General features: G+C 37.3%; 2 protein-coding genes across 2 annotated transcripts; one reads left to right on the forward strand and one right to left on the reverse strand.

Moving 5' to 3' along the window:
* Positions 1-23,483: 23,483 nt before the first annotated feature.
* LOC128471680 (serine/threonine-protein kinase ULK1-like) lies at positions 23,484-25,480 on the reverse strand. Its single transcript, XM_053453676.1, has 4 exons — positions 25,467-25,480; positions 24,505-24,683; positions 24,189-24,307; positions 23,484-23,797 (listed from the first exon to the last, which is right to left on the reverse strand). Exons 1-4 carry the CDS (start codon positions 25,470-25,472, stop codon positions 23,484-23,486), a joined length of 618 nt encoding a protein of 205 aa, XP_053309651.1. The 5' UTR covers positions 25,473-25,480.
* Positions 25,481-26,109: 629 nt separating this feature from the next.
* Positions 26,110-28,542, forward strand: LOC128471774 (pseudouridylate synthase 1 homolog). The gene is made up of 3 exons (XM_053453784.1): positions 26,110-26,119; positions 27,206-27,897; positions 28,444-28,542. Exons 1-3 carry the CDS (start codon positions 26,110-26,112, stop codon positions 28,492-28,494), a joined length of 753 nt encoding a protein of 250 aa, XP_053309759.1. The 3' UTR covers positions 28,495-28,542.
* The last annotated feature ends 40,521 nt before the right edge of the window (positions 28,543-69,063 follow it).

A 69,063-nucleotide genomic window follows, 5' to 3' on the forward strand; every position in this document is an offset into this window, starting at 1 on the left:
CTATATCCATGTTTAATGCTATATCCATGTTCAATGTTATGTCTGTGTTTAATGCTATCTCCATGTTTAATAGTATGTCCATGAGTAGTGCTATGTCCATGTTTAATGCTATGCACATGTTTAATGCAATCTCCATGTTTAATGCAAACTCCATGAGTAGTGATATATCCATATTTAATGCTATCTCCATGTGTAATGCTATGTCCATGTTTAATGCCATATCTATGTGTAATGCTATATCCATGTTTAATGTTATCTCTATGTGTAATGATATGTCCATATTTAATGCTATATACATGTGTAGTGCTATGTCCATGTTAAATGCTATATCTATGTTTAATGATATTTCCACTTGTAATGCTATCTCCATGTTTAATGCTCTCTCCGTGTTTAATGTTATGTCCAAGAGTAGTGCTATGACCATGTTTAATGCTATTTCCATGTTTAAAGCTATGTCCATGTTTAATGCCATATCTATGTGTAATGCTATGTCCATGTTTAATGCTCTGTCCATGCGTAACGGTATCTCCATGTGTAGTGCTTTGTCCATGTTTAATGTTATATCTATGTTTAATGCTATGTCCATATTTAATGCTTTCTCTATGTTTAATGCAATATTCATGTGTAATGCTATGTCCATTTTTTATGTTATCTCTATGTGTAATTCTATGTCCATTTTTTATGTTATCTCTATGTGTAATTCTATATCCATGTTTAATGCTGTATCCACGTGTAATGCTATGTCCATGTTTAATGATATGTCCATATTTAATGCCATCTCCATGAGTGGTGCTATGACCATGTTTAATGCTATGCCCATGATTAATGTTATGTTCATGTTTAATGTAATCTCTATGTGTAATGCTATGTCCATGTGTAATGCTATATCCATTTTTCATGCTATGTCCTGGCTTAATGCTATCTCAATGTGTAATGGTATCAGGGCCAGCCCAAGACATAATGCCGCCTGGGGCGAAGTTTAAAATGCTGCCCCCCCACTATCTACCCTCTCCCTCCCTATTATCTACCCTCTCCCTCCCTCCCTATTATCTACCCTCTCCCTCCCTCCCTATTATCTACCCTCTCCCTCCCTCCCTATTATCTACCCTCTCCCTCCCTACCTATTATCTACCCTTCCTCTCCCTCCCTATTATCTACCCTTCGTCTCCCTCCCTGTTCATGTTTAATGCTATATCCATGTTTAATGTTATGTCAATGTTTAATGCTATGCCCATAGTTAATGTTATCTCCGTGTGTAATGCTATGTCCATATTTAATGCTATATTCATGTTTAATGTTATCTCCATGTTTAATGTTATCTCTATGTGTAATGCTATCTCCATGTTTAATGCTATCTCTATGTGTAATACTATGTCCATGTTTAATGTTATCTCTATGTGTAATGCTATGTCCATGTTAATTGCTATGTCCATGTTTAGTGGTACCCTATGTGTAATGTTATCTCCATGTTTAATGCTATGTCCATGTTTAATACTATCTCTGTGTAATGCTATATCCATGTTTAATGTTATCTCCATGTGTAATGCTATCTCCATGTTGAATTCGATGTCCATGTTTAATACTATCTTCATGTTTAATGCTATCTCCATGAGTAGTGCTATGTCCATGTTTAATGCCATGTCCATGTTTTAATGCCATATCCATGTGTAATGATATATCAATATTTAATGATGTGTCCATGTTAAATGCTATGTCCATGTGTAATGCAATCTCTATGTTTAATGTTAACACTATGTTTATTGCTATGTCTATGTTTAATGATATTTCCACTTGTAATGCTATGTCCATGTTTAATGCTATCTTCATGTTTAATGCTATATCCATGTTAAATGCCATATCTTTTTGTACTGCTATATCCATGTTTAATGTTATCTTTATGTGTAATGCTATGTCCATATTTAATGCTATATCTATGTTTAATGTTATTTCCACTTTTAATGCTATGTTCATGTTTAATGTTATCTCCACGAGTAATGGTATGTCCATGTTTAATGTTATGTCCAAGAGTAGTGCTATGACCATATTTAATGCTATATCCATGTTTAATGCTATGTCCATGTTTAATGCCATATCTATGTGTAATGCTATGTCCATGTTTAATGCTTTCTCTATGTGTAATGCTATGTCCACGTGTAATGCTATGTCCATGTTTAATCCTGTGTCTATGCGTATTGGTATCTCAATGTGTAGTGCTATGTCCATGTTTAATGCTTTCTCTATGTTTAATGATGTATCCACGTGTAATGCTATGTCCATGTTTAATGCTATCTTCATGTTTAATGCGATGTCCATATTTAATGCCATCTCCATGAGTAGTGCTATGACCATATTTAATGCTTTGCCCATGATTAATGTTATGTTCATGTTTAATGTTATCTCTATGTGTAATGCTTTGCCCATGATTAATGTTATGTTCATGTTTAATGTTATCTCTATGTGTAATGTTATGTCCATGTTTAATGCTATGTCCGTGTTTAATGCTATCTCAATGTGTAATGCTATCACAGAGTGCTGACTCTCTATAACAGTCTCAGCTTTAATCTTCAACACATGTATGTGCAGGGAATCCAACATACATGTAGCTCTCTCTATCACATGTATTACTGATCTTTCGGGCAAAACACATTAGAACACATTTTAGGATTCATCTTACATACCGCCCAAAACATACAAACACTGCTTAACATTATACTCCATGACAGGGGTTAAGGACAGCGATGGAGACTGATAAGGTACAGGTCTCAGCAGTTTAAGGCGGTTGAAAGTTACTTTAGCCAGTGTGAGCCGAATTTGGAGGGGTAGATGGAGTGATGGTGTGAGGATAATAATGAAAATGTAAAAAAAACAACCTTATACGGATATCTTTCGACAAACAAAGTGAGGTCTCCTAAATATATAGAATACATGTATTAAATTAAAAACATGGAAATGCCATATGATGTTATGGTAACGTGACAGGAATCCTATATCCATGTGAAATGTTATGTCCATTTTTAATGCTACCTCTATGTGTAATGCTATGTCCATTTGTAATGCTGTATCTTCCTGGTAAGAAATAAATATTGGGGATTTCTTCATACTATATGGCTATATCTAAGGCTGGTTAGACAGCACTCGCCCACCTCGGTGTACTACAAGGCCGCACGGTGAGCATCGTCCTCTCTCTGCTAATACATTGTAACACAAACCCGATAATAAACACACAACGGCCGGGAATTCATAAAACTATTTATTACACACAAACACACATTACAATCTTGAATAATGTTTTAACTATTTATGTGCCTTGTGGAAAATTACTTCATGGGTATCCAGCAGGCTGATCTCCAGCAACTCTCATGATCCTCATCCAGGATGACCTGATGATGTCTCCATAAATAGGACGGATGAAGGACGGAGAACTACCTGCTGCCCCCCAGTGATGTATTTACATTCAGTGCTGACTTAGGCCTAAGTGGGATAGTGTTTCCTGCGGCCCCTTCCCCTTCTGGGCACCAGGGTATGACATCATATCCTGGTGCCCCACTTTTAACAGAATCCAGGAAACTATGGAGGCCTGTGCCTCGGCCATAACCCGTCGGTGTGCCCCCCTCTGCTTTGTATTATATATAGGGACCGGCTTGCTGGTATATGTAAAGGAATAGCTGGCAGTCTATAGTATTAACTATTCCTCATCTCCAAATTGTCCTTAAAGCTTGGGTTCTGACGCGTATGTATAACACAAATACAATGTAAAGTTAAAAAAAGAAACCGGTTATAAGCGGCAGCAGCATTATCTTCAGCAATGTCTTTCTTATGATGATGAAACAGCAATGTCTTATTATGTCATAGTACTGACTTTCTGTTAGAGTGTCTCTGAAACAATTTCCTGCACACAGACACGACGGGAGCCCAACATATACACAGCTCTCTGTAACACACATACACTATTCATCTTCCAGAGAAAACACAGAGCGCTGACTCTTTGTAACAGTCTCAGTTATACTCTACACATGTATGTGCAGGGAGTCCAACATATATGTAGATCTCTCTAACACATGTATTACTGATCTTTCGAGTAAAACACATTAGAACACATTTTAACATTCATCTTACACACTGCTTAAAACATTATACTCCATGACAGTGGTTAAGGACAGCGATGGAGACTGATAAGGTACAGGTCTCAGCAGTTTAAGGCGGTTGAAAGTTACTTTAGCCAGTGTGAGCAGAATTTGGAGGGGTAGATGGAGTGGTGGTGTGAGGATAATAATGAAAATATTTTAAAAAAAACCTCATACGTACCAAACAAAGTGAGGTCTCCTAAATATATAGAATACATGTATTAGAATAATATATATATATATCCAATGCTAATACTATGTCCATGTTTAATGCTATCTCTGTGTAATGCTATATCCATGTTTAATGTTATCTCCATGTGTAATGCTATGTCCGTGTTTAATGCTATATCCATGTGTAACGCGATCTCCATGTTTAATTCGATGTCCATGCTTAATGCTATATCCATGTGTAATGCGATCTCCATGTTTAATTCGATGTCCATGTTTAATGCTATCTTCATGTTTCATGATATATCCATGTTTGATGCTATCTCCATGAGTAGTGCTATGTCCATGTTTAATGCCATGTCCATGTTTAATACCATATCCATGTGTAATGATATCTCCATGTTTAATGCAATATCCACATTAAACGCTATGTCCATGTTTAATGCTATCTCCATGTGTAATGCTATGTCTATGTTTAATGTTATCTCTATGTGTAATGCTATGTCCATGTTTAATGCTATGTCCATGTTTAATGTTAACACTATGTTTAATGCTATGTCTATGTTTAATGCTATATACATGTGTAATGCTTTGTCCATGTTTAATGCCATGTCCATGTTTAATGCCATGTCCATGTTTAACGCTATGTCCATATTTAATGTTATGCCCATGTTTAATGCTATCTTCATGTGTAATGCTATATCCATGTTTAATGTTATGTCTATGTGTAATGTTATGTCCATGTTTAATGGTATGTCCATGTTTAATCATATCGTCATGTTTAATGTTAAGTTTAGGTTTAATGCTATCTGCATGTTTAATGCTATGTTTATGTTACATGCTATCTCTATGTGTAATGCTGTGTCCATGATTAATGCTATGTCCATGTTTAATGTTATCTCTTGGTGTAATGTTATGTCCATTTTAATGCTATGTCCATGTTTACTGCATATCTATGTGTAGTACTATCTCCATGTGTAATGCTATGTTCATGTTTAATGCTATATCCATGTTTAATGCTATATCCATGTTTAATGCTGTGTCAATGTTTAATGCTATGTCCATATTTAATGCTATATTCAAGTTTAATGCTATCTCCACGTTAAATGCTATCTCCATGTTTAATGATATCTCCATGTATAATGCTATATCCATGTCTAATGCTATATGCATGTTTAATGTTATCTCCATATTTAGTGCTATATCCATGTTTAATGTTATGTTCATGAATAGTGCTATGTCCTTGTTTAATGTTATATCAATGTTTAATCCTATGTCTATCTTTAATGCCATATCCATGTGTGATGCTATCTCCATGTCTAATGCTATCTCCTTGTTTAATGTTATGTTTATGTTTAATGCTATCTCTCTGTGTAATGCTATGTCCATGTTTAATGATATCTCTATGTGTAATACTATGTCCATGTTTAATGTTATATCCAATGCTAATGCTATTTCCATGTTTAATGCTATCTCCATGAGGAGTGTTATGACTGTGTTTAAAGCTATATCCATTTTAAATGTCATATCCATGTGTAATGGTATGTCCATGTTTAATGACATGTCCATGTTTAATGCTATGTCCATGTTTAATGCTATCTCCATGTTTAATGTTATGTTTATGTTTAATGCTATCTCTATGTGTAATGCTATATCCATGTGTAATGCTATGTCCATGTGAAATGCAATCCCCATGTTAAATGCAATCCCCATGTGTACTGCTATCTCCATGAGTAGTGCTATGACCATGTCTAATGCTATATCCATTTTTACTGCCATATCTATGTGTAATGCTATGTTCATGTTTTATGCTATATCCATGTTTAATGCTATGTCAATGTTTAATACTAGGTCCATATTTAATGTTATCTCCATGTGTAATGCTATGTCCATATTTAATGTTATATCCTTCTTTAATGCTATCTCCATGTTTAATGTTATCTTCACGAGTAATGATATGTCCTTGTTTAATGCTCTCTCCATGTTTAATATTATGTCCATGTTTAATGCTATGTCCATGTTTAATGCTGTGTCCATGTTTAATGTTATCTCTATGTGTTATGCTATGTCGGTTTAATTCTATTTCTATATGTAATGCTATGTCTATGATTAATGTTATCTCTATGTGTATTGCTATCTCCATGTTTAATGCTATATCTATGTTTAATGCCATGTCCATGTTTAATGTTATCTCAATGTGTAATGATATGTCCATGTTTCATACTATATCCATGTTTAATGCTATCTCCATGTTTAATGCAATATCCATGTTTAATGCGTCCTACCTATATCCATGTTTAATGCTATCTACATGTTTAATCTTATCTCCATGAGTAGTGCTATGTCCATGTGTAATGTTCTCTCCATGTTAAATGTTATGTCCATCAGGAGTGCTATGTTCATGTTTAATGCTATATCCTTGTTTAATACTATGTCCATCTTTAATGCCATATCTATGTTTAATGCTATATCCATATTTAATGGTATATCCATGTTTAATGTTGTCTGTATGTGAAATGCCATGTCCATGTTTAATGCTATCCCCATGTTTATTGCTATATCAATGTTTAATTCACTATATATGTTTAATGCTATCTCCATATGTACATGTTTCATGCTATATCCATGTTAAATCTCCATGAGTAGTGCCATGACCATGTCTAATGCTATATCCATTTTTACTGCCATACCTATGAGTAATGGTATGTTCATGTTTAATGCTATGTCAATGTTTAATACTAGGTCCATATTTAATGTTATCTCCATGTGTAATGATATGTCCATATTTAATGTTATATTCATGTTTAATGCTATCTCCATGTTTAATGCTATATCCATTTTTAATGCTATCTTCATGAGTAGTGATATGTCCTTGTTTAATGCTCTCTCCATGTTTAATATTATGTCTATGTTTAATGTTATATCCGTGTTTAATAATATGTCATTGTTTTATGCCATATATATTTGTAATGCTATGTCCATGTTTAATGTTATCTCTATGTGTAATGCTATGTCCATGTTTAATGCTATCTCCATGGTTAATGCAATATCCATGTTTAATGTTATCTCCATGTTTAATGCTATATCCATGTTTAATGCTATCTACATGTTTAATCTTATCTCCATGAGTAGTGCTGTGTCCATGTGTAATGTTCTCTCCATGTTAAAAGTTATGTCCATGAGGAGTGCTATGTTCATGTTTAATGCTATATCCTTGTTTAATGCTATGTCCATCTGTAATGCCATATCTATGTTTAATGCTATATCCATATTTAATGCTACATCCATGTTTAATGTTGTCTCCATGTTTAATGCTATATCCATGTTTAATGCTATCTACATGTTTAATCTTATCTCCATGAGTAGTGCTGTGTCCATGTGTAATGTTCTCTCCATGTTAAAAGTTATGTCCATGAGGAGTGCTATGTTCATGTTTAATGCTATATCCTTGTTTAATGCTATGTCCATCTGTAATGCCATATCTATGTTTAATGCTATATCCATATTTAATGCTACATCCATGTTTAATGTTGTCTCTATGTGAAATGCCATGTCCATGTTTAATGCTATCCCCATGTTTATTGCTATATCAATGTTTAATTCAATATATATGTTTAATGCTATCTTCATATGTCCATGTTTCATGCTATATCCATGTTCAATGCTATATCTGTGTTTAATAATATGTCCATGTTTTATGTCATATATATTTGTAATGCTATGTCCATGTTTAATGCAATATCGACGTTTAATGTTATCTCCATGTTTAATGCTATATCCATGTTTAATGCTATCTACATGTTTAATCTTATCTCCATGAGTAGTGCTGTGTCCATGTGTAATGTTCTCTCCATGTTAAATGTTATGTCCTTGAGGAGTGCTATGTTCATGTTTAATGCTATATCCTTATTTAATGCTATATCCATGTTTAATGTTGTCTCTATGTGAAATGCCATGTCCATGTTTAATGCTATCCCCATGTTTATTGCTATATCAATGTTTAATTCAATATATATATTTAATGCTATCTCCATATGTCCATGTTTCATGCTATATCCATGTTCAATGCTATCTCCATGTTTAATGCTATCTCCATGTTTAATGTTATGTTTATGTTTAATGCTATCTCTATGTGTAATGCTATATCCATGTGTAATGCTATGTCCACGTTAAATGCAATCCCCATGTTAAATGCAATCCCCATGTTAAATGCAATCCCCATGTGTACTGCTATCTCCATGAGTAGTGCTATGACCATGTCTAATGCTATATCCATTTTTACTGCCATATCTATGTGTAATGCTATGCTCATGTTTAATGCTATATCCATGTTTAATGCTATGTCAATGTTTAATACTAGGTCCATATTTAATGTTATCTTCATGTGTAATGATATGTCCATATTTAATGTTATATTCATGTTTAATGCTATCTCCATGTTTAAGGCTATATCCATTTTTAACGCTATCTCCATGTTTAATGTTATCTTCATGAGTAGTGATATGTCCTTGTTTAATGCTCTCTCCATGTTTAATATTATGTCTATGTTTAATGCTATATCCGTGTTTAATAATATGTCCATGTTTTATGCCATATATATTTGTAATGCTATGTCCATGTTTAATGTTATCTCTATGTGTAATGCTATGTCCATGTTTAATGCTATGTCCATGTTTAATGCTATCTCCATGTTTAATGCAATATCCATGTTTAATGCTATATCCATGTTTAATGCTATCTACATGTTTAATCTTATCTCCATGAGTAGTGCTATGTCCATGTGTAATGTTCTCTCCATGTTAAATGTTATGTCCATGAGGAGTGCTATGTTCATGTTTAATACTATATCCTTGTTTAATGCTATGTGCATCTTTAATGCCATATCTATGTTTAATGCTATATCCACATTTAATGCTATATCCATGTTTAATGTTGTCTCTATGTGAAATGCCATGTCCGTGTTTAATGCTATCTCCATGTTTATTGCTATATCAATGTTTTATTCAATATATATGTTTAATGCTGTCTCCATATGTCCATGTTTCATGCTAAATCCATGTTCAATGCTATATCCATGTTTAATGACATGTCCATGTTTAATGGTATCTCACTGTGTAATGCTATGTCTATGTTTAATGCTATCTCCATGTTTAATGTTATGTTTATGTTTAATGCTATCTCTATGTGTAATGCTATATCCATGTGTAATGCTATGTCCACGTTAAATGCAATCCCCATGTTAAATGCAATCCCCATGTGTACTGCTATCTCCATGAGTAGTGCTATGACCATGTCTAATGCTATATCCATTTTTACTGCCATATCTATGTGTAATGCTATGTTCATGTTTAATGCTATATCCATGTTTAATGTTATGTTTATGTTTAATGCTATCTCTATGTTAAATGCAATCCCCATGTTAAATGCAATCCCCATGTTAAATGCAATCCCCATGTTAAATGCAATCCCCATGTGTACTGCTATCTCCATGAGTAGTGCTATGACCATGTCTAATGCTATATCCATTTTACTGCCATATCTATGTGTAATGCTATGTTCATGTTTAATGCTATATCCATGTTTAATGCTATGTCAATGTTTAATACTAGGTCCATATTTAATGTTATCTCCATGTGTAATGATATGTCCATATTTAATGTTATATTCATGTTTAATGCTATCTCCATGTTTAATTGTATATCCATTTTTAATGCTATCTCCATGTTTAATGTGATCTTCATGAGTAGCGATATGTCCTTGTTTAATGCTCTCTCCATGTTTAATATTATGTCTATGTTTAATGCTATATCCGTGTTTAATAATATGTCCATGTTTTATGCCATATATATTTGTAATGCTATGTCCATGTTTAATGTTATATCTATTTGTAATGCTATGTCCATGTTTAATGCTTTGCCCATGTTTAATGCAATCTCCATGTTTAATGCAATATCCATGTTTAATGTTATCTCCATGTTTAATGCTATATCCATGTTTAATGTTGTCTCTATGTGAAATGCCATGTCCATGTTTAATGCTATCCCCATGTTTATTGCTATATTAATGTTTAATTCAATATATATGTTAAATGCTATCTCCATATGTCCATGTTTCATGCTATATCCATGTTCAATGCTATATCCATGTTTAATGACATGTCCATGTTTAATGGTATCTCAATGTGTAATGCTATGTCCATGTTCAATGCTATCTCCATGTTTAATGTTATGTTTATGTTTAATGCTATCTCTATGTGTAATGATATATCCATGTTTAATCTTATCTCCATGAGTAGTGCTGTGTCAATGTAGTGCTGTGTCCATGTGTAATGTTCTCTCCATGTTAAGTGTTATGTCCATGAGGAGTGCTATGTTCATGTTTAATGCCATATCCTTGTTTAATGCTATGTCCATCTTTAATGCCATATCTATGTTTAATGCTATATCCATATTTAATGCTATATCCATGTTTAATGTTGTCTCTATGTGAAATGCCATGTCCATGTTTAATGCTATCCCCATGTTTATTGCTATATCAATGTTTAATTCAATATATATGTTTAATGCTATCTCCATATGTCCATGTTAATGGTATCTCAATGTGTAATGATATGTCCATGTTTAATGCTATCTCCATGTTTAATGTTATGTTTATGTTTAATGCTATCTCTATGTGTAATGATATATCCATGTTAAATGCAATCCCCATATTAAATGCAATCCCCATATTAAATGCAATCCCTATGTTAAATGCAATCCCCATGTTTGATGCTATCTCCATGAGTAGTGCTATGACCATGTCTAATGCTATATCCATTTTTACTGCCATATCTATGTGTAATGCTATGTTCATGTTTAATGCTATATCCATGTTTAATGCTATGTCAATGTTTAATACTAGGTCCATATTTAATGTTATTTCCATGTGTAATGATATGTCCATATTTAATGTTATATCCATGTTTAATGCTATCTCCATGTTTAATGTTATCTTCATGAGTAGTGATATGTCCTTGTTTAATGCTCTCTCCATGTTTAATATTATGTCTATGTTTAATGCTATATCCGTGTTTAATGATATGTCCATGTTTTATGCCATATATATTTGTAATGCTATGTCCATGTTTAATGTTATCTCTATGTGTATTGCTATCTCCATGTTTAATGCTATATCTATGTTTAATGCCATGTCCATGTTTAATGTTATCTCAATGTGTAATGCTATGTCCATGTTTCATACTATATCCATGTTTAATGCTATCTCCATGTTTAATGCAATATCCATGTTTAATGGTATCTACATGTTTAATCTTATCTCCATGAGTAGTGCTATGTCCATGTGTAATGTTATCTCCATGTTAAATGTTATGTCCATGAGGAGTGCTATGTTCATGTTTAATGCTATATCCTTGTTTAATACTATGTCCATCTTTAATGCCATATCTATGTGTAATGCTATATCCATATTTAATGCTATATCCATGTTTAATATTGTCTCTATGTGAAATGCCATGTCCATGTTTAATGCTATCGCCATGTTTTTTGCTATAACAATTTTAATTCACTATATATGTTTAATGCTATCTCCATATGTACATGTTTCATGCTATCTCCATATGTACATGTTTCATGCTATATCCATGTTAAATCTCCATGAGTAGTGCTATGACCATGTCTAATGCTATATCCATTTTTACTGCCATATCTATGTGTAATGCTATGTTCATGTTTAATGCTATATCCATGTTTAATGCTATGTCAATGTTTAATACTAGGTCCATATTTAATGCTATATTCATGTTTAATGCTATCTCCATGTTTAATGTTATCTTCATGAGTAGTGATATGTCCTTGTTTAATGCTCTCTCCATGTTTAATATTATGTCTATGTTTAATGCTATATCCGTGTTTAATAATATGTCCATGTTTTATGCCATATATATTTGTAATGCTATGTCCATGTTTAATGTTATCTCTATGTGAAATGCCATGTCCATGTTTAATGCTATCCCCATGTTTATTGCTATATCAATGTTGAATTCATTATATATGTTAAATGCTATCTCCATATGTCCATGTTTTATGCTATATCCATGTTCAATGCTATATCCATGTTTAATGACATGTCCATGTTTAATGGCATCTCAATGTGTAATGCTATGTCCATGTTTAATGCTATGTCCATGTTTAATGTTATGTTTATGTTTAATGCTATCTCTATGTGTAATGCTATATCCATGTGTAATGCTATGTCCATGTTAAATGCTATGTCCATGTTAAATGCTATCCCCATGTTAAATGCAATCCCCATGTTAAATGCAATCCCTATGTTAAATGCAATCCCCATGTGTACTGATATCTCCATGAGTAGTGCTATGACCATGTCTAATGCTATATCCATTTTACTGCCATATCTATGTGTAATGCTATGTTCATGTTTAATGCTATATCCATGTTTAATGCTATGTCAATGTATACTAGGTCCATATTTAATATTATCTCCATGTGTAATGCTATGTCCGTATTTAATGTTATATCCATGTTTAATGCTATCTCCATGTTTAATGTTATCTTCATGAGTAGTGATATGTCCTTGTTTAATGCTCTCTCCATGTTTAATATTATGTCCATGTTTAATGCTATACCCGTGTTTAATGATATGTCCATGTTTTATGCCATATATATTTGTAATGCTATGTCCATGTTTAATGTTATCTCTATGTGTAATGCTATGTCCATGTTTAATGCTATGTCCATGTTTAATGTTATCTCTATGTGTGATGCTATCTCGGTTTACTTCTATTTCTATATGTAATGCTATGTCCATGTTTAATGTTATCTCTATGTGTATTGCTATCTCCATGTTTAATGCCATGTCCATGTTTCATACTATATCCATGTTTAATGCTATCTCCATGTTTAATGCTATATCCATGTTTAATGCTATCTACATGTTTAATCTTATCTCCATGAGTAGTACTATGTCCATGTGTAATGTTCTCTCCATGTTAAATGTTATGTCCATGAGGAGTGCTATGTTCATGTTTAATGCTATATACTTGTTTAATGCTATGTCCATCTTTAATGCCATATCTATGTGTAATGCTATATCCATATTTAATGCTATATCCATGTTTAATGTTGTCTCTATGTGAAATGCCATGTCCATGTTTATTGCTATATCAATTTTTAATTTACTATATATGTTTAATGCTATCTCCATATGTACATGTTTCATGCTATTTCCATGTTAAATCTCCATGAGTAGTGCTATGACCATGTCTAATGATATATCCATTTTTACTGCCATATCTATGTGTAATGCTATGTTCATGTTTAATGCTATATCTATGTTTAATGCTATGTCAATGTTTAATACTAGGTCAATATTCAATGTTATCTCCATGTGTAATGCTATGTCCATATTTAATGTTATATCCATGTTTAATGCTATCTCCATGTTTAATGTTATCTTCATGAGTAGTGATATGTCCTTGTTTAATGCTCTCTCCATGTTTAATGTTATGTCCATGTTTAATGCTATATCCGTGTTTAATGATATGTCCATGTTTTATGCCATATATATTTGTAATGCTATGTCCATGTTTAATGTTATCTCTATGTGTAATGCTATGACCATGTTTAATGCTATGTCCATGTTTAATGTTATCTCTATGTGTGATGCTATCTCGGTTTAATTCTATTTCTATATGTAATGCTATGTCCATATTTAATGTTATCTCTATGTGTATTGCTATCTCCATGTTTAATGCTATATCTATGTTTAATGCCATGTCCATGTTTAATGTTATCTCAATGTGTAATGCTATGTCCATGTTTCATACTATATCCATGTTTAATGCTATCTCCATGTTTAATGCAATATCCATGTTTAATGCTATATCCATGTTTAATGCTATCTGCATGTTTAATCTTATCTCCATGAGTAGTGCTATGTCCATGTTTTTTGCTATATCAATGTTTAATTCCATATATATGTTTAATGCTATCTCCATATGTCCACGTTTAATTCTATCTCCATGTTTAATTCTATATTCATGTTAAATGCTATGTCCATGCTTTATGCTATCTCCATGTGTAATGCTATGTCTTTGTTTAATGCTATGTCCATGTTTAATGTTATCTATTTGTGTAATGCTATGTCCATTTTTAATGTTATATCCTTGTGTAGTGCTATGTCCATGTTTAATACGATGTCCATGTTTAATGCTATATACATGTGTAGTGCTATGTCCATGTTTCATGACATTCCCATGTGTAATGCTGTCTCCATATGTAATTCTATGTCCATGTTTAATGTTATGTACATGTTTAATGCTATATCCATGTTTAATGCTATGTCCATGTTTAATACTATCTTGATGTGTAATGCTATCTCCATGTTTAATGCTATATCCATGTTTAATGCCATCTCCATGAGTACTGCTATGTACATGTTAAATGCTATATCCATGTTTAATGCTATGTCCATGTTTAATGCTATTTCCACATGTAATGCTATATCCATGTGCAATCATATGTCCATGTTTAATGCTATATCAATTTTTAATGCCATATCTATCTGTAATTCTATAGCCATGTTTAATTCTACTTTCTTGTTTAATGCTATGTCCGTGTTTAATGTTATGTCCATGCGTAATGCTATATCTATGTTTAATGTTATCTACATGTTTAATGCCATATCTATGTGTAATGCTATGTCCACGTTTAACTCTGTCAATATTTAACGTTATCTCTATGTGGAACGCTATGTCAATGTTTAATTCTATCTCTATGTGGAATGCTATGTCAATGTTTAATTCTATCTCTATGTGTAATGCTATGTCCATGTTTAATGCTATCTCTATGTGTAATGCTATGTCCATGTTTAATGTTATCTCTATTTGCAATGCTATATCCGTGTTTATTGCTATACGTAGGTTTAATGCTATATCTACGTGTAATGCTATGTCCGTGTTTAATGCTATATCCATGTCGAATGCTGTGTCCATGTTTAATGCAATATCCATGTGTAATTCTATGTCCATGTGTAATGCTATGTCCATTTGTATGGAACTGAGGATGTTAAGGCAGCCTATGCGAGGGAATGAGCTTGCGGTGGAGGCATTATTATCCACTGAGTCTTTGTGCTTCTGTGTTGAGGAATTTGTCAATTACGTTTTGCCATTTCTTCGCTACAGGTATAAATACACAGTTAACCTCTTAGTGTCCAGAGGGAAGGACAATCTTTCGAGCCATGGTTCCCCAGAGGTTTCCCCCTAAGGGGGTTTTTCCTCTCCTGTGTGCTGAAAGGTGACTCTTCGTGAGTCTAGAGGTCGCTGTCATCATGATCAGTTCTTTGTGGCCTAATTAATTGGACTATTAATTAATGTTGTAACAAATAATGAATAAATAAAATTAAATGACCATTTTGTCTGTTGTGGTTTTTGATACTATTGACTAAATGTAGCTGTAACCATATGCAATAACAAAAAAAGAAGGGCGTTTATCCAGACCAATAGATGGGGCCCAACTAGTGTGTACGCTAAAGAGCTGCAGGGCTGGCTTCATTAGGGCCCTTTGCCAGGAATTTCATGCTTCTCACTGAAAAACACCAATGCACAATTGTACAAAAAGGACAATGTATGAATTTAAAAGGTTACAAAGTTGTATCAGTGCGTCTCACTAAATCCGTTAAATTGACAGAACATATGCCCAACAACAATTCAGGTGTCCAGATTTTATATGCATTTTAATAGCGCCTATACCAGGGGAGTCCAACATGCGGCCTGCGGGACCTTGAGGTTTGGCCCACGTGAGATCGGCAGCCAGGGCAACCGGGATCACAAGGGCCCTGCTTACCTGTGGGAGGGTCTTTTGTACTGCACAGAGGAAGCGGAACCTAGCAGAGTCACGTGAATGTACGTGACATCACATGACTCTGCTCCATACCTGTGCAGTACAAGAGAACGCAGAGGGAGGCCGCGGCCCCTGCTGAAGTCTGTGAACGGCGTCGAGAGAGCTGCAGTGCAGGTAAGGGGATGGGGGAGGTTGTTTGAATGTGTATGCGTGATTGAGGGAATTAATCTGTGAATGGATGAGTATATGAATGAATGAGTATGTGTGCGATAGCATGGATATGTAAGTGGGGGGGCATGGTACAGGGTGGCTGTAAGTGATGTGCATACCCAATATTGCTGGCAGCATCAATACACAAGGGGGCAGCTAGCCAGCTAGCCAGGATGCAGCATGTACTTGCTGACTCGGCATGATAGCGTGTGATTGCTAACAGCAATCACAGTCCCATCATGCCTAGGTTCCAGCATTTACTCGTTGCCTGGGTATGATAGGAGTGTGATTGCTGTTAGCAATCACACTACTATCATGCCAAGTCATATTGTTGAATTTTTTGTCCAATTGTGGTGTGTTACTTACTTTTAATAAAAGTGTGGTTAACACGCCAAAATTGGACAAAAAAATTACAATAAAACAATATTAATTTATATATGATTGTTGACACCAACCACACTCCTATCATGCCCAGCCAACCAGTGCATGCTGGAATCTGGGTAAAGGTGTGGTTAAAGGTGTGGGGGCATTTTCGGTTTCGGCTAAGTGAACCCTGAATTTTCGGTTCTGCGCCAGAACTTTTATTTCGGTGCATCCCTAGAATAAATAGAACTATTTCATTTTTACTTATCCAGAATCCTGGTCACAAAACTTTCTAGGCCCAGAAATCAGTGAGAGGAAAAGTAAAGGTTTTGTGTCATTTACTTTATTTTAATCTGCATATCTTATTAAAGGCTATATTTTCTCACAGTGAAAAATGAGTGCGGCCCTCACACGTATACAATTCTGATGAAGTGGCCCACTGCAGAAAAAACTTGGACACCCCTGGCTTATACGGTGTATATTGCTCTTTTGGAACAGTTGTTTTTTACATTTAGTATGTTGGGTTTGTAACTGGAAATTTTAAACAAAGAAGCCAAAAATACCACCCAATCTAGGATATGTCACTAGTGGCTTCAGGACACACATGCCAGGCAGCCATTTGGCCACCAATCACTGCCAAAGTTATCTATAGAAATAATTTTCACCAACGCTTTTGTGTTGTTTAGGTCTTACGGCAGAGAAACATGTTTTTTTTTTTTTTTGGAATTTCCCTGCCACAAAGTTTTTGATAGCTGCTTAGAGTTTTTATGCAGCTTATGTGCCATCACAATACCCTAACTTTTCCTCTTGTTTTACTAAGTTGCAGCAATCCTCCTGTTAAAGCAAAAACAGAACAATATATATTATTGAAAACATTTCCAATTCCCTACTTTTGTATGATACTCCGTGAAAAACAATTCTCAATACAGAGTTGTGGTAGAGTGGTGCAGGAAGGGCAGTGGTACCTAAGGAGTCTGTCCTGATACCTTTTTTATAGCAGATTTTTTGTGCGTTTGGTGGGAGGATTGTACAAGGAAAATGACCACCAGTAAGATATGACATTTTTCAAAAATATGGTTTGATGAGGGTAAATTGAACTGACCAGCTTAAAATAGCACATGGTTGCAGAATGACCAGTTTTGAAATACCAATATACTACTTGTTTTTATTGCCCTATATCTTGCAAAAAATAGCAAAAAACCCAAAACATAAACAACATTTGATATTTCGAAACTATTACCAGGTTTTCTGATTAGATTTTGTAGATGAGTAAAAGTTAAAAAAGTCCTTTTTGTCTCTATTTTTGCACCTCATTTTATACTTAAAAAATAATAAATTATATGATACAATCAAAATAATGGTATCTAAAGAAAGCCCTTCTTGACCTTAAAATACGTTCAGTAAATGTGAAAGAAGATAATTACAGCTTAACACGAGCACCGCAGAAATGTTACGAAATTGTCACAAAGGGGTTAAAAAAACCGCAGAGGATTTCCCACGAAGAAAAGCTCTATATTTTTAGGGTGATCTGCTGTTAATACTTTGACGTATGTTTACAAAGATTTCAATAAATACATGCAAAATAAACAATGGGCTATAACCCAATATATATTTTTATATTTTTTTATTTTTATTTAAGGTATACAAATAAAGAAAATATCAACACACAGAACAATGATAAAAACAATGAACTGGAAGGAAAAACACAAACAAAATATAAGCATTCCTATTATCTCTCAAACACACTCCTCTGTGATCCTTTGGGTTTATTAATTGTATTAATAATAATAATAAAAGCATACATCCTAACTAAATAATTTCAAATTTTCAACAGTTTTATGGAAAAAAGCCATAGATAGGCATTAGCAACTTGTAATTGCCTGCAGATTTTCTATGTTTGCATCATGGTTAGCCCTCGCACTAAAGAGGAACCCTCAACATAAGGCTGAAAGGGTCACATAGAAACTCAGGCCAGCAGAGTTTTTTGTGTCTAGTCTATATAATAAAAGCAGAAAGCATTTGCATTGCATGTAGCAGGCTGAGGTTTTTTTTAACCACTGAATTAGCAGACAACATAACGTCCCGCATTATACTGCAAACTTGTATTCAATTGGCTTAACACCTGTGCAGTCCTAGCCACAAGCTTTTTGAGTAATAATTTTCAATAGGAGAAACTCACACAATACACACATTCACACCAAACAGACTGGCTAACCTTTGCAGAAACCTCTTGTCCATGAGGTTTGTATAACATTGCTTTTATGCATCTGCAATACTAAGCTAAAAAGGGCACTTTTTTACTTTAAGGTGTTTAGTAATTATTTTTGTGTGTGTGTGTGTTTTTGGCTATCAAGCAATAAATAGGCATTTGCAGAAGTATTCTTTTCAAAATTAAAATGTGATAAAATACGGTACACTCCGGCAGATGGTTGACAAAACATAACTAAAAAGACCTTTAGATGCTCCGTAGAGCCACAAAACTCCTTGATTCCTGGAAAATTGATCGCAAGGTCCAAATAGCATCAAAATATTTAAAGAGAAAGTATCACCTAATTAAATATATATGCATCAAGATATATTTGGGGTATACATTGGAGCGGCATTTCTGAAAGTATGTGACTGTAAAATTTGCAAATTTGCCTGCATCACTGACATCACAGCAACTGTGCTAATGCTACTATGTGCCAAAAAGACAGCATGGTCCTTGAATCAAACTTTACTAATCAAAGTAATATAGTAGATTTATCCCAATAGTATAAAGTAAAGCATTCCTGCTGAGCGGGAAAAGTCACAAGAACAACATTTTAAATGTTCACATTTTTTTCCAATCAAGGAAACCCATTGTGACAAAACACTCACAGGATGCACTAAGAGGGATATTGAGACATCTTTAACATGTTCGTTTTTAGGTATACTTTCCAAGAAAACAACATTTCAAGTATTGATAAGCAAAACAAAATTGTTAAAACAGCCATACATGTTCAGAGGGCTCAAATAAATAGCAATGGAAGGCAGTGGCGTGCTGAGCTCCACCTGACGGAAACATTAACAAACACAAATTATGAGGAGGTGCCACTAATATATTATATAATATATATAGAAATCTTACGATTCATTTTATCCCATAAAGATAAGGAAGATGACCTCCTCAAGGAATATTTTCTCTCTTTCTCGCCTTCTGAACGTGACTAGCTGCTTTAAAAATAAAATTGTAAACCATGATTGATGGATTAATACTTCAGAAACTTCAGCCAAGAGTTAGTTGTGGCAGCTGATTCTACATCAATCCCAGTATTTAATTTTATTGCACGCATGCTTTTTTAATGGGCTATAATAAAGTGGCCGTGAGCTGCGTCTTCTTGCACATGAGGTTCTCCATACTTGGAGTGTCCAAGCCTTGAAATGTAGGGGGGGGGGCATGAATAAAGAAGGGTGGCGACACAAACACTGATGGTAAATGTCCTCTGTGCCACAAGGAACTCTGTACGGTGTATTGTACCTGTGAAGACAGGCCCATGGTTATAGATCATTCACTTACTCAGTCAGTAGTGGACTGGAAGAACATCTCGATACTTCTAATATAAGTTCCAATACTTCTGACAGCTGAAGAGTTACCAGCTAGCAATGCCACCACGCTTGTTACATCCAAATTATGTATTTTTATGTCGACATACAAACAAAAGTGGGGAATGATTCAAACGACCGAATGACCCAAAAGTCACAATGAAACTGCTTGATGCGGGGAAGACAAGGCAGTAAAGTATATAGGACAGCCACAGTCAAGGCTGCTTTCTTTTGTTGTTTGCTATGTAGCAATAGACAGTTCTGGGTAATGTACAATATATACATACCTATTTATATATACACAGACGTATATACATGTAGTGCAGTATAAAAACAAAGAAGGTGGAACATAACCTTGACTGTTCATTTATCAAACTGGCACAGTTCAGAGACTCCACCTCCAGGAGTGGAATTATATTCATGTATTTCCATCTTAAATGCTTTGCTGCACCAGTCTTCATGCGGATGTTCTCCTAACCATCACAGTCAGTAAAGTGCAGTTTGAAACTAAAATCAGTTTGGTTTCCTCAAGATAAACATGCAGCAGTGCAGAACTTTTCCAATCACTGTTGCACTGTGTAACCCATTAGTGCCCATAGAGTCAAGATAAAAAAAAAACTTCCACAGGAAAGTGATTTTCTTCAATTGATGCACCAGGGAGGCAAACACATTCTTCAGCTACCTTTATGGTAAAAATATAAACAAAAAGAGTAATTCCACAGACTTCAAGATCAGAACTGTGGTTTCACCTGTCTTTATAAAGCGACCCAAGTCAAATGAAGCTTTAGGGGAGAAGTTGGTATTCAGTATCACACTATATAATAGGCAATAGCTGGGATGCAATGACATCATTTGAATAAAGTGAACTTGTGAACAGAAGATGTTTCCTACTTATAGGTACAATTTCTATTTTTTTTTCTGAGGTTTGGGTTTCCCTTCTTTCAAGCGCTACAAGCTTTTCAGGGGAATCCAGAACATGGGACATCTTCACCCTCAGTGAATAGTGTTTAGGGAGCACTTGTATGCTACCTTGAGTTGAATTTTACTTGTCCATGTTTGTGCAAAAAGAAAGCTTGACTTTAAAAGTCCACAGACAGCCTGGGGAAAGTGGGAGGACAGTTTTACCAATATTCTGATAAATCTGCCATCTTCCATAAGGACAGCACTATTTCAGTAAGAGGACACATGCATGAAGCAAAGATAAAACAAAACCACACTGCAAACCAGCTGCTTCTTTGTGTCGTGTTTTTCTGCTTCAGTTATCGTTCCTATCACAGCTGTGTGTTTCCTGACCGCACATCCAGAGTATTAATTCTTCCATTGCGCCCGACTGGGTTTTACTGGGATGTTGCAACAGGTTTCACTAAGTTCACGTCATATGGTTATGTGACACCCTACCCACACAGGATTATATTACAAGACTAAATGTGCCGAATCCAAAGCTCTTCTTATTGAATGCTTATCAGGTGTATCTTATGAATAAACACGATCTCCCACTTTTATATCCTTATGAAATGTGACCTTCTTGGTAATACCAACTGCCACACAAGTTGGTGTGCAGCCACCAAAGGTGGCCACAATATATGGTAGGCAAAGGCTGTCACCCTTTCATGTTGTCAGATAATTAAAAGAAGCATGTCCCAACACGATGAACTGGAAGCACGGGTCTTTCCACAGCCGGCTGACTCACAAAACTGTCACTGCATGGCTCTTCTGGCAACTCAGTGTCATGTACAGAAATCTTCCTGTAGCACTCTGAAAGCCAGAACAAGGGCTGGAGTCTGAAGAGCAGCTGGACTTACGCACAAATGCTATTCTGTAGTGCGTACAGTCTGCGCTCAATGCAAAGTTTGCCTGCAAGGAAAGTAAAAGAAAACATACAGTTAGCAGGTAATATGACGGACACAATAAACTATATGGTTTTGTCATAAAAAATGAACTTGTTTCATAGCTACCACCCATATGTAAAGGGAATAATGTAAACATGTACACTGTGAACATTCAATGATTAAATGGGAAAATACTGGGTTGCAGTCTGATATCTATCTAGTAACTCGTACTCAAATATTTGCTGCTGTCAGGTACGGATGCAGTCTGAGCAGATGCCTTCTTTAGCCTGCTGTCTCTGTACCTGAGTTTCAGAATAATGAGTGTGAGCTACGGCAATCATTTTTGTCTGTCAAAGAAATAGAATGCTTGACTTAAGGAGGGAGAATCCTGTGCGTGCATCATATAATTGACACAAAGCAACCAAGCTGATCAACTGAAGCTGCAGGGCAACATGTATAAACTGAATATGTTCTAAAACGTTTCAGTCATATAAACCAAAATACTTAACATACAATAGCAGCATTGTTACTATACTCAGAGAAGATACACTTGAAATAGAGCAAGCCTCTTGTGAGACGTACACAAATACTATGTTGCTAAGTAGTGAATTCCTATTGGCTCCCATCATTGTTTGTTTTGGGATAGTGAGCTCATCATAACACAAGCCAGCCAGTTCATCCTAGACCCCTCAGTTGATCAATCTTACTGGACAACACACGTTCTGACAGAATGTTCTCTGCTTGAGAACTGGATGGGAGTAAATATATTTATTGGCATAACTTAAAATATCCAAAATAGTTTGCTGTAACTATTTTTATCCATAGTAAGTGTAATAATAGTTCTTACACTTGGTGATGTTGTCTACGTCAGCTTGCTCAGTCATGTAATTTAGCAATCCATCCATAAGAAGCAGAGCTTTGTGGTATCGGTGAATACAGTCCTCTCGGTGGTGAAACATCTCATCCAAGGCCGCTGACTGCACCTATGGATACACAAGTAAAAAATATATTTCTTGTTTGTAACAGTAATAAACAATTAATACTGGTACTGTGCGTAAGGAAATGGACATGGCTGTCTTGGTCCAAATGAAAACCAAGTCTTTAGTTGGAGGTGATAACGTTTGTTACAAATACATTGAAAATAGAGTCATGTTAGCTTTCATGATCTCATATGTCTCCTCTCTACATACTTTACTAAGTTGGCCCAATAAAGGTACCACCTTCAACTTTTTTTATTTATAGAAACTGCAAAAGAATATATTTGTATTTGCCCAGAGAAATATACTTTGAGATGTGTTCATGATAGGCTGAGCTGCTCTAAAATACGAGCGTAAGTTCTGTCCCTCAAGGACACCTTATATTAGTTCCTATTTGACACTCATACAAAACAGTAGCAAGGTTAGCTTTGCACATTGGTGGGAGTTTTCTCTGCACTCTGAGGTGAAGATTGACCACTGAAGATCAGGTAAATTATAATACAAAGATATAGATTTTAAAGATCCTGTGGTATCTTTGGGTCTCACCATCTGGACAGCATAGCTAAAGATCAGTCTCTCTGCAGTGATGCTGTTGATTCGATCCATCAGCTTTTGCTTGTCAGCAAAGAACTTCTGGAGCTGTAAGTTCAGGCAGTGGCATGAAGACACGCTGGATTTGTACAGCTCATTTAGCTTCTTCACAACTAAGGAAAGAACATATGTTCATGCAACACAGTTAATAACTGTTACATGCCTTATTAAATTAATGTGGTGAAGAAAATATTTACTTTAGAATACTAGTTGATAATGTTTTAATTGTAGGAGTAAACAGATAACAGCAGTGAATACAAATATTGTTGAGATTTTCCATATTTTCTAAAAAAAAATTCTACCTCTTTGTAGTTCTGTTCTTTAGACAACACAATGATATATAGAATATTCAACTCTTGCAAAATATGCAAAACTTTAAACAAATCCCCCCAAAAGTATTTGAAACTCCAAGCCATGTTCATTCAAACTAGAACATGAAATCATTAGGTAAGGGGCTTCTGTCCTGATTTTGTGCTTAAACATTACTTCCAGTCAATCTCTCACCCTGTTTTACTGTGGAGGAGAGGCACAATTTGCCTGACTTGACTTGCTCCATGGCAGTCTGTAAACCAGAGGAAAGAAGTTCTGCCGCCTTGAGGTAGAGTACCAGCTGTTCTGCGTAACTGGAGAGGCAAAACATACATGGTTTAAGATTTATATAACATATATAGAGAGAAATGCATGAAAGGGAGTGGCTCATAGAGAAAGACTGAGACAGATGCCCTGCTCACGACGAGACTGTCCCTCGGTTGGGCTCAGCTGGTCTGGCATAGGTTTTAGTGGGTGCACAACCAGGAGTGGTTCAATTGTGCAAGCTCACCTCCATTCTCGGCTCAGCAGACTGATTTGATCAGCAACAACACTCTCTTGCATCTGGTATTCTGAAGTCACTGAAGCATTTACATCCACTGAGCTCCCTTTGAGAATTGCAATCTCGATGACAGACTGGGCGAAGGCCAGCGTGAACCTCAGGCTGCGCAGCGTGTCGGTGTGCTCCTGCTGCAGATATAGAACAAAATATAAATGTTACAGACAACATCCATCAGGACAAAAAAAATGCGGTATGGATTACCCAGTTTGGATAAATGTCAAAGGGTAGACAGGACATAACTATTAGTGAATAACATAAAAAAAAACAACAGGTGAGAAGGGCCCTACTAAAATTAGCTTACAATCTCTCAATGACACTCAATCATGAAATTAAACGATTAAACTGTTAAACACAAAAACAAGGATCAGTTTAATTGATCAAGCTGGTTTTCCCCATCATCGTATAGCTTCACTGCTACCTGAGCTTTAAATTGGCTAATTCAATCTCACGGAATATCAGTAAACCAAAAGGAAGTTTCCGCAGCCCAGCAAAAAAACAATAAAAACAGAGAAAAGCCTTACGACTATGTAAAGCACATTTAGGTAGGTTAAGAGGCTAAGAGCAGAACTGGAACAGGAATTGTTTAATAAAGCAAAACAAATAAAGATGTAAAAGTGTCCGACTGTAAATAAATAGTATGCAGATTTCTTAACCAATAGCCATAAAATGTATTGCCTATCAAATTCTAACACTTTGTGTATAGCAATACAAAGATGCCATAGATCCAAGTTCTGCCAGAAGTCTAAGTTTTGTGGAACATGTCCATTGTGTTAGTATAGTCACATTCTTATACATATCTGATCTGCTTTTTACACCATATCAAGACATGATATGACTTATAAATATGACATATAAATATGACTGATAACCAGTATCATTAAAACCTCAAATTGAAAGTTTTTAAGCCTCACCTCCATCAGAGTCTCTTCGGGGTAACTCTGGAACTTCAAACATCACCACTCCTTCAACATTGGTAGCTTGGTCAGGGAAGGCACACCTGAGACTTGATGGAGCTTCAAAAGCTTCCCCACCAGCTCCAACCATAAGATGTCTACCAGTGAATGAACATACAGGACTCTGGGAGCTGGACGATCCCACTGCAGGAGGAGAAAAAAAGCATTGGGAAGGGAGAAAGGTTTGTAAGACACGGCAAGAAAGGTCTATGCATCAGGAAGTCACACAATATAATTTATTTTCACATATACAATATTATAAATACAAAGAACAGAAATTACAAAATGAAGGGCAAACGTACTGTTAATAAAAGGCTTAATAAAAAAAGTCACCTGAAAACAGCCGTGTCCGTGTGGTTTGGGGAGGTGTTGAGCCATCAGGAGGAGAACCAACCGTGAAGACCACTGGAGATGGGCTGATAGAGCCCCCAGCTTGTGTCCCACAATGCAGAGTACCGCCAAAACCAATTAAGGGAGCTACAAGGATTAATGACATACGTAATTCATCAGGGTCATCTGATCCAAACAGCTTCACATTGTGACCAGACTGTGTGATATTTTGTAAGTAATCGGCACTAATATCCAGAATCAAAGAGTAGTTATGTCATATGGTGAGGCTTGGCTAACTGAATGAACACTCTCTCCATTAACATGAAGAACCCCTCCAATTAATCTTCAATGGATTTTAAACAGTTGAGCATTCAGCTGTATGTATGATGACAAAACTAAGTCATCCACACATTTAGTCAACAGAGGTCAGTTTTCTAAATATCTAGCAATCAGTGTACTAATGAGACTATTTCAAGATAATGACTTCAACAAAATCTGTCAAAAGCATCTACGTCACAACTCATATAATCAGTTTAATAACCATAGGTGTTGTATTCCCGTAACAAGTCAAGGGCCACTGAGATTTCCCAAGAGTGATCTGGTAACACCCTGCTGTCTCTACAAATACTTCCTGTCCAAAACCATAGCATTGTTCAAGTCTTATGTTAAAGGAGAACTCCCACAAAATTGTTTTATTACGCGCAATGCAATTTTCTTTATTAAAACAGTTTTAGCACAGATGCATATTAGCCATTGGTATGTGATCTAGCTGTGCTAAGACAAATATCCCGACTCCTTATCATACCGCCCGTGGTAAACAATATAATGACTCAATCATCCAGCTAGATACTCTAATTTAAGTCTATAGAGGAAAAGACTTAATTAGCATTGCCATAAAGCGTTAGCTCAGTGTGGTGTTTGATCACCTGCCACTTTACACACAACCTATGTAAAGGGAGAAGAAATGTTACTGTAACATCCGTAATATGAAAGCCAGTAGTAGGCATTTATTGTGTCCTAATTAATCCTTAATAAGGAACATACCCATACACTACATCACAACTCAATAATTTATATAGTTCTGTTTTCAACATATTTCTGTAATTACTGGTTAAGCAAAGGAGATTTATTTTTTGTTGATCAATACGTTACGATTAAAACAAGACTAAGTTACAGAGCATAGCTACCATTCTATGGGTTATTTAACGGAATTGTGCTCATTTTCCCAAATACATTGCTTTCACACGATACTCAGAAGTGTGCTTTAATCATTTTAGACCCCCATTGGTGTAGAAATTGTGCGCTGTGCTCAGAATCTGTGCTTTCTGTATCATCCTAATATATATATTGTATTTATTATTTTAAAGGCTTGAAAAGGGTAACAGGACGATTTAACTCCAAGAACACATGTGATGCTCGTACATATTCCTATACTCTGCCCACCTTTGCTTTCTCACACAAGGACCATGAGACGCAAGATGAGAGTTTTCGGCTGAGCAAGGAAACTCTGGATAAGGTGAATGAGCTCCTTGCTCTTTATAAGGGCACCCACAACTTCCACAACTTTACATCTCAAAAAGGTCCACGGGACCCTAGTGCAAAACGTTACATTATGGAAATGCACTGTGAACCTCCTTTTCAACAAGGAGGCTTGGAGCTAGCTGTGATCAAAGTAAAAGGGCAGAGCTTTATGATGCACCAAATCCGTAAGATGATTGGGTTAGTTATTGCAGTGGTAAAGGGCTATGCGCCTGTGTCCATCATTGAGAGAAGCTGGGGCGAAGAAAAAGTGGATATCCCTAAAGTTCCTGGTCTTGGTCTGGTACTTGAGAAGGTTCATTTTGAGAAGTACAACCGGCGTTTTGGCAACGATGGTCTCCATGAATCTTTGGACTGGGTGGAAGAAGAAGATAAAATAGAGTCGTTTAAGAAAGAGCACATTTACCCCACCATTATACAGACAGAAATACAGGAAAAATCCATGTCCACTTGGATGGCTACCCTTCCTATCCATGACTATGAAGCCTCTTCCTCGCAACAAAACACAGACATCCACAAGGTAACCTTAAATGACAGACATTTTTGAAGAAAGCAACCCCATTGAAATTAGTGTGAGTCCGTTCTGCACGTGGGCTTGTGGGGCGTTTTTAACATAGAAACAAATAATTTGACTGCAGCCCATCTAGTCTGCCCATTTTTCCTGATGTAGAGACTCAGACCTTGTGGTCTTTGATTCAGGATAGCTTTATCCCATGCATGTTTAAATTATCTCACTTCTGATGGGAAGCTGTTGCGTTTGTGTACGACCCTCTCTGTAAGTAAACTTGTTAGACCTCCTGCTCTTGTGCGAGTGCTGGATCTGGCTGGTGTTGAGTAAGCGTGCATGCACACTGCGGAGCAGGAGATACATTAAGCCTATTACATTGTTAGTGTCTAGTTTACTTGATTCTGTATCGTCGCTTTAATTGCTATGTTTCTGCCGTTTGCTAGTTTGGAATCACAGAGTATAATTGGTATTGGTCACGCTTTATTAGAAAAGACAGTGTTTTTTGTTTTTTAACATGGCGAGAAGCTTCTGTTTTATTTACTGGTTGTTTTCTTCCAGGTTGAAGGTGTATCACATGTTGCCAGTGATGAAGATGAAGGCTCTGACTGATCCTGTAAGCATTATAAACTCTCAAACACAAAGATATGCTTTTTTTTTTTATTATTTTTTTTTTAACCCGGACAACCTGTGGTCTGCATGAAAATACTTTACTCAATGCAGAGTAGTACTGTCCTGATATACCTTTGTGATATATTTTTGTGAACAGTTACCATACTGCTAAAAGCCGTAAACATCTTTTCCATTTAGTATAGCCACTTGGTACAAGGTGTTTTTTTATTTTAGGTAATATCATAATGTACATATGAAAGAAAAGCTTTCCAAAGGGTTTGTGTGGGAAGGCATCTGTGATATAAATTCAAGGCAGACTATAAAAATAGTAGCACACAGGATTCAATGTTAATAACTGAATGAAAAAATTACAATCCGTATGAAGACAACATACACTGTTGCCTATGGGGTTCATTTTATTTTGGTGACCCTAAATGGCAAACCTCACAAGGACCACTGTGCATGAGAGAATAGGCTTTTTTCTGTGTCTGTATGCTAATATTGCGTACTTTAATCCTTCTCCGTAGCATAACTTAAATGCTAAACATAATTTGAGATGCTAATGCTTTCTCCGTCCCCAGCTGAAATCTGTGCCTCTTTCAACAGTGAAGAGAATGTACATCAGTGAGTGGCTATAGAAACCAGAATGAACATATTTTCTGTACAGAAGTTGTTTTAATAAAGATCAAAACTTTTAACACTTGCATTTCTTTTTTTCACCAATAAAATTATGCCCCTACCATTTCCATGATGTTTTTTAGCAGACGTGAGCAGTTTTAAGTTCTTTAGTACTTTATTATTATTATTATTATGTTGTATCTTCATCTTATATAAATATTAGGGTGCAGGTATCCCTTAAGTATGAGACTTTACTTTCAATTAACTAAGCAGCACTAGCTTTTCTAGTTCTACCCATGATTTTCAATGCATCTGAACACTTGTTTTCACCAGGGGGGGGGTCTTCAAACCAAGATGCATGCAAGTTCTTCAATCTCCCTGTAAATGCTTGTAGCAGAGATTTAGAGGTCAGGAAAATGTCTCGAGAGGATTCTGTCCTAATTGAAAACCTTTTTGTGTGGGTAGAATCTATAGGCTTTATAGAGTGTAAATATCAAGACTTTACGCAGTTTTGTTTTTGGGGTGGATGTATGTTATGTACAGTTGTGGCCAACGGTTTTGAGAAGGCTGCCTGAGTTTAGATGATGGCAATTTGCATATACTCCAGAATTTGCATATACTCGTGATATGAAAAGTGATCAATTGCAAAGTATCTCCTCTTTGCCATGAAAATGGGTAATCCCCCAAAAAAACCATTTCCACTGCATTTCACCCCTGCCCCAAAAGGACCAGCTGACATCACATCAGTGATTCTCTCGTGAACACAGGTGAGAGTGTTCACGTGGACAAGGCTGGAGATCACTCTGTTATGCTGATTGAGTTTGAATAAGAGAATGGAGGCTTTAACCCCTTCAGTCCCAGGGGTTTTTGGTACCTCAAGTCCTGGAGCAATTTTGCCATTTTTGTCGGTTCAGCGATTATTCTCTTTTCCTGTGAATAGTCTACCCATGTAAACTATATATTGTTTTTTCAAGGACAGATAGAGCTTTCTTTTGATGCCATAGTTAGATGATTAGCTGAAATTTTAGAATGAGAAAACTAGTGAAAATTAGAAAAAAAAAGTTTATCAATTCAGGTGTCCTGATTTCAGAAATACCTAAGTTATATAGAATTTCCATACTTTCTCAGTACTTAAAGGGAACATACTAGAAGGTGTACATTTTTTTGGTAGAATTTTTATGCTTATCTATTTTATATTTAATTTTTGATATATATATATATATTTTTTTTTAAATGGTTAGAGGTCCTCTTAGGGACCTCTTGAATATGTTGTTAATGCCAGTGATGTCGCAATGACATCACTTAGCTCACGTTATTGTTTTTTTTTATTATTATTATTTTTGTATATTTTTAATCGCTAACCATTTTTTTCTCCGTTTTGTTTTTCAGCATGGGAGGAAGGTGAGAGACATGGTTTCTCACTATCCTCCCTGCACCAATCACACTGATCTCTATGCAAGTCCCCATAGAGTGCAATGTTGGCGCTATATAAAAAAAATAAAAAATAATAATAATAAATAAGTCATGTTTTTTTTTCATTAGAGGTGTAGTGGAAATTTATGTGGGTCCATAAAACCCTAGTGGGTTTTGCCCTGGTTGCACTTTAGCTTGTTTTTTTTCAAAATGTACATAATAGGAGGTTAAGTTCTAACAAGACATGGATGTTCTGTAATCATACCGTTTAGGACCCTACTGATCATCATCTGAAGACCAGATACTTATGGCACACAACATTTATCTTTTTTTTTTTTCTTTTTTAGTTAAATCACTATAATATTTAATATACCATATTGGTCCGATTATAGGCTGCACTCCCCCCCCCTATACTCGGGGTTTGGCACAGGGATTCGCAATTCCTATCGCACAAAGACCGGGCAGCAGGGTTAGGATCCAGGTCCCCCAGCGCTGCTAGGGAACGGGATCATCCTCTCTGGCACCCAGTGGATGTCTGCGCGATGCACACAATCCCCTGCTGCCGCTGCATTGGTATGTATAGGAGGCAGAGTGGCATATCAGGGGGGGGGGCAAATGGCATATCTATAAGTAAGGTGCATTATGATTTAAGGGGGGACCCTAACCCCCTTAGTCCCCTATAGATGTACCGGTACTTCAATTAACCGCATCTCAAGAAACACATATGGACGTACTGGTACATCCTGACCTTCTTGCAGCAGCAGGGACACAGCCTTGACTCCCCCCTGTCAGCAGAAGCCAGCATCGCTGGCTTTCTGCTGTCTGATCTCCTGTAACAGACTCTGGCGTGAATGCCGGAAAACTGTTACAGTTTTAAATGCCCGATCAGGTATTCCCTTCTGGGTCACATCACTGCTGACGTCATCCAGAAGGTCTGAATGCTGCATAAAACTATTATATATTGCCCCTCTTGATCTGTATTTACTTTAAATATCGAAAGGTCAAGATGACAGTGGAACAGGATAATCACCCCCTACCCCTACTTTAGTTGTTCTTACAGGATTAGAAATACCCTTCACATTCCTCAAATCATTCCATTTTCATCTCTTGGGAGAGTAACCTGGGACCCAAGGAGGAGGACATAAAGTCAGTGGTTGGTGGTGTAAGAGTTTGTATGCCTGTGCTGATGCAGAATATAATATTCAAAGAAAGAATATAACAAAGCCACCAACTCTCCCAGCAAGGAGGCAATAGCCTGGTTCCTGTGTACTAGTGCCACTGATGAGAAGAGATGACTAATTTCCAGTGCAGCTTTTATCAAACTAATTTTGAAGGAGAAATCAATAAGGACTATTCATTGTTTACCCTGCAGAGCATTAGGATCCTGTAAATGGAGGGAAAGGCACACTATTGTAAAATACAAAAAACAAACTTTTATTGAATATATTCGTATTGGGTAACACAAATTGAAAGTATTAATTAAACTTCACACAGAGCATGCTTGATTACTCTATGTTAAATATATTCAATACAAGTTATATTTTAAAGGTAGATTCAATAAAAGATGTTTAAATTCTGCATTAGTGAGACCTTTCCTGCCACTTATAGGATGTGATCCTCAATGTCCTGCAGAGTAAATCAACTGAAGATATACCCTCATAGAACGTAATTTACTATAATTAAAAGTAAACATTATTAAAGGAAACATTATTTACTTTTAATTTTTATATATAAAATAAGAGTGTGTATTTTATGGCGAGGATACTGTAGATCTGTCATCTACTGTTTGATTTACTTGCTCTGATGCATATTTGTGTATATGAACATATGTAGCAATTTCCTGGCTACAAAAAATCATGTGACAGTAAAGAAACCTGTCTTTCATACAAGAGAGCAGGTAGTCATGCAATATTTTGGATGTTAGGTTGTGTGTGCTTTATTGTTGAGTTAAGTTGCATTACAGTGCAAGCTTTATTGATGATCTGTATTACACTAGAGTGCAAGCTTAATTGGCAAAATGAATTGTGAGCAGTGTGAGCCTTACTGGTGAAATGAATTGCATTACAGTGTGAGCTTTATTGGTGAATTGCATTACAGTGTTTCTAGTAGTGAGACACTAGAGGGTGTGGTGCTGGAGTTTTGTAATTGTACTTGGTGCAGCATAAAGGGAAACATGTTAAATAAACACCCTTTGTTTCTGTTATTCTCGGCCTGTGGTTACGATAATTACACTGGTGTAATCAACTAGCAAGCATGTCTCCTTCACACGTCTTGACTAAGGCTAAGCTAGAGCCTACCCTTGCAGGATGCGTCCAGGACTGCCCACTAGCAATGGGCGTTTCTGCTGATGTCACTGGGCGTTCCCAAGTGGGACGTACTAGGACACTGGTCCCATTACCCCGAGGATTCAGGTGTTGGAGAGTTCCCAGGTATGGATACAGTGGCGGAACTACCGGGGTCGCAGGGGTCGCGACTGCGACCCGGCCCCGGCGGCAGGGGGGCCCAAGCCAAGGGGCCGCCCGAAATCGGGCCCCGGCGGCAGGGGGCCCAAGCCAAGGGGCCGCCCGAAATCTTTTTTCCGACAGGGGCGTCCAACATGCAGCCAGGGCAACCGATCTTACGCAAGCCGCACCTCAAGCCCTGCTACTTACTTGTGGGAGGGTCTTCTGGACTGCACAGAGGAAGCGGAGTTCACGTGACATCCTACTTCCTCTGTGCTTTAGCAGAGAAGGCAGAGGGAGGCCGCGCCCCCTGCTGAAGTCTGTGAGCGGCATCGAGGAGCTGCAGTGCAGGTAAGGGGGTGGGGAGGGTGTTTGAATGAGTGTGTGTGATTGAGGGAATGAATCTGTGAATGAATGATTATATGAATAAATGAGTGTGTGTGTGTGTGATAGCATGGATGTGTAAGTGCTGGAACCTAGGCATGATGGGACTGTGATTGCTGTTAGCAATCACACTCCTATCATGCCAAGTCAGACAATACATGCTGAAACCTGGCCATCATGCCTAGGTTCCAGCATTTACTGGATGGATGTGTAAGTGCTGGAACCTAGGCATGATGGGACTGTGACTACTGTTAGCAATCACACTCCTATCATGCCAAGTCAGCCAGTACATGCTGAAACCTAGCTAGCTGCCCCTCTTGTCTATGGATGCTGCCAGTAGTATGGGGTCTGAACATCACTTACAGCCACCCTGTACCAGCATGTACTGGCTGACTTGGCATGATAGGAGTGTGATTGCTAACAGCGAGCACAGTCCCATCATGCCATCAGCATTTACTGGTTGCCTGGGTATGATAGGAGTGTGATTGCTGTTAGCAATCACACTCCTATCATGCCAAGTCATATTGCTAATTTTGTCCAATTGTGTGTTACCTACTTTTATTAAAAATGTGAGTTTTTATTATTATTTTTAAAGGTGGGGGTCATTTTCGGTTTTGGCAAAGTGAACCCTGAATGTTTTGGTCCAGAATTTTCATTTTATTTCATCCCTAGAAAAAATCTAGGGAATCCTGAATTTGTAGTCGCAAAACTTTCTAGGCCCAGAAATCAGTGAGAGGAAGAGTAAAGGTTTTGTGTCATTTTACTTTATTTTAATCTGCATATTTTATTAAAGGCCATATTTTTTGTCACAGTGAAAAATGAGTGCGGTCCGCGCACGTATACAATTCTGATGAAGTGGCCCACTGCAGAAAAAACTTGGACACCCCTGGATTATGCCCTTTGTACATGTGCCCCTTTTTCTTTGATTTTTTTACAGATATGATTCAATATGTAAATTGAATTTGTTGAATTTGTTGAAAAAAAATTGTTGGGTAAAAATCATGTTTTTTTGGGGGGGTGAGGGGGTGAGGGGGTCCCTTAACAGATTCTCGCACCCGGGCCCTGAGGCGTCTAGTTACGCCCCTGTATGGATATAAGATAAGGCCAGGGACTAAGGAAATTATTCAGAGGTTGAGCAGACTAGATGGGCCAAATGCTTCTTATCTGCCGACCCTTTCGATGCCTCTATGTTTCTTGCTAACGTCTAGTAAAATGCATACCCAAATATAATGAATCTACTTACACGGGCCATCAGTAGCATAGCAAAATGATACTGGAGACAAATATATGATTATTAGGTAGTGCTGCCTCATTTACAGTCTCATGTGAGGCCTCATGGTGGTCTAAGAAGAGCCCCCCACACACATGCATGTGCAGAAAGCACAACCATTGATTTCAGTGGGAAATAATAGTGTTCATACAACTCACGGACATGCATTCAGTCACACAACTCACAGGGTTCATCAAAATTTAGACCACAATTACAAAGCTTAATGATCAGAGATAGGCACTCACTGACATGCACTCACACAAGAACTCAAGTGTTTATAGACTTGTGTTGTCAACACAGGCACTCACACAACTTACATGTCTATATGATCCTTTTGCAGTATCAATATGTTTTCATATTCATGGACAATTCACAGAGCACACACAAATGACAACATGGGCAAGAACTCACACAACAACAAAACTCATAACACCCACAGATATAACTTACAATACTTTCACAATTCACGAACATTCCCACAACACATAACGATCAGGACATGTAAGAACACAATTCTGGAAGGGCTCAGGTAAGCAGGTCTGGTAGAAGCCCAGTTGCGGGGTATACCAGTGGCTCAGTTTGTACCCCACGATGCATCATTAACAGAAGGAAGGTACAGACAGGCAAAATGAAACACAAAGCAGGATGAATCTTAATATGAGATGGTCTGTATTGAAGAAGCAGGGACATGACCAAACAAGTCACAGGCACAAAGGCAGATGTACCTTGAGATGGTCTGTATTGAAGAAGCACAGACATGACCAAACAAGTCACAGGCACAAAGGCAGATGTACAGCGCGATAGCCCCTAGTCGGGCACAAGATAGTACGCTGTAGCTGGACTGGAGGGACTCGCTCTCTGAAAAATGGCTGGAAGTCCTCAGGCAGAGTACTGGAAACACGAATGAAAGCCCTCAGGCAGGACACACGGCATGGAGCCCTCAGGCAGAGCAGACGTAGTCAGGCAGGCCGGATCAGAACCAGAAGGACAGTATGAATGCCAAATCGCACTGGAAGAGCCAAATCAGGAACCACGGAACAAAGTTGGAAGGAAACCAGGTCACAACGGGCTAATCCAAATCAGAATACTGCTAGCAGTAGAACAGAGCCAGATAAACTGTAATGCAAAGGCTCAGATTGGAGGAATAAGCAGGTCTTTAAAGGGAGTGCTGCAGGTGAGCAGATGCAGCTGGCCAAGGCCGTTAGCAAACACAGTACTGCGATCTTACAGGTGACTTCTTGAGGCTGCAACGGACAAGACATCTATTAAATAAATACAGAGTCTGGGCTGACAGGGGGGAACCCTGACAAATTATTTCCGTGGGCTAAGACCTTCCTTCTTGCGTATGATAACTGCCTTTTCTAGCTTACAAGACTTCACTTGCAATCCTGGTACCTTGCAGTATCTCTCGGCATTCGTGCTGGTGAACAGACGGTATGCTCACTTGAAAGTGAGCTCTACACAATGTAGTGAGCACTTATATTGCCACTATATTTTTAACAAGTTACAGTATATGTATTGTTATATTTTTTATGTATATGAATATTCTACTAAATAAATCAACCATATATAAAAATAAAAAAAAATTACCTGCATTTTGCACTGTGACCACTGGATGTCCCCAAATCTCAACCGACTGTACTCAGTAGACTTCCTAAAACAAGGTATAATAGGGAACACTTTAGTAATATGATCAGACCATTCACCTGTTGGCCAGACATTCTTCTTCAGGATTTTCTGCTAGGGAGCAAAATGTATTGTTCCATCAGCTATGACAAATCACCCAGATCCTGAAACAGCCCCAGACCATCAGACTATCACCACAGTGGCTTTACTCTTGGTACGATGTTCTTATTGCGGCATGATGTGTTAGTTTTATGCCAGATGTAACAGGACCCATGTCTTCCCAACAATTGTCACTTTTGACTCATCAGTCCACAGTATAGTATTCCAAAAGTCTTGGGGGTCATCAAGATTTCTTTGGCAAACATAAGACGAGCCTTTGTGTTCATTTTGGTCAGCAGTGGTTTTTGCCTTGGTATTTTCCGATAGACGCCATTTTTGCAGTCTCCTTCTTTTTGTGGAATTGTGAACACCGACTTTTACTGAGGCAAGTGAAGCCTGCAGTTCTTTACATGTTAGTTTGGCTTCTTTTGTGACCTCCTGGATGGCCACTCCTGGGAAGGTTCACCAATGTTCCATGTTTTTTTCCGAGGACCAGATAAATCAAGTATCCTTGAATGTAAATTCTCTAAATTGTGATTGAATCTCTGATCCAGATTAATTAGACTTTTGTGCCACATAAATCAGCTATATTCACTGCACTTTACAGGGTTACTTCGCTAATGCTGGAGGATTTTATGGACTGCAGGCATGTTGCTGCTTGAACTCCCCAACTTCACTGACTATGATGATGGGTCAGCCCTGACAAGCTTCTCTTGCACAAAATGTTGAAAGAGCTTTTATTCTTTTCTTTTCCAGAAAACTGATTTATTTATCCACCCAAGCTCTATAAGTGTAGTTTACTTGGATTGAACCTTTAAAGTGCATAGTAAATCTCTGGATTAAACCTGCCTCTCTCTCTCTTTAGTGGATAAACCTTTGAGTTTCCCCAAGATCATACAAGTTGATCAGTGAAGTCTACACCAACTCTACTGGGCTACTTTACTCAAGATCCTTCAGAAGCATTGTGAAGTTTAATGTTAATTCTATGGAAAGGTGCTGGATTTCAAAGACTATCACAGTTCTTCCTGAAGCTTATTTGATCTTAAGGATACAAAAGTAGCAAATTTTATTCCTTGCGATTTTTCTGGTAGAGATGAGTCCCTCTGGATCTATATGGCCTAGTTTTAGTTACCTAAGAGCTCTTTTAATTTACCATAATTTATATAAATCTTCCATATAGGAGATTAAAGTTTAACCATTTGAGCAGTGTGTTTGCACATGCAAAATATCAATTAGATCTATGCATACATTTAGCCCCCCTACACCCCATGTTCAGGTAATCCCTATTTTTGGGCTGTCCTTTCATAGAGACAGACTTTGGTTCCTAACAGACTTGAAATAAGTGACGAGTGGACAGGACTGCTTTAACGTGACTGCTGTGCTGCATCTGAGAATTTTAGAGTGAGATTCTTCTGTGTGAGAATTGGTGAGCCTCAGTCTGTCATTTCTCACAGTGTCTAAGACTCTCTAGAGTTTTGATTTAATTAAGATCATTAATTAAGATCATTGAACCAGTCCACTATTATCCTTAGTCTTGATCCTATAAGTCTAAGCTAATTTTGACCCTCTTTCTTTCATCAATTGGTCTCAAATTCCCTATTGAACTTCTTGTTTCCATGGTAAGCAGACAAACGAAAATGTCGGCCAAATTTTGTTGAATACGGACAAAGTTCTTTGAATCCTAAGAAAATTTTTCCCACGAAAATGAACCGATAAGAGATCAATGAAATGACAGAACTGCCTCCTTCTATCTGCCTATATAGCTATACAGCTCAGCACCTTGTTTTTGCTTTTAGAAACTTCGTCTTCCTACCTTTGCATTCTCACAAACCATGACTGGAGAGTTCCTCTTCACTGGTCTCCCCGCTCCTAGAGTTAAATTTCCGTACGACCGACCAACAGAGTCGCTCATAAGGACCTTTAACTCTTGGAGTGGGGAGACTCAGGCCAAGATCCCCCGCCAGGAGTTAACGGGAGCAGAAATCCGTAGGTTCGCCGCCAGGAGTTAAACTGGTTGATGCCAGAGGAGGCCCCTGCAGGCGACCAATAGAGTCGCTTGCACGGCCCTTTAACTCCTGACGGGGAACTTGGCCTGTCTCCCCACTCCAAGAGTTAAAGGTCTTTCCGCTCCCATTATCTAAGCAGCTTCACAGGGGTTAATGGGAGCGGAAATCCATAGGTTCGCTGTCAGGAGTTAAAGAGCCGTGCGGGCGACTCTATTGGTCGCCTGCAGGGGCCTTCTCTGGCATCAACCAATTTAACGGATTTCTACGGATTTCTGCTCCAGTTAACCCCTGCAATCCTGCGTGGATAAGGTAGGCTAGATGGGGAAGGGACCAGGGAGATAAGTAAACGAAGACGAACACGAAGATTTTTCGTGTTGTGTGTCTTCGTCTTTGTGTTGCTGCCGCCATGTTCGTACGTTTGGCATTCGGGCTGAACAACGAAAACGCACCCTGGTGTTGCTGCAATGTCGACATTGAGGCATCTAGCAACACCCAAATTTCTTTTAAAAATGTAGGGGCCCGTATGATCGCTCCTAGGAGCGGTTGTAGTCACCATAATGAAAGGCTATATGCCTTTCAATTATGGCGGTGTCTGGCGGGTGAAACAAAAGTACTTAGGAGGCGGTTAATAATGTGCCTTTATAAAAAGTCAGGGGCCCCGTTAGATTGCTCCTAGGAGCATTTCAAACTGCCAACTAATGCCTCTAACAATATGGCGTTACCAAGTGTATGGAGAGGCGTGTGTATGCACAGGTGTGTCTAAAGGCTGTGTGTAAGGGTCCTGGGAGGGAGGCTAACATTAGCCTTTTTTTTTATTAAAACAACATCTCTGCTGTTGTTGACTACTCCTCCAATGATACTCAGTCAGCATTATGGTAGACACCTGCCTGGCTGAGAATCATAGGAATTGTAGTTCACAACTAGCATCTGCAGCTTTGTATTATATATAGGGACCAGCTCGCCAGTATATGTACAGGAATAGCTGGCAGTCTATAGTATTAACTATTCCTCATCTCCAAATTGTCCTTAAAATTTGGGTTCTGACGCGTATGTATAACACAAATACAATGTAAAATTAAAAAAAAGAAACCAGTTATAAGCGGCAGCAGCAGCAGCAGCATTATCTTCAGCAATGTCTTTATTATGATGATGAAACAGCAATGTCTTTATTATGTCATAGTACTGACTTTCTGTTAGAGTGTCTCTGAAATAATTTCCTGCACACAGACACGCCGGGAGCCCAACATATACACAGCTCGCTGTAACACACATACACTATTCATCTTCCAGAGAAAACACAGAGCGCTGACTGAGTTGTTGGCTTTCTTATATTCTTTGTAACAGTCTCAGTTATAATCTACACATCTATGTGCAGGGAGTCCAACATATATGTAGATCTGTCTAACACATGTGTCACTGATCTTCAGGTAAAACACATTAGAACACATTTTAACATTCATCTTACACACCGCTTAAAACATACAAACACTGCTTAACATTATACTCCATGACAGTTAAGGACAGCGATGGAGACTGATAAGGTACAGGTCGCAGCAGTTTAAGGCGGTTGAAAGTTACTTTAGCCAGTGTGAGCAGAATTTGCAGGGGTAGATGGAGTGATGGTGTGAGGATAATAATGAAAATGTTTTAAAAAAAAACCTCATAGGTATATCTTTAGACAAAGTGAGGTCTCTTAAATATATAGAATACATGTATTAGAATAAAAACATGGAAATGTCATATGAAGTTTTGGTAACGTGACAGGAATCCTATATCCATGTGTAATGTTATGTCCATAATTAATGCTATCTCTATGTGTAATGCTATGTCCATGTTTAATGCTATGCGCATGATTAATGTCATCTTCATGTTTAAAGCCATATCCATGTTTAATGCAATGTACAAGTTTAATGCTATCTCCATGTGTAATGCTATGTCCATGTTTAATGCTATGCACATGTTTAATGCTATCTTCATGTTTAAAGCCATATCCATGTGTAATGATATCTCCATGTTTAATGCAATCTCCATGTTTAATGCTATATCCATGTTTAATGCTATATCCATGTTCAATGTTATCTCTGTGTTTAATGCTATCTTCATGTTTAATAGTATGTCCATGAGTAGTGCTATATCCATATTTAATGCTATCTCCATGTGTAATGCTATGTCCATGTTTAATGCTATATCCATGTTTAATGCCATATCTATGTGTAATGCTATATCCATGTTTAATGTTATCCCTATGTGTAATGCTATGTCCATATTTAATGCTATATACATGTGTAGTGCTATGTCCATGTTAAATGCTATATCTATGTTTAATGTTATTTCCACTTGTAATGCTATCTCCATGTTTAATGCTCTCTCCGTGTTTAATGTTATGTCCAAGAGTAGTGCTATGACCATGTTTAATGCTATTTCCATGTTTAAAGCTATGCCCATGTTTAATGCCATATCTATGTGTAATGCTATGTCCATGTTTAATGCTCTGTCCATGCGTAATGGTATCTCCATGTGTAGTGCTTTGTCCATGTTTAATGTTATCTCTATGTTTAATGCTATGTCCATATTTAATGCTTTCTCTATGTTTAATGCTATATCCATGTGTAATGTTATATCCTTGTTTAATGCTATATTCATGTGTAATGCTATCTCCATTTTTTATGTTATCTCTATGTGTAATTCTATATCCATGTTTAATGCTGTATCCACGTGTAATGCTATGTCCATGTTTAATGATATATCCATATTTAATGTCATCTCCATGAGTGGTGCTATGACCATGTTTAATGCTATGCCCATGATTAATGTTATGTTCATGTTTAATGTAATCTCTATGTGTAATGCTATGTCCTGGCTTAATGCTATCTCAATGTGTAATGGTATCAGGACCGGCCCAAGACATAATGCCGCCTGGGGCGAAGTTTAAATTGCTGCCCCCCCCACTATCTACCCTCTCCCTCCCTATTATCTACCCTCTCCCTCCCTCCCTATTATCTACCCTCTCCCTCCCTCCCTATTATCTACCCTTCATCCCCCTCCCTGTTCATGTTTAATGCTATATCCATGTTTAATGCTATGTCAATGTTTAATGCTATGTCAATGTTTAATGCTATGCCCATAGTTAATGTTATCTCCGTGTGTAATGCTATGTCCATATTTAATGCTATATTCATGTTTAATGCTATCTCCATGTTTAATGCTATATCCATGTTTAATGTTATCTCTATGTGTAATGCTATCTCCATGTTTAATGCTATCTCTATGTGTAATACTATGTCCATGTTTAATGTTATCTCTATGTGTAATGCTATGTCCATGTTTATTGCTATGTCCATGTTTAATGGTACCCTATGTGTAATGTTATCTCCATGTTTAATGCTATGTCCATGTTTAATACTATCTCTGTGTAATGCTATATCCATGTTTAATGTTATCTCCATGTGTAATGCTATCTCCATGTTGAATTCGATGTCCATGTTTAATACTATCTTCATGTTTAATGATTTATCCATGTTTAATGCTATCTCCATGAGTAGTGCTATGTCCATGTTTAATGCCATGTCCATGTTTTAATGCCATATCCATGTGTAATGATATATCAATATTTAATGATGTGTCCATGTTTAATGCTATGTCCATGTGTAATGCAATCTCTATGTTTAATGTTAACACTATGTTTATTGCTATGTCTATGTTTAATGATACTTCCACTTGTAATGCTATGTCCATGTTTAATGCTATGCCCATGTTTAATGCTATCTTCATGTTTAATGCTATATCCATGTTAAATGCCATATCTTTTTGTACTGCTATATCCATGTTTAATGTAATCTTTATGTGTAATGCTGTGTCCATATTTAATGCTATATCTATTGTGAGCTGGGATCATGTAACCACACAGTCTTAAGGTTTGATATACCACATAAGGCTAAATTATTTGTAGAATTGTAGTCCTTTTTATTAAAAGGTCTGTAAACAAACATAAATAAAACAAACAAAAAGAAAAGCCTTGCTCTCTGAGCACTTACTGACAAACAGCAACTAACTATCGTTGGACGGCTTACCCGCTACCAACAAAAACATTTAGCACAGACCTTTTTCGTTTAGGAACCGTTCAGCAGATTTGTTAGGAGAAAATGCAGTCTCACTCACTGCTTGTATGTTTCTCCCCTGAATAACTCACAGGGCTCCTTTTTGTAGCAGCCCCCTGCTGCTCATTGGTAACAGGTGAGTAACAATCTGAGAGAACCAGAACTCCTGGACTGGCTTCATCACCTGCTGCAAGTAAACTGTGGAGTGGAGCACTGGCCCTCCCTTCTCTCCAAATGCTCCACCCCAGGGACCCAAACATAACTACAACATTACCATTATTTTGTTGGTAACAAAACATTCTCCCTGGGGTTATCGAACACATTGCACTGCAGTATTTTGTGGGAAATGTACATGTTATCCACCACCATGCCCTGTTCCCTGTCACACATCCTCCCCCCCAGCTCAAACCTTGTGGGGTGAGCGACCACGGTCATAAGTGAATGTTTACGTGAAAGACCATCAGCATTACCCTGTTTAGAGCCTGCCCTGTGCTCTAATGAGAAATGATAGGGTTGTAAACTAAGGAACCAGCGTGTCACTCTGCTATTTTTCTCCTTGTTTTGACTCATCCAAGTTAGTGGTGCGTGATCGGTCACTAGCTTAAACCTCCTGCCCAACAAATAGTATTTCAGAGTTTCAACAGCCCATTTAATAGCTAAACATTCCTTCTCCACTATGGAATAATTCTTTTCTCTGGGTTGAAGTTTCCTACTTAGGTATAAGATTGGGTGCTCTTCATCTTGAGTTACCTGGGAAAGCACTGCTCCCAATCCTACATCAGATGCATCGGTTTGTAGGATGAATTCCTTTGAAAAATTCGGTGTGACCAGTACAGGTTGAATGCAAATAGCTTCCTTGAGACTTTGAAATGCTTGTTCAGCTTCAGGGGACCACTTCACCATGACAGGGGCTTTAGCTTTTGTGAGATCAGTTAAGGGACCAGCTATAGTTGCAAAGTTGGAAATAAATCTCCTGTAATAGCCAATAAGACCAAGGAATGTTCTCACCTGTTTCTTAGTCAATGGCCGTGGCCAATTCCGTATGGCTTCAATTTTAGCAAGTTGTGGCTTGACTAACCCTCGCCCAATGGAATACCCTAGATACTTAGCCTCCTCTAGGCCAATAGTACACTTACTAGGGTTTGCCGTCAGTCCAGCATTTCGTATGGAATTAAGGACGGCCTGCACTTTTGGTAAGTGAGACTCCCAATCTTCACTATGTATAACCACATCATCCAAGTAAGCCGCTGCGTAAAGGGTATGTGGTTTTAGGATTCGGTCCATCATTCTTTGAAATGTTGCTGGAGCCCCATGTAAACCAAAAGGTAATACTTTATATTGAAAAAGTCCATCTGGAGTAGAAAAAGCAGTTATTTCCTTTGCCCGGTCTGTGAGGGGCACTTGCCAATAGCCTTTGGTTAGATCCAGTGTGGTGAGATACCGGGCTTTTCCAAGTCTTTCCACAAGTTCGTCAACCCTCGGCATGGGATATGCATCAAACTTGGATATTGTGTTAAGTTTCCGGTAATCATTGCAAAATCTGATTGTACCATCAGGCTTTGGTACAAGCACAATTGGGCTACACCAGTCACTTTGGGATTCTTCGATTACCCCAAGGTCCAACATTTTCTTCACCTCTTCTTTGATTGCTTCTCTACGAGCTTCTGGTATTCTATACGGCTTAAGATGGATCCTTTTCCCTGGTTCGGTGACAATATCATGCTTTATTACAGCAGTTCTCCCTGGAACTGTGGAGAAAACATCTTTATTTAATCTAATAAAGTCTTTTACCTCCCTCTTCTGATGTATTGTCAGGGTTTCGGATATAATGACAGCAGGGTCATTATCCTTTGGAGGGTGGTTTGATGCTTCTACGGTCACAAGCACGTCTCTTTCTTTCCATGGCTTAAGTAGATTCACGTGGTAAATTTGTACCTCCTTTCGTCTTCCAGGCTGTCTTACTTTATAATTCACTACTCCCACTTTCTCAATGACTTCATAAGGTCCATGCCACGTTGCTAGGAATTTGTTCTCTACAGTAGGAACCAAAACTAGCACTCTATCTCCTGGTTTAAACGTGCGGACTCTGGCATTTTTATTGTAGCTAGTCTGCTGACGTTGTTGAGCATTCTTCATGTGTTCTCTAACAATGGGCATAATGGCTGTCATCCGTTCCTGCATCTGATTTACATGCTCTATGATGCTCTTGTGTGGTGTAGACTCATGTTCCCAAGTCTCTTTGGCTATATCTAGCAATCCTCTAGGGTGTCTACCATACAAGAGTTCAAAAGGAGAAAACCCAGTAGAGGCTTGCGGGACTTCTCTAATAGCAAACATTAAATAAGGCAAAAGGCAGTCCCAGTTTTTCCCATCTTTATCAATGGCCTTTCTAAGCATAGACTTTAGGGTTTTATTGAATCTTTCCACCAAACCATCCGTTTGTGGGTGATATACTGAGGTTTTCAATTGCTTTATACGAAGGAGATTACATAATTCTTTTGTAACTCGGGACATGAATGGAGTTCCCTGGTCTGTCAGTATTTCCTTGGGAATCCCAACCCGGCTGAACATGAACATTAGTTCCTTAGCAATAGCTTTTGCTGAAGTTGTACGCATAGGTATTGCTTCAGGGTAACGCGTAGCATAGTCTACTATTACCAATATGTACTGGTGTCCTCTGGCAGATTTTACAAGAGGGCCCACAAAGTCCATACCAATGCGTTCAAATGGAACCTCTATAATAGGTAAGGGCACTAATGGACTACGGTACGCTGTAAGAGGGGCAGTTAACTGGCAATCAGGACAGGAGGAACAATAATTTGTAATTGACGCCATTACACCTGGCCAATAAAATCTCCTGAGGATTCTCTCTTTTGTTTTTTCAACCCCTAGGTGCCCTCCCAGAATATGGCTGTGTGCAAGATTTAATACTGTGTGTCGGTATGCCTGGGGTACCAATAGTTGTTTAACCGCCTCTAATTTCTCAACTCTATACAGTAAATCATTTTCTACCACAAAGTATGGATAAATCAGGGTTTTTCCAGGATTAACAGGGGTCCCATTCCTCATAGTGATCTGGTTTCTTGCCCCAGATAAAGTGGGGTCCTCCCACTGTGCAGCTCTGAAGTTACCCAGGTTACCTTCTAGGTCAGTCAATTCTACATCAGGCTCCATGATATTAGAAGGACCTGCCTCACTCTGCTCAGTGTTATTCCCCACTAGGGTTTCAATAGGGTTTAAAGGCTTGTTCCTAGCAGCAGCTTCTCTGTCCAAGTCATCCCCCAATAAATCTGAAAAGGGAAAGTCACTAACAGCGCCCTCTACTGGTACTGAGTTAACCCTTTCAGCAGTTGTCCATAAAGTCAAAAAATAAGGAAAATCCCTGCCCACTATCATTTCATGGACTAATCCGTTGACTAGACCAACTCTATGATTTACAGTACCACTTTGCATTTCAATAATCACCTCAGCAGTGGGGTACTGGTGTATGTCCCCATGTATACAGGCAACCTCTAGATTCTGGGAGTCATCTATTGGAGTGTTTTTTAACAGACTCTGGTCTAGAAGTGTAACCATACTCCCCGAATCTAGTAAAGCATTTACTTCTTTTCCCTCTACCTTTAAAGTACACCAGGGATGGCCCTTCAGACACTCATTTTGTGTGACAGTATATACGGAGCGAGAGAAAAGTGAATAAGCACCCCACTGATCACCAACATTACATTCCATTGCAACAACATTCTCAGGACAGTCTTTTGCAATATGTCCATATTCTTTGCACTGAAAACACTTAATTGTATAATTAGGCATTATTCTTGAGGATGGTGTGGTCTCTTCCAGCCTCACAAAATTCCTGCCTTTTGCTGTAGTGTCCCTTGGGTTGTAAAACCCCATCTGCTCCTCCCTAGACCCCCTTTTCCCTGGATCAGTCTTACCAAACTTACTGGGACTCTGGATCTTCGGGGTCCTAAGTCTCTCCTGGTTAGAGAGTTGCAAAAATTCTCCAGCTGTCACATACCGTTCCACCAAGGCAACTAGTTCATCAGCAGTTTTAGGATCACTCTGGCTGACCCACCGCCTTAGGGAAACAGGCAATCCTCTCAGGAACCGGTCCATCACAAGCTGTTCCACGATGTGGCTAGATGAGTTAACCTCTGGCTGTAACCATTTCCTGGCCAGATGTATTAAATCAAACATTTGTGACCGTACCGTTTTGTCTTGATTATAAATCCAGCAGTGAAATCTCTGGGCCCGAACCGCTATCGTGACTCCCAGGCGGGCCAAAATTTCTGCTTTCAGTTTACCGTAGTCACAGGCTTCTGCAGGCTCCAAATCATAATATGCCTTTTGAGGCTCTCCACTCAGGAACGGTGCTAAAAGGCTTGCCCATTCAGATTCAGGCCACCGTTCTCTTTCAGCGGTCCTTTCAAAAGCCATCAGGTAAGCCTCCACATCATCTGTAGCCACCATCTTTTGCAAATAGTTACTCACTCCCAGAGTCTTAGAACTATGTGGCACTTCTGCAGTATACCTGGCCAGCCTCTCAGATAGGCCCTGGATCTCCTGCTGCATGGCACGAGTAACATTTTGTTGTTCCTCTTTCTGTGCAAGCACCAGTTGCTGCAAGACTGTAATATTTTCTTGCTGGACAGTTGTAGCTTGTTGCTGGGCAGTTGTAGCTTGTTGCTGTGTGGCTGCTGCCTGTAGTAAAGCCTTAATAACATCCTCCATGTTTATGTTGCGTGGTATTGTTTCCTTTTCCAGACTATCAATGTGGTACCCGGATTCTCCACCATATGTGAGCTGGGATCATGTAACCACACAGTCTTAAGGTTTGATATACCACATAAGGCTAAATTATTTGTAGAATTGTAGTCCTTTTTATTAAAAGGTCTGTAAACAAACATAAATAAAACAAACAAAAAGAAAAGCCTTGCTCTCTGAGCACTTACTGACAAACAGCAACTAACTATCGTTGGACGGCTTACCCGCTACCAACAAAAACATTTAGCACAGACCTTTTTCGTTTAGGAACCGTTCAGCAGATTTGTTAGGAGAAAATGCAGTCTCACTCACTGCTTGTATGTTTCTCCCCTGAATAACTCACAGGGCTCCTTTTTGTAGCAGCCCCCTGCTGCTCATTGGTAACAGGTGAGTAACAATCTGAGAGAACCAGAACTCCTGGACTGGCTTCATCACCTGCTGCAAGTAAACTGTGGAGTGGAGCACTGGCCCTCCCTTCTCTCCAAATGCTCCACCCCAGGGACCCAAACATAACTACAACATTACCATTATTTTGTTGGTAACAAAACATTCTCCCTGGGGTTATCGAACACATTGCACTGCAGTATTTTGTGGGAAATGTACATGTTATCCACCACCATGCCCTGTTCCCTGTCACACTATGTTTAATGTTATTTCCACTTTTAATGCTATGTTCATGTTTAATGTTATCTCCACGATTAATGGTATGTCCATGTTTAATGTTATGTCCAAAAGTAGTACTATGACCATATTTAATGCTATATCCATGTTAAAAGCTATGTCCATGTTTAATGCCATATCTATGTGTAATGCTATGTCCATGTTTAATGCTTTCTCTATGTGTAATGCTATGTCCATGTGTAATGCTATGTCCTTGTTTAATCCTGTGTCTATGCATATTGGTATCTCAATGTGTAGTGTTATGTCCATGTTTAATGCTTTCTCTATGTTTAATGATGTATCCACGTGTAATGCTATGTCCATGTTTAATGCTATGTCCATGTTTAATGCTATGTCCATATTTAATGCCATCTCCATGAGTAGTGCTATGACCATGTTTAATGCTTTGCCCATGATTAATGTTATGTTCATGTTTAATGTTATCTCTATGTGTAAAGCTTTGCCCATGATTAATGTTATGTTCATGTTTAATGTTATCTCTATGTGTAATGCTATGTCCATGTTTAATGCTATGTCCGTGTTTAATCCTATCTCAATGTGTAATCCTTGACTGCTTAGGCCCAGTTGCTTTTAACAACCCAATCCAACACCTTCACCCACCCACCGTAAATAAAGACATAACTCACTGGTGTGGGTAAGGGCATTGGCCACAGCTTTTATTAACAGATTCCCGTAAAACACAACATTGACATAACCATTAACAACCCGCCAGCTGCTAAGCCTAAGCCTAGCAGGCGGTTACAAACCACGGGATACCAAGAGTTTTGGCCCAGCGGGTGCCATCAGCCACCCGCTGGACCCGCCTCCCCAAGCCCATTCGGGCGCAGCTTCCAGATGTCACCACTTCCAACCAAAAAGGGGGGAATCTTCCGCGCTGTGACTAAAAGAAACCACAAAGAAAACAGAAACCAACACATGCACAATGAAAAGTACAGTACAGCAAAATAGGGAGGGAGGGTGGGACAATGCCTGACCTTAAGCTCCAGGCAGGAAAAGAGGTAGGATTGCATTTGTTCTGCACTTTTACACCCTAGCATGCAACAATGTTGCGCCCACTAACCAATGAGGTAAAAGTTAACCTGACCTCCCAGTGACCTGACCTGGGCCAGCAGTCATATTCCCCCTGACTCTCTATAACAGTCTCAGCGTTAATCTTCAACACATGTATGTGCAGGGAATCCAACATACATGTAGCTCTCTCTATCACATGTATTACTGATCTTTCGGGCAAAACACATTAGAACACATTTTAGGATTCATCTTACATACCGCCCAAAACATACAAACACTGCTTAACATTATACTCCATGAAAGGGGTTAAGGACAGCGATGGAGACTGATAAGGTACAGGTCTCAGCAGTTTAAGGCGGTTGAAAGTTACTTTAGCAAGTGTGAGCAGAATTTGGAGGGGTAGATGGAGTGATGGTGTGAGGATAATAATGAAAATGTAAAAAAAAACCTTATACGGATATCTTTCGACAAACAAAGTGAGGTCTCCTAAATATATAGAATACATGTATTAAATTAAAAACATGGAAATGCCATATGATGTTATGGTAACGTGACAGGAATCCTATATCCATGTGAAATGTTATGTCCATTTTTAATGCTACCTCTATGTGTAATGCTATGTCCATTTTTAATGCTGTATCTTCCTGGTAAGAAATAAATATTGGGGATTTCTTCATACTATATGGCTATATCTAAGACTGGTTAGACAGCACTCGCCCACCTCGGTGTACTACAAGGCCGCACGGTGAGCATCGTCCTCTCTCCGCTAATACATTGTAACACAAACCCGATAATAAACACACAACGGCCGGGAATTCATAAAACTATTTATTACACACAAACACACATTACAATCTTGAATAATGTTTTAACTATTTATGTGCCTTGTGGAAAATTACTTCATGGGTATCCAGCAGGCTGATCTCCAGCAACTCTCATGATCCTCATCCAGGATGACCTGATGATGTCTCCATAAATAGGACGGATGAAGGACGGAGGACTACCTGCTGCCCCCCAGTGATGTATTTACATTCAGTGCTGACTTAGGCCTAAGTGGGATAGTGTTTCCTGCGGCCCCTTCCCCTTCTGGGCACCAGGGTATGACATCATATCCTGGTGCCCCACTTTTAACAGAATCCAGGAAACTATGGAGGCCTGTGCCTAGGCCATAACCCGTCGGTGTGCCCCCCTCTGCTTTGTATTATATATAGGGACCGGCTTGCTGGTATATGTAAAGGAATAGCTGGCAGTCTATAGTATTAACTATTCCTCATCTCCAAATTGTCCTTAAAGCTTGGGTTCTGATGCGTATGTATAACACAAATACAATGTAAAGTTAAAAAAAGAAACCGGTTATAAGCGGCAGCAGCAGCAGCATTATCTTCAGCAATGTCTTTATTATGATGATGAAACAGCAATGTCTTTATTATGTCATAGTACTGACTTTCTGTTAGAGTGTCTCTGAAACAATTTCCTGCACACAGACACGCCGGGAGCCCAACATATACACAGCTCGCTGTAACACACATACACTATTCATCTTCCAGAGAAAACACAGAGCGCTGACTTTTTGTAACAGTCTCAGTTATAATCTACACATGTATTGTTTAATGCTATGTCCATCTGTAATGCCATATCTATGTTTAATGCTATATCCATATTTAATGCTATATCCATGTTTAATGTTGTCTCTATGTGAAATGCCATGTCCATGTTTAATGCTATCCCCATGTTTATTGCTATATCAATGTTTAATTCAATATATATGTTTAATGCTATCTCCATATGTCCATGTTTCATGCTATATCCATGTTCAATGCTATATCTGTGTTTAATAATATGTCCATCTTTTATTCCATAAATATTTGTAATGCTATGTCCATGTTTAATGTTATCTCTATGTGTAATGCTATGTCCATGTTTAATGCTATGTCCATGTTTAATGCTATGTCCATGTTTAATGCAATATCCATGTTTAATGTTATCTCCATGTTTAATGCTATATCTATGTTTAATGCTATATCCATGTTTAATCTTATCTCCATGAGTAGTGCTGTGTCCATGTGTAATGTTCTCGCCATGTTAAATGTTATGTCCATGAGGAGTGCTATGTTCATGTTTAATGCTATATCCTTGTTTAATGCTATGTCCATCTTTAATGCCATATCTATGTTTAATGCTATATCCATATTTAATGCTATATCCATATTTAATGCTATATCAATGTTTAATTCAATATATATGTTTAATGCTATCTCCATATGTCCATGTTTCATGCTATATCCATGTTCAATGCTATATCCACGTTTAATGCTATCTCCATGTTTAATGTTATGTTTATGTTTAATGCTATCTCTATGTGTAATGCTATATCCATGTGTAATGCTATGTCCATGTTAAATGCAATCCCCATGTTAAATGCAATCCCCATGTTAAATGCAATCCCCATGTGTACTGCTATCTCCATGAGTAGTTCTATGACCATGTCTAATGCTATATCCATTTTTACTGCCATTTCTATGTGTAATGCTATGTTCATGTTTAATGCTATATCCATGTTTAATGCTATGTCAATGTTTAATACTAGGTCCATATTTAATGTTATCTCCATGTGTAATGCTATGTCCATTTTAATGCTATGTCCATGTTTACTGCATATCTATGTGTAGTACTATCTCCATGTGTAATGCTATGTTCATGTTTAATGCTATATCCGTGTTTAATGCTATATCCATGTTTAATGCTGTGTCAATGTTTTATGCTATGTCCATATTTAATGCTATATTCAAGTTTAATGCTATCTCCACGTTAAATGCTATCTCCATGTTTAATGATATCTCCATGTATAATGCTATATCCATGTCTAATGCTATATGCATGTTTAATGTTATCTCCATATTTAGTGCTATATCCATGTTTAATGTTATGTTCATGAGTAGTGCTATGTCCTTGTTTAATGTTATATCCATGTTTAATCCTATGTCTATCTTTAATGCCATATCCATGTGTGATGCTATCTCCATGTCTAATGCTATCTACTTGTTTAATGTTATGTTTATGTTTAATGCTATCTCTATGTGTAATGCTATGTACATGTTTAATGCTATCTCTATGTGTAATGCTATGTCCATGTTTAATGTTATATCCAATGCTAATGCTATTTCCATGTTTAATGCTATATTCATGAGGAGTGTTATGACTGTGTTTAAAGCTATATCCATGTTAAATGTCATATCGATGTGTAATGCTATGTCCATGTTTAATGCTATGTCCATGTTCAATGCTATATCCATGTTTAATGACATGTCCATGTTTAATGCTATCTCAATGTGTAATGCTATGTTCATGTTTAATGCTATCTCCATGTTTAATGTTATGTTTATGTTTAATGCTATCTCTATGTGTAATGCTATATCCATGTGTAATGCTATGTCCATGTTAAATGCAATCCCCATGTGTACTGCTATCTCCATGAGTAGTGCTATGACCATGTCTAATGCTATATCCATTTTTGCTGCCATATCTATATGTAATGCTATGTTCATGTTTTATGCTATATCCATGTTTAATGCTATGTCAATGTTTAATACTAGGTCCATATTTAATGTTATCTCCATGTGTAATGCTATGTCCATGTTTAATGTTATCTTCATGAGTAATGATATGTCCTTGTTTAATGCTCTCTCCATGTTTAATATTATGTCCATGTTTAATGCTATATCCGTGTTTAATGATATGTCCATGTTTTATGCCATATATATTTGTAATGCTATGTCCATGATTAATGTTATCTCTATGTGTATTGCTATCTCCATATTTAATGCTATATCTATGTTTAATGCCATGTCCATGTTTAATGTTATCTCAATGTGTAATGATATGTCCATGTTTCATACTATATCCATGTTTAATGCGTCCTACCTATATCCATGTTTAATGCTATCTACATGTTTAATCTTATCTCCATGAGTAGTGCTGTGTCCATGTGTAATGTTCTATCCATGTTAAATGTTATGTCCATGAGGAGTGCTATGTTCATGTTTAATGCTATATCCTTGTTTAATACTATGTCCATCTTTAATGCCATATCTATGTGTAATGCTATATCCATATTTAATGCTATATCCATGTTTAATGTTGTCTCTATGTGAAATGCCATGTCCATGTTTAATGCTATCCCCATGTTTATTGCTATATCAATTTTTAATTCACTATATATGTTTAATGCTATCTCCATATGTACATATTTCATGCTATATCCATGTTAAATCTCCATGAGTAGTGCTATGACCATGTCTAATGCTATATCCATTTTTACTGCCATATCCATGTGTAATGCTATGTTCATGTTTAATGCTATATCCATGTTTAATGCCATGTCAATGTTTAATACTAGGTCCATATTTAATGTTATCTCCATGTGTAATGATATGTCCATATTTAATGTTATATTCATGTTTAATGCTATCTCCATGTTTAATGCTATATCCATTTTTAATGCTATCTCCATGTTTAATGTTATCTTCATGAGTAGTGATATGTCCTTGTTTAATGCTCTCTCCATATTTAATATTATGTCTATGTTTAATGCTATATCCGTGTTTAATAATATGTCCATGTTTAATGCCATATATATTTGTAATGCTATGTCTATGTTTAATGCTATCTCTATGTGTAATGCTATGTCCATGTTTAATGCTATCTCCATGTTGAATGCAATATCCATGTTTAATGTTATCTCCATGTTTAATGCTATATCCATGTTTAATGCTATCTACATGTTTAATCTTATCTCCATGAGCAGTGCTGTGTCCATGTGTAATGTTCTCTCCATGTTAAAAGTTATGTCCATGAGGAGTGCTATGTTCATGTTTAATGCTATATCCTTGTTTAATGCTATGTCCATCTGTAATGCCATATCTATGTTTAATGCTATATCCATATTTAATGGTATATCCATGTTTAATGTTGTCTCTATGTGAAATGCCATGTCCATGTTTAATGCTATCCCCATGTTTATTGCTATATCAATGTTTAATTCAATATATATGTTTAATGCTATCTCCATATGTCCATGTTCAATGCTATCTCTATGTGTAATGCTATGTCCATGTTAAATGCAATCCCCATGTTAAATGCAATCTCCATGTTAAATGCAATCCCCATGTTAAATGCAATCCCCATGTTAAATGCAATCCCCATGTTAAAGGCAATCCCCATGTGTACTGCTATCTCCATGAGTAGTTCTATGACCATGTCTAATGCTATATCCATTTTTACTGCCATATCTATGTGTAATGCTATGTTCATGTTTAATGCTATATCCATGTTTAATGCTATGTCAATGTTTAATACTAGGTCAATATTTAATGTTATCTCCATGTGTAATGCTATGTCCATATTTAAAGTTATATCCATGTTTAATGCTATCTCCATGTTTAATGTTATCTTCATGAGTAGTGATATGTCATTGTTAAAGGCTCTCTCCATGTTTAATGCTATATCCGTGTTTAATGATATGTCCATGTTTTATGCCATATATATTTGTAATGCTATGTCAATGTTTAATGTTATCTCTATGTGTAATGCTATGTCCATGTTTAATACTATGTCCATGTTTAATGTTATCTCTATGTGTAATGCTATGTCGGTTTAATTCTATTTCTATATGTAATGCTATGTCCATGTTTAATGTTATCTCTATGTGTATTGCTATCTCCATGTTTAATGCTATATCTATGTTTAATGGCATGTTCATGTTTAATGTTATCTCAATGTGTAATGCTATGTCCATGTTTAATGCTATCCCCATGTTTATTGCTATATGAATTTTTAATTCAATATATATGTTTAATGCTATCTCCATATGTACATGTTTCATGCAATATCCATGTTAAATGCTGTCTCCATAATTAGTGATATGTCCATGTTTAATGCTATATCCACGTTTAATTCTATCTCCATGTTTAATTCTATATTCATGTTTAATGCTATCTCCATGCTTTATGCTATCTCCATGTGTAATGCTATGTCCTTGTTTAATGCTATGTCCATGTTTAATGTTATCTATTTGTGTAATGCTATGTCCATTTTTAATGTTATATCCTTGTGTAGTGCTATGTCCATGTTTAATACAATGTCCATGTTTAATACAATGTCCATGTTTAATGCTATATACATGTTAAATGCTATATCCATGTTTAATGCTATATCCATGTTTAATGCTGTGTCAATGTTTAATGCTATGTCCATATTTAATGCTATATTCATGTTTAATGCTATCTCCACGTTAAATGCTATCTCCATGTATAATGCTATATGCATGTCTAATGCTAAATGCATGTTTAATGTTATCTCCATATTTAGTGCTATATCCATTTTTAATGCTCTCTCCATGTTTAATGTTATGTTCATGAGTAGTGCTATGTCCTTGTTTAATGTTATATCCATGTTTAATCCTATGTCTATCTTTAATGCCACATCCATGTGTGATGCTATCTCCATGTCTAATGCTATCTCCTTGTTTAATGTTATGTTTATGTTTAATGCTATCTCTATGTGTAATGCTATATCCAATGCTATTGCTATTTCCATGTTTAATGGTATCTCCATGAGGAGTGTTATGACTGTGTTTAAAGCTATATCCATGATAAATGTCATATCCATGTGTAATGCTATGTCCATGTTTAATGCTATGTCCATGTTCAATGCTATATCCATGTTTAATGACATGTCCATGTTTAATGCTATCTCAATGTGTAATGCTATGTCCATGTTTAATGTTATCTCCATGTTTAATGTTATGTTTATGTTTAATGCTATCTCTATGTGTAATGCTATATCCATGTGTAATGCTATCTCTATGTGTAATGCTATGTCCATGTTATATGCAATCCCCATGTTAAATGCAATCCCCATGTTAAATGCAATCCCTATGTTAAATGCAATCCCCATGTGTACTGCTATCTCCATGAGTAGTGCTATGACCATGTCTGATGCTATATCCATTTTTACTGCCATATCTATGTGTAATGCTATGTTCATGTTTAATGCTATATCCATGTTTAATGCTATGTCAATGTTTAATACTAGGTCCATATTTAATGCTATCTCCATGTGTAATGATATGTCCATATTTAATGTTATATTCATGTTTAATGCTATCTCCATGTTTAATGCTATATCCATTTTTAATGCTATCTCCATGTTTAATGTTATCTTCATGAGTAGTGATATGTCCTTGTTTAATGCTCTCTCCATGTTTAATATTATGTCTATGTTTAATGCTATATCCGTGTTTAATAATATGTCCATGTTTTATGCCATATATATTTGTAATGCTAAGTCCATGTTTAATGTTATATCTATGTGTAATGCTATGTCCATGTTTAATGCTATCTCCATGTTTAATGCAATATCCATGTTTAATGTTATCTCCATGTTTAATGCTATATCCATGTTTAATGCTATCTACATGTTTAATCTTATCTCCATGAGTAGTGCTGTGTCCATGTGTTATGTTCTCTCCATGTTAAATGTTATGTCCATGAGGAGTTCTATGTTCATGTTTAATGCTATATCCTTGTTTAATGCTATGTCCATCTTTAATGCCATATCTATGTTTAATGCTATATCCATATTTAATGCTATATCCATGTTTAATGTTGTCTCTATGTGAAATGCCATGTCCATGTTTAATGCTATCCCCATGTTTATTGCAATATCAATGTTTAATTCAATATACCGTATTTATCGGCGTATAACACGCACTTTTATATCTAAAAAAATAAGTTTAAACCCTACCTCCGTGTTATACGCAGATAACTTTCTGTGCTGCACGATCTGCAGCCGCGTCTCCCGCACTTCCGGTTTCGGCGAGGGTGCGTGTTATACGCCGGTGCGTGTAATACGCCGGTAAGTACGGTATATGTTTAATGCTATCTCCATATGTCCATGTTTCATGCTATATCCATGTTCAATGCTATATCCATGTTTAATGACATGTCCATGTTTAATGGTTTCTCAATGTGTAATGCTATGTCCATGTTTAATGCTATTTCCATGTTTAATGTTATGTTTATGTTTAATGCTATCTCTATGTGTAATGCTATGTCCGTGTTAAATGCAATCCCCATGTTAAATGCAATCCCCATGTGTACTGCTATCTCCATGAGTAGTGCTATGACCATGTCTAATGCTATATCCATTTTTACTTCCATATCTATGTGTAATGCTATGTTCACGTTTAATGCTATATCCATGTTTAATGCTATGTCAATGTTTAATACTAGGTCCATATTTAATGTTATCTCCATGTGTAATGCTATGTCCATATTTAATGTTATATCCATGTTTAATGCTCTCTCCATGTTTAATATTATGTCCATGTTTAATGCTATATCCGTGTTTAATGATATGTCCATGTTTTATGCCATATATATTTGTAATGTTATGTCCATGTTTAATGTTATCTCTATGTGTGATGCTATGTCGGTTTAATTCTATTTCTATATGTAATGCTAAGTCCATGTTTAATGTTATCTCTATGTGTATTGCTCTCTCCATGTTTAATGCTATATCTATGTTTAATGCCATGTCCATGTTTAATGTTAAATCAATGTGTAATGCTATGTCCATGTTTCATACTATATCCATGTTTAATGCTATCTCCATGTTTAATCTTATCTCCATGAGTAGTGCTATTTCCATGTGTAATGTTCTCTCCATGTTAAATGTTATGTCCATGAGGAGTGCTATGTTCATGTTTAATGCTATATCCTTGTTTAATACTATGTCCATCTTTAATGCCATATCTATGTTTAATGCTATATCCATATTTAATGCTATATCCATGTTTAATGTTGTCTCTATGTGAAATGCCATGTCCATGTTTAATGATATCTCCATGTTTATTGCTATATCAATGTTTAATTCAATATATATGTTTAATGCTATCTCCATATGTCCATGTTTCATGCTATATCCATGTTAAATCTCTATGAGTAGTGCTATGACCATGTCTAATGCGATATCCATTTTTACTGCCATATCTATGTGTAATGCTATGTTCATGTTTAATGCTATATCCATGTTTAATGCTATGTGAATGTTTAATACTAGATCAATATTTAATGTTATCTCCATGTGTAATGCTATGTCCATATTTAATGGTATATCCATGTTTAATGCTATCTCCATGTTTAATGTTATCTTCATGAGTAGTGATATGTCCTTGTTTAATGCTGTCTCCATGTTTAATATTATGTCCATGTTTAATGCAATATCCATGTTTAATGCTATATCCATTTTTAATGCTATCTGCATGTTTAATCTTATCTCCATGAGTAGTGCTATGTCCATGTTTATTGCTATATCAATGTTTAATTCAATATATATGTTTAATGCTATCTCCATATGTCCATGTTTAATTCTATCTCCATGTTTAATTCTATATTCATGTTAAATGCTATGTCCATGTTTTATGCTATCTCCATGTGTAATGCTATGTCCTTGTTTAATGCTATGTCCATGTTTAATGTTATGTCCTTGTGTAGTGCTATGTCCATGTTTAATACAGTGTCCATGTTTAATGCTATATACATGTGTAGTGCTATGTCCATGTTTCATGACATTCCCATGTGTAATGCTGTCTCCATATGTAATGCTATGTCCATGTTTAATGTTATGTACATGTTTAATGCTATATCCATGTTTAATGCTATGTCCATGTTTAATACTATCTTGATGTGTAATGCTATCTCCATGTTTAATGCTATATCCATGTTTAATGCCATCTCCATGAGTACTGCTATGTACATGTTAAATGCTATATCCATGTTTAATGCTATGTCCATGTTTAATGCTATTTCCACATGTAATGCTATATCCATGTGCAATCATATGTCCATGTTTAATGCTATATAAATTTTTAATGCCATATCTATCTGTAATTCTATAGCCATGTTTAATTCTATGTCCTTGTTTAATGCTATGTCCGTGTTTAATGTTATGTCCATGCGTAATGCTATATCCATGTTTAATGTTATCTACATGTTTAATGCCATATCTATGTGTAATGCTATGTCCACGTTTATTTCTGTCAATTTTTAACGTTATCTCTATGTGGAACGCTATGTCAATGTTTAATTCTATCTCTATGTGTAATGCTATGTCCATGTTTATTGCTATCTCTATGTGTAATGCTATGTCCATGTTTAATGTTATCTCTATTTGCAATGCTATGTCCGTGTTTATTGCTATACGTAGGTTTAATGCTATATCTACGTGTAATGCTATGTCCGTGTTTAATGCTATATCCATGTCGAATGCTGTGTCCATGTTTAATGCAATATCCATGTGTAATTCTATGTCCATGTGTAATGCTATGTCCATTTGTATGGAACTGAGGATGTTAAGGCAGCCTATGCAAGGGAATGAGCTTGCGGTGAAGGCATTATTATCCACTGAGGCTTTGTGCTTCTGTGTTGAGGAATTTGTCAATTACGTTTTGCCATTTCTTCGCTACAGGTATAAATACACAGTTAACCTCTTAGTGTCCAGAGGGAAGGACAATCTTTCGAGCCATGGTTCCCCAGAGGTTTCCCCCTAAGGGGGTTTTTCCTCTCCTGTGTGCTGAAAGGTGACTCTTCGTGAGTCTAGAGGTCGCTGTCATCATGATCAGTTCTTTGTGGCCTAATTAATTGGACTATTAATTAATGTTGTAACAAATAATGAATAAATAAAATTAAATGACCATTTTGTCTGTTGTGGTTTTTGATACTATTGACTAAATGTAGCTGTAACCATATGCAATAACAAAAAAAGAAGGGCGTTTATCCAGACCAATAGATGGGGCCCAACTAGTGTGTACGCTAAAGAGCTGCAGCGCTGGCTTCATTAGGGCCCTTTGCCAGGAATTTCATGCTTCTCACTGAAAAACACCAATGCACAATTGTACTAAAAGGACAATGTATGAATTTAAAAGGTTACAAAGTTGTATCAGTGCGTCTCACTAAATCAGTTAAATTGACAGAACATATGCCCAACAACAATTCAGGTGTCCAGATTTTATATGCATTTTAATAGCGCTTATACCAGGGGAGTCCAACATGCGGCCTGCGGGACCTTGAGGTTTGGCCCACGTGAGATCGGCAGCCAGGGCAACCGGGATCACAAGGGCCCTGCTTACCTGTGGGAGGGTCTTTTGTACTGCACAGAGGAAGCGGAACCTAGCAGAGTCACGTGAATGTACGTGACATCACATGACTCTGCTCCATACCTGTGCAGTACAAGTGAACACAGAGGGAGGCCTGCTGAAGTCTGTGAACGGCGTCGAGAGAGCTGCAGTGCAGGTAAAGGGATGGGGGAGGTTGTTTGAATGTGTATGCGTGATTGAGGGAATTAATCTGTGAATGGATGAGTATATGAATGAATGAGTATGTGTGCGATAGCATGGATGTGTAAGTGGGGGGGCATGGTACAGGGTGGCTGTAAGTGATGTGCATACCCAATGTTGCTGGCAGCATCAATACACAAGGGGGCAGCTAGCCAGCTAGCCAGGATGCAGCATGTACTTGCTCACTCGGCATGATAGCGTGTGATTGCTAACAGCAATCACAGTCCCATCATGCCTAGGTTCCAGCATTTACTCGTTACCTGGGTATGATAGGAGTGTGATTGCTGTTAGCAATCACACTACTTTCATGCCAAGTCATATTGTTGAATTTTTTGTCCAATTGTGGTGTGTTACTTACTTTTAATAAAAGTGTGGTTAACACGCCAAAATTGGACAAAAAAATTACAATAAAACAATATTAATTTATATATGATTGTTGACACCAACCACACTCCTATCATGCCCAGCCAACCAGTGCATGCTGGAATCTGGGTAAAGGTGTGGTTAAAGGTGTGGGGGGCATTTTCGGTTTCGGCTAAGTGAACCCTGAATTTTCGGTTTTGGGCCAGAACTTTCATTTCGGTGCATCCCTAGAATAAATAGAACTATTTCATTTTTACTTATCCAGAATCCTGGTCACAAAACTTTCTAGGCCCAGAAATCAGTGAGAGGAAAAGTAAAGGTTTTGTGTCATTTACTTTATTTTAATCTGCATATCTTATTAAAGGCTATATTTTCTCACAGTGAAAAATGAGTGCGGCCCTCACACGTATACAATTCTGATGAAGTGGCGCACTGCAGAAAAAACTTGGACACCCCTGGCTTATACGGTGTATATTGCTCTTTTGGAACAGTTGTTTTTTACATTTAGTATGTTGGGTTTGTAACTGGAAATTTTAAACAAAGAAGCCAAAAATACCACCCAATCTAGGATATGTCACTAGTGGCTTCAGGGCACACATGTCAGGCAGCCATTTGGCCACCAATCACTGCCAAAGTTATCTATAGAAATAATTTCCTGAACTATTTTCACCAACGCTTCTGTGTTGTTTAGGTGTTACGGCAGAGAAACATGTTTTGGTTTTTTTTGGAATTTCCCTGCAACAAAGTTTTTGATAGCTGCTTAGAGTTTTTATGCAGCTTATGTGCCATCAAAATACCCTAACTTTTCCTCTTGTTTTACTAAGTTGCAGCAATCCTACTGTTAAAGCAAAAACAGAACAATATATATTATTGAAAACATTTCCAATTCCCTACTTTTGTATGATACTCCGTGAAAAACAATTCTCAATACAGAGTTGTGGTAGAGTGGGGCAGGAAGGGCAGTGGTACCTAAGGAGTCTGTCCTAATACCTTTTTTATAGCAGATTTTTTGTGCGTTTGGTGGGAGGATTGTACAAGGAAAATGACCACCAGTAAGATATGACATTTTTCAAAAATATGGTTTGATGAGGGTAAATTGAACTAACCAGCTTAAAATAGCACATGGTTGCAGAATGACCAGTTTTGAAATACCAATATACTACTTGTTTTTATTGCCCTATATCTTGCAAAAAATAGCAAAAAACCCAAAACATAAACATTTGATATTTCGAAACTATTACCAGGTTTTCTGATTAGATTTTGTAGATGAGTAAAAGTTAAAAAAGTCCTTTTTGTCTCTATTTTTGCACCTCATTTTATACTTAAAAAATAATAAATTATATGATACAATCAAAATAATGGTATCTAAAGAAAGCCCTTCTTGACCTTAAAATGCGTACAGTAAATGAGAAAGAAGAAAATTACAGCTTAACACAAGCATCGCAGAAATGGTACGAAATTGTCACAAAGGGGTTAAAAAAAACTGCAGAGGATTTCCCACGAAGAAAAGCTCTATATTTTTAGGGTGATCTGCTGTTAATACATTGACGTATGTTTACAAAGATTTCAATAAATACATGCAAAATAAACAATGGGCTATAACCCAATATATATTTTTATTTTTTTATTTTTATTTAAGGTATACAAATAAAGAAAATATCAACACACAGAACAATCATAAAAACAATGAACTGGAAGGAAAAACACAAACAAAATATAAGCATTCCTATTATCTCTCAAACACACTCCTCTGTGATCCTTTGGGTTTATTAATTGTATTAATAATAATAATAAAAGCATACATCCTAACTAAATAATTTCAAATGTTCAACAGTTTTATGGAAAAAAGCCATAGATAGGCATTAGCAACTTGTAATTGTCTGCAGATTTTCTATGTTTGCATCATGGTTAGCCATCGCACTAAAGAGGAACCCTCAACATAAGGCTGAAAGGGTCACATAGAAACTCAGGCCAGCAGAGTTTTTTTGTGTCTAGTCTATATAATAAAAGCAGAAAGCATTTGCATTGCATGTAGCAGGCTGAGGTTTTTTTTAACCACTGAATTAGCAGACAACATAACGTCCCGCATTATACTGCAAACTTGTATTCAATTGGCTTAAAACCTGTGCAGTCCTAGCCACAAGCTTTTTGAGTAATAATTTTCAATAGGAGAAACTCACACAATACACACATTCACACCAAACAGACTGGCTAACCTTTGCAGAAACCTCTTGTCCATGAGGTTTGTATAACATTGCTTTTATGCATCTGCAATACTAAGCTAAAAAGGGCACTTTTTACTTTAACCCCTTAACGACAATTCCCGTACATGTACGGGGTTGCCGTGCAACGGGTTAACGACAATGCCCGTACATGTACGGGCTGCCGTTAAATAGCTGCATCGCTGCGATCGCGGCGTTTTCGCCGCGATCGGCGGCTTTGCAGCATCCACGGAAGCCTCACAAGTGAGGCTGACCGTGGATCCGGGGAGGGCAGCCCTCGGCAGCCCTCCCCGGAAGAAAAATGGCCGCCGCCGCACCGATCATCAATGATCGCGGCGACGCCCGGCTAAAACTGCTTAGGAAGCGATCGGAATCGCTTCCTAAGCATAAACTGTGTTACTGACATGCCTCAGTATCGAGGCATGTAGCAACACAACCCCCCGACCCCCGATCGCCTTGTGATTGCTCCGAGGAGCAACCACAAGTGCCATCCTGTGAATGACGTTGCCGTCATTCACAGGATGGCATTAACAAGAGATTTGAGTTCACAGAGGGTCAATCCAGACCCTCTTGAGAACTCTCGAGCTCCTCCTGCAGGTTGAATGCAGGTACTGCATCCAACCATGCAAGGTCAATGGAGCCCAGCTCACTAATGAGAGTGACTAGTAAAAAAAAAAAAAAAAAAATTAAAAATTAAAAAAAAAAATTAAAAAAATGTCAAAAATATGGTAACATGTAAAAATACCCACTGTCACCAAAAAAAAAAAAGTTTTTAATAAGGAAGTCCTAAAATTTTTTATCTTTACAAAAATTCCATTATGGAAAGAGTTAAAATATTGGCATTACAAATGCCCATAGGGTGTCTAGTATTAAAAAATATATGATTTGATGGGGTAAATTGAATTGGCCGGGTTCAAAGATGTCCCAAATATGGGACATGGGGCAGATGTCTAAATGGCAAAAAAATACACACCTCACAAAGGCGGCCTTTTACCTCCCAAATAACCCAACAAACCCATGCATGGGGGGTATCGCTGCGCTCAGGAGATGTTACTGAACACATATTGGGGTGTTGTGTGACACGGACATATACCAGGAGCGATAAATTTATACCTGAAGTACAACATGTGTGAAAAAAATACAAAAAGAATTACTACCATAAAGTTTCACAAAGGGTAGTGGTAAAATTAGTGCATTGAAAGGGTTAAAATACCAGCATTTCAAATACCTTGGGGTGTCTAGTTTTTAAAAATATATGACTTGATGGGGTAAATTGCATTGGCCGGCTTCAAAGATACCCGAAATGGCACATGGGGGGAAGAATTACCAGATTTGGAAAAAAAGGTTTTGAAATGGCAAAACGCTACCTGTACTTATTGCCCCATAACGTGCAGAAAAAAGCAAAAAAACATAAAAACATTGGGTATTTCTAAACTCAGGACAAATAGTAGAATCTATTTAGTAGGTTTTTTCATTAGTTTTTGCAGATGAGTAAAAGTTTTCTGTTTAAAAAGTGAGAAAAAGTAATTTTTTAACAAAAAATCCCCATATTTTATCATTTTTTTTATAGTAAATTAGATGATATGATAAAATGAATGGTATCTAAAGAAAGCCCTGTTTGTCCTGAAAAAAACAATATATAATATGTGTGGGAGCATGAAATGAGAGAGAAGAAAATCACAGCTAAACAGTAACACTGAAAAACGTTAAAAGAGCCATTGTCCCACAATATACTACGAGTAAAAACCCCTATTGTCCTTAAGGGGTTAAGGTGTTTAGTAATTATTTTTGTGTGTGTGTGTTTTTGGCTATCAAGCAATAAATAGGCATTTGCAGAAGTATTCTGTTCAAAATTAAAATGTGATAAAATACGGTACACTCCAGCAGATGGTTGACAAAACATAACTAAAAAGACCTTTAGATGCTCCGTAGAGCCACAAAACTCCTTGATTCCTGGAAAATTGATCGCAAGGTCTCCAAATAGCATCAAAATATTTAAAGAGAAAGTATCACCTAATTAAATATATATGCATCAAGATATATTTGGGGTATACATTGGAGCGGCATTTCTGAAAGTATGTGACTGTAAAATTTGCAAATTTGCCTGCATCACTGACATCACAGCAACTGTGTTAATGCTACTATGTGCCAAAAAGACAGCATGGTCCTTGAATCAAACTTTACTAATCAAAGTAATATAGTAGATTTATCCCAATAGTATAAAGTAAAGCATTCCTGCTGAGCTGGAAAAGTCACAAGAACAACATTTTAAATGTTCACATTTTTTTCCAATCAAGGAAACCCATTGTGACAAAACACTCACAGGATGCACTAAGAGGGATATTGAGACATCTTTAACATGTTCCTTTTTAGGGATACTTTCCAAGAAAACAACATTTCAAGTATTGATAAGCAAAACAAAATTGTTAAAACAGCCATACATGTTCAGAGGGCTCAAATAAATAGCAATGGAAGGCAGTGGCGTGCTGAGCTCCACCTGACGGAAACATTAACAAACACAAATTATGAGGAGGTGCCACTAATATATTATATAATATATAGAAATCTTACGATTCGTTTTATCCCATAAAGATAAGGAATATGACCTCCTCAAGGAATATTTTCTCTCTTTCTCGCCTTCTGAACGTGACTAGCTGCTTTAAAAATAAAATTGTAAACCATGATTGATGGATTAATACTTCAGAAACTTCAGCCAAGAGTTAGTTGTGGCAGCTGATTCTACATCAATCCCAGTATTTAATTTTATTGCACGCATGCTTTTTTAATGGGCTATAATAAAGTGGCCGTGAGCTGCGTCTTCTTGCACATGAGGTTCTCAGTACTTGGAGTGTCCAAGCCTTGAAATGTAGGAGGGGGCATGAATAAGGAAGGGTGGCGACACAAACACTGATGGTAAATGTCCTCTGTGCCACAAGGAACTCTGTACGGTGTATTGTACCTGTGAAGACAGGCCCATGGTTATAGATCATTCACTTACTCAGTCAGGAGTGGACTGGAAGAACATCTCCATACTTCTGATATAAGTTACAATACTTCTGACAGCTGAAGAGTTACCAGCTAGCAATGCCACCACGCTTGTTACATCGAAATTATGTATTTTTATGTCGACATACAAACAAAAGTGGGGAATGATTCAAACGACCGATAACCCAAAAGTCACAATGAAACTGCTTGATGCGGGGAAGCAGTGGCGACTCTAGAAACAATATATAGGGGGGGCACACAAGATACCACAGTCAAACTGGGGGGGCATTAATAATTTCCACCATTAAATCATACCACTGAAAAAACACACACACACACTATATATATATATATATATATATATATATAGCCAAAAGTAATGTGCTATGGAATGATACTTTTGTTATTGGACAATACAATACTTGATCATTCAACATGGGATGCCTGAAGCCACAATTTAGTACGACTAATCCTTGAAATCCTTTAAACAACACAATACCTTAACTTTTGCACTAAATGATTTAAGGGCCTAATATTAGATCCTGCTGCTGATATATATATATTAGCCCCTGCTGCCCATATATATTAATATTAGCCCCAGTTGCCGATATATATTAATATTAGTCCCTGCTGCCGATATATATATATAAATATATATATATATATATAAATATTAGACCCTGCTGCCGATAGCAGGTATAGATCAACACATTAACACACAAACCCAGCTTTGCATGTATAGATCAATTGAAATTCACTTGTGATCTCAGCACTGAAGGTATATATCAAATAAACAGAATCAGACATACAAATCCTGTATTTGCAGGTATACAATAATAATATATGAAACGTAGCATCGCAGGTATAGATCAAATAAATACATGGAAACAGCATTGCAGGTATTAATCAACTGAACAAGACATACAAACCCTGTATTTGCAGGTACACATAAATAATGTATGGAAACATAGCATAGCGGATATGGATCTACAGAATAACACAGAAACCAGGTATATATCAATTGGAATTCACATAAAAACACAACATTAAAGGTATATTTAAAACCCCCTAAATTACAGGCATAGATCACAGGTTGCACACCCCAAAGCAAGCCCTGGTGTCCACACTGCCCACATAGAACCTGGCCAGCACCCAGATAACACACATACAATTTGCCATCTTTGTCCCATATACACCCGGCCTGTGCCATCTTGGTCCCCAAGGCTCAAAACATCCTGCTAGTGCCATATTTGCCCTTCCACAATTATACATCTATGATACACACAATCACATTAACTCATGCTCTCCCTCATTCAGACAATTCATCCATTTTAAGAAACTACGCCCCTTGGAGCTTCAAACGAGGGGCTACATGTATTTCTAGGACAAAAGTTGAGTGCACAAATAATGATGGAATATGTCGCTTTGGCTAGAAAATGTTTTTTCTATCCATAGCGACATGTTCATTTGTGTCTAGCGCACTCCAGGTTTGTACTAGAAACACATACAGCCCCTCATTTGATGCGCCAAGGGGTGTAGTTCTTGCAAATGTGTACTTTTTGTGCCATAATTTAACTTCCTACATGAGCAGTAATGCCAGGTCAAGGCTTCAACCCTAATTACTGATCATTCACACGCCTTTCATATCTCCATTCACTCGCAGAAGCACACACCATACTTTCCATACATTCACTCACAGAAGCACACACCATTCTTTCCCCTTACAATCCCAAAGAAATGATGGTAAAGGGAGAAAAAAAATCACTTTTACAGCAAAAATAAGTTTTGCTGTAAAAATGCAAGGCGCTCCAGGGATGAGATGGTTACTCACGTACCGCACAGGCTAAATGGCTGATTTTAATAATATTTGCAGTTCATCAGGATTTCAAAAATTGCCTCCCTCTACCGTTGGCTAAATTTAACCCCATGATCAAAGGGATCATGGGATTAAAAATTAGTATCGGCCATTTTTAAAAAGGGAATGTGACTTTTTATAGCTATATGATCGCTGTGGTAACATTGGCTACCACAGTGATCATTTAGCTAGAATACTTAAACTTTTTTTTTTTTTTAAAGTTTAACTACTTTATGTTTAAATCATTTTTTTTACATTTTTATTTTTTTTAACTTAATATTTTTTACAATCTATATACCGTTGGAAAGGTGAGGCGATTACCTTTCCAACGGTATATGTTGGAGGTCTGTAGCTGCTTAGATGCCTGAGATATAGGCATCTAAGCAGCATGCCCCCATACCGCTTTAACTGACAATTGTCAGTTGTTAATAAAGTTGCGCGGTGACGTCATCGCGTCATTGCGCGTGCCTTCACCAGCCGGATCGGGTGGCCCCGGTGATGCCCTTCAGTGTGAGGGGCAGATCGCCGGGGTAGGTGGTGATGGAGGTCCACAGACCTCCATCAAGGTAAGATAGTGCTAGCGACGGCATGGTGCCGTCGTTAGCACCTGACTGGGACTGCTAGCGACGGCACCATGCCGTCGTTAGCAGTCAAGGGGACTGTCCTGGGTAGCTCCAAATTCGGCGGGGGGGCAACAGGGGGGGCAAGGAATATCCAAGGGGGGGCAATTGCCCCCCCTTGCCCCCCTGTAGCGACGCCACTGCGGGGAAGACAAGGCAGTAAAGTATATAGGACAGCCACTCAGTCAAGGCTGCTTTCTTTTGTTGTTTGCTATGTAGCAATAGACAGTTCTGGGTAATGTACAATATATACATACCTATTTATATATACACAGACGTATATACATGTAGTGCTTATAAAAACAAAGAAGATGGAACATAACCTTGACTGTTCATTTATCAAACTGGCACAGTTCAGAGACTCCACCTCCAGGAGTGGAATTATATTCATGTATTTCCATCTTAAATGCTTTGCTGCACCAGTCTTTATGCGGATGTTCTCCTAACCATCACAGTCAGTAAAGTGCAGTTTGAAACTAAAATCAGTTTGGTTTCCTCAAGATAAACATGCAGCAGTGCAGAACTTTTCCAATCACTGTTGCACTGTGTAACCCATTAGTGCCCATAGAGTCAAGATAAAAAAAAAACTTCCACAGGAAAGTGATTTTCTTCAATTGATGCACCAGGGAGACAAACACATTCTTCAGCTACCTTTATGGTAAAAATATAAACAAAAAGAGTAATTCCACAGACTTCAAGATCAGAACTGTGGTTTCACC

Source organism: Spea bombifrons, chromosome 1 (genome assembly GCF_027358695.1).
Source record: "Spea bombifrons isolate aSpeBom1 chromosome 1, aSpeBom1.2.pri, whole genome shotgun sequence".
Taxonomy (NCBI): Eukaryota; Metazoa; Chordata; class Amphibia; order Anura; family Pelobatidae; genus Spea; species Spea bombifrons.

Bases quoted from the DNA above. Each gene is read 5' to 3' on its own strand.
- LOC128471680 (XM_053453676.1), bottom strand. The intron at 24,308-24,504 runs GTGAGCTTGCAC...TTGCCTCTCCAG, and splicing joins CTGCTGAGCCGAGAATGGAG to TTACGCAGAACAGCTGGTAC. The intron at 23,798-24,188 runs GTGAGAGATTGA...TTCTTTCCTTAG, and splicing joins CTCCTCCACAGTAAAACAGG to TTGTGAAGAAGCTAAATGAG.
- LOC128471774 (XM_053453784.1), top strand. The intron at 27,898-28,443 runs GTAACCTTAAAT...GTTTTCTTCCAG, and splicing joins AAAACACAGACATCCACAAG to GTTGAAGGTGTATCACATGT.